This window comes from Xenopus laevis, chromosome 9_10L (genome assembly GCF_017654675.1).
Source record: "Xenopus laevis strain J_2021 chromosome 9_10L, Xenopus_laevis_v10.1, whole genome shotgun sequence".
Lineage (NCBI taxonomy): Eukaryota > Metazoa > Chordata > Amphibia > Anura > Pipidae > Xenopus > Xenopus laevis.
The window spans coordinates 53,623,403-53,695,491 of NC_054387.1; the positions used below are offsets into that span (position 1 = coordinate 53,623,403).

At 42.5% G+C, this 72,089-nt stretch overlaps 1 protein-coding gene across 3 annotated transcripts; it reads left to right on the forward strand.

Annotated features, from left to right (window-relative positions):
- The first annotated feature begins 10,806 nt into the window (after positions 1–10,806).
- On the forward strand, positions 10,807–50,270 carry rgs11.L (regulator of G-protein signaling 11 L homeolog). 3 transcript variants are annotated; one of them, XM_018235512.2, is made up of 19 exons: positions 10,807–10,932; positions 20,543–20,639; positions 23,898–23,948; positions 24,087–24,193; positions 24,376–24,427; positions 24,751–24,809; positions 25,112–25,188; positions 28,010–28,091; positions 28,261–28,323; positions 35,376–35,405; positions 35,742–35,803; positions 37,894–38,007; positions 39,031–39,146; positions 40,032–40,119; positions 40,353–40,491; positions 41,711–41,793; positions 44,446–44,560; positions 47,395–47,897; positions 48,974–50,270. In XM_018235512.2, the coding sequence occupies exons 1-19, from the start codon at positions 10,870–10,872 to the stop codon at positions 49,122–49,124; spliced, it is 2,052 nt and encodes a 683-aa protein (XP_018091001.1). In that variant the 5' UTR covers positions 10,807–10,869; the 3' UTR covers positions 49,125–50,270. The 3 variants fall into 3 exon arrangements, with proteins under 3 accessions (XP_018091001.1, XP_041432310.1, XP_018091000.1); XM_041576376.1 differs by having other exon boundaries at positions 10,855–10,932; positions 48,984–50,270; XM_018235511.2 differs by lacking the exons at positions 44,446–44,560; positions 47,395–47,897; positions 48,974–50,270 and having other exon boundaries at positions 10,855–10,932; positions 41,708–41,793.
- Positions 50,271–72,089: the final 21,819 nt, after the last annotated feature.

Genomic DNA, 72,089 nt, shown 5'->3' on the forward strand with positions numbered 1-72,089 from the left:
TTGTTTTGTAGCATTAGAGCAGAGGTAACAGATTGTCTGCTAGCCCACTCCTCAAAGAGGTTGATCCACAGTTAGATGCAAATTTGGAGGCCAGTCCTTATTTGCTTTCCTGGATACTGTTGCAACAGGCTGGCTGTTAGGAACCTATTTATATATATATATATATATATATATATATATATATATATATATATATATATATATATATATATATATATATATATATATATATAAAACCTTATTATATGTTTAAGTGGCCCTGATTTAAGTGCTGGATACCAAGGAGGCCTTGTACCCAAAATATTTGGAAACCTTATCTTAAGAGGTACAGATTTCTGATACACATATCTAGGGGATATTATTTCTGGATTGGAAATCGACGTACAGTTGGGGGACAGCAGATGTAGTATCCCTATACTCTAGTATACCACACAGTAAAGGCATGATAGCAGTGAAATATCATTTGGATAAATACAGTCAATATTCTGAACAGGTAAAGGAATTTGTCCTGGAAGCAATTTGGTTTTTGTTAAATCATAATTACTTCTCCTTTAATGGGAAATTCTATCTCCAAAAGCGAGGGACAGCTATGGGGGTGCGGTTTGCGCCCACATATGCAAATTTATATTTGGGTTGGTGGGAGGAGACCCACATATTGGGGGCTGATGCCCCAAATTTGGAGTATGTAGTTATGTATCGTCGTTTCATCGATGACCTGCTTTTTGTGTGGAATGGAAGTGAAGGAGACTTTAATAAGTTTTTACAAGATCTGGGGAACGTTGAGCTTAACCTTGCGTTTACAGGTTGCTTTAGTAAAAGTAACATAGTGTATTTAGACCTACATATCTATATTGAGAAAGGGGGAATAGCTACAACAGTACACACAAAACCAAGTGCAGGGAACTCTTTATTGCGAGCAGATTCATGCCATCCGAGCCACTTTTATAAGGGGATACCCAGGGGGCAATTCCTCAGATTGCGGAGAAATTGTAGCTCTGATGATAACTTTTTAAAGGAATCATGCAGATTGCGGGATAAGTTCTTGGCAAAAGGATATACTTTAGCCACATTACAAGAAGCATTTGAGTTGGCCCTGCTGGCTGATAGGAACACTTTATTAAAGGACAAAAAAATAAAGAGGCTGGGGAGGGGACCCCAACATATACAGTACAAAGTTTGAGTACAAAGTATAGTAAACAGTTTAATAGAATCAAGAGCAAAGTTGGCAAATATTTACCGATACTGCATGCAGATAAGGACTTTAAGGAAATCCTACGTACAGGGTATAGAATTGTGGCAAGGAGAGCCCCCACAATTGGATCTATTCTGGCACCTAGTTTGTATTTACGGGATCCAAAACCAAAAACATGGCTGCAAAGTGTAGGCATGTTTAAATGCAATGCAAATGTGTAACATACTCAGTGGTCCATGTAGCGGATAGTTTTGAATGTAGTGTAACAAGTGAGAAGTATAAAATCAATGAGTTTATAAATTGCAATACAAAGTCAGTAGTGTATCTACTTATGTGTAAAGTGTGTTACAAGCTGAATATAGACCCAACTATACGGCAGTTATGCATCAACTTCACTCATTGGGCAGGCCTCCCACTCAATTTATTGGGTCGAATTAATCTTATAAAAATGGTTGTATTGCCCAAATTACTATATCTATTTCATAATTCCCCAATCCCTCTTCCAGCTCATATGTTTGCCAAGCTAGATTCGATGGCTCGCTCCTTAATATGGGCCAATAAACAACCACGCATAAGCCTCAAGACATTAACTGTCCCCAAAAACAAAGGTGGATTATCAATGCCACACTTTTTCCTGTATTACTTAGCCACACAGCTGGTTTATGTAGCGTGGTGGTTTTCCTCCCCGGCCGACAATGCAGCCTTTTTCATATCAGCGGAGGCAGCTGGATCAATTGAATCACTTGCTAACGTTCCCCTACGGGGGTCCACTCAAAGGGGGTGCCCCCCTTCTACTATAAGTATGTTGCCGAAGATATGGGAAACGGCCCTCAAGTATGACACAGAGGCACGAAACCTTGTTTCTCCCTTCACACCTATATGGTGTAACCCCCGCATGAGTCATTTTATGTCCATTCCGGACCCAGCACTGTGGGCAAAGTACAAAATTAAATATGTGGGACAACTGTACCAAAACCAAAACTTTAAATCTTACGAAACTTTAGCAACGGAATTTAATCTTCCTAGACATATGTGGTTCAGATACCTACAGCTCCGACATGCAGCAAATAGCCAGTTCCCTGCTCCTCCCAGGGTATCCCTCTCAACACTTGAGGAAGGGCTCAGGGCACCTGTCAAGAAAGGGCTAACCTCCCGGATCTATTCTATTCTCAACAAGCAAAGGGGAAATCCCTTTGCACATAGCTACGCTAAGTGGGTAACTGATATGCCGCAGTTAGACCTAGAAGACTGGGACGACATCACCCACTCATACTTGCCTTCCGTTATTAGTAGTAATGATACACTGATACAGTACCGCACAATACACAGAACTTACCTCACACCGGCGAGGTTGCACTCAATGGGCCTTATGCCAAATAACCTTTGTTTCAAATGTGGAGCCAGTCCGGGCACATTTATACACGCCTTCTGGACCTGTCCGATAATTGATACATTTTGGGCAAAAGTAACAACGTTCATTGAACAAACTCTAGACCTGCCTAAGGTGCGCTCGCCAGAGGCTTGTCTCCTGGGTCTGGTGGAACACATAGAGCCAGACAAGCACAGGCGCTCCCTGTTGAGACTTCTGTACTTCTATGCTAGGAAATCCATTATTTTGGCATGGAAGCTACCTAACCCGCCTACCTTGAAAGGTTGGAAATCTTTGATAAATGAGGCCCTCCCACTCTATAAGCTGACCTATTTAGGTCGAGGCTGTCCAGACAAATTTGACAGAATCTGGGGCCCGTGGGCAGACACTATGGACTCTGCTACAGCACAAAGCAACAGGTAAATTAGCACTCAGGACAGGTATGGCTGAATACACTGGGTAAACTACACGGCCTCTCCCCCCCCCCTATTTGTTGTGTGTTTGTTATAAGTTAAAAGGGTAAAAAAAACGGTTTGTTCATTCATTCACTCTGCCTTGTTGGAATAATGCAAAACTATGGTTCGGTCTCCAGTGTGGAGAAGGAATGTTGTATTGCGCCCATCGGCGAATACCTTGTTGTACAAACCAATAAATAAAACCTTTTAAAAAAAAAAAAGTGTGTTACAAGCAATATGTAGGTTGTACTATAAGGCCAATGAAAGAGAGAATAAGGGAACACATTAACACTATAAGATCAGGTAGTGAAACCACAGTAGTGTCAAGGCATTTTAAAATATGTAGTAACAGTAATGTGGCAATGTTGAAGGCACAGGGAACAGAACGTGTAACTTTGGATGTGAGAGGTGGTGATCTGCGGGCTAAACTGTTGCGAGCAGAAGTGAAATGGATACACAAGTTGAACACCAGACAGCCGCAGGGATTAAATTCAGTTTTCAATATTAGCTGTTATATATAATGAAGTCTGGGAAACGGTTTTTAGTTCGCATTAATTTGGACAAACATATGAAACAAGTATATAAATTGTTGAACAGAAATATACAATTTTGTAACCATAAATTAATTTTGTACCCACTATGATTGGAAGTAATATATATATATATATATAAGAATATTAAACAGTATCTTTTAACAGCAGTGTTGCTAATGAATAAGTTACATGGGAAAGTTGAATGAATTTTTTACAATCTTTTACTATTTTGTAACAATGTTGACTATATCAATTCAGATTAAAGAACAAAGCTTAATGAGTTTACCTTTGTATAGAATGAACCAGTATAAACATTGTTTAGATATAAACTTAACATAGAATAATTATTTAAACATTAAACTAATACTGTAACACTTCATATTAAAACATGAAAATATCTACGTGTAAAAAAACATCAGCAATGAAATTTTGCTCGGGTGCGAGCAAAGTAATGCTTTTAAATCTTTAAATATTTAAACATTTTTGTATAGGTGGTGGTAATTAACGAATTAATTGAAGTGTTGCACTATGGGGGGGAAGGTCACATGTGTGAGTATAAATAGATGATTTGATGGAAATTTGTTTAGGTCTCCGATGAAGTATATTTATACGAAACGCGTCAGACCATAAACTGATGTAATTCTTCTTTTTAACGATGTACAAATAAAAGTGATTTTACTGAAAAACTAATGCGACCGATTTGTGGCCCTGGAAGTGCGCTCCCACACTTTTGGATTTTATATGTTTAAGTGGCCCTGATTTAAGTGCTGGATACCAAGGAGGCCTTGTACCCAAAATATTTGGAAACCTTATCATAAGAGGTACAGATTTCTGATTCACATATCTATGGGATTAATTATCCAAAATGCTTGGGACCTTTCTATAATTTGGATCAAATACTAGCAATCATTAAAACCTTAAACTCAATAGCATTGTTTTGGCACTAATGTGGATTGTCAGCTTAGTTTCAATTAAATACAAGGTGCTGTATTATTATTGCAGAAAAAGGAAAAGCATTTTTTACATCAAAATTATTTGTTTAAAATGAGCTTTGTAGGAGATGGCCTTATCATAATTTGCAGTTTCCTGGTAAGAGATTCCATGCCTGTATTTTTATATTAAAAACATTACTGGTTTTGCAGCTGTGCAAAACTAACCTTATTTATTTCTCTCACTCTCCTAGATAAATGGATCACAGCCTTTCCCAGGATGCAGTGCTATAAATTAATATGAGTATTTCAGTTAAAGGGTGGCATAGATACAGGTGTTGCAGCCATACCTTTCAGGGTCAGACTGGCCTGGCAGAGTACCAGAAGATCTCTTGTTGCACCCCAATCATGAACTATTCCCATCAGGCCTTTTGAGAGAGTGGGCCCTCGATGTGAGATTCTCTGGTTGACCCTAGGAGGACCAGTCCAACACTGACACAGAAACATAAGTTGGACACAGAAGTAAAAACTCAAAAAGTAAAAAGCCTTGATGTAGCTAGGTGGATTAAGAGGTGTGATAATGACTTTGCCACGTGTGATGCTGACAAGTTTCCTGAAGTTTTTGATCTAGAATACCTGCCATAAAGCAAGACAGCACCCAGTAAATGCAGTCCCCTATGAGAGGACAAAGTGACCAGTGTTTCTATAAGGCTGCAACAAAGTGGCACCATAATTGATTGTTTTTGTAGGTTAGGGATTTTATGGTACAAGCTGAATAACACTGGAATTGAGCATCTCCCACTGGCTTAGCTAGTAAAGCTCAATTATATATTTTTTGCCATTTAGGTAAAATAAGATAATGGCACATTTCTTATTAATTAAAGTTTCAGCAAAAAAGAAAAAACATCAAAAAACATTATCCCCAGGCAACTGGCGTTACACCAGCCCCATTGTCCCAATGTCTAACCCAAAATTCCTCCAGCTTTGGTGATAGATATATACTGGAATTAATTGGATGGGAAGGTCAGTAATACAGTAACCAGCAGATGTGTTTCCTAAAAAACTCTAGAGAAAGTCTCACTCCTTTAGTGTGTTCTGTTCCAGGGACTTTTTAGACTTTTTAAACTAAATGACAGTTAGCATGTAAATCTTGAAAAACAAAGGGGCTTTTATTATGATAGGCGACAAAGTTATAACAAAAATTAAAATAAAATCACACTTCTATAAAAGTACTCTTCTACTTATTTTGTAACCAGTTTTAATTTCAAAAGCAATTGTTTCTGCTAAATGATCAGTGACCCTGGTTAACTAAATATAAGTGGTTTCTCACAAAAGCTTTGCATATTGTTAGCTGCCTAACTAGAGAATATAGAAAGGGAATAGCACTAGAATAATGCTTTGAGCTGCACTACCTAGAATCTCAGCCATAAAGCAGGGCAGATAGTATATGTGTCACTGTGACTGAAAGCTCTGTTATACAGATAGCTAGAATCTCAGCCATAAAGCAGGACAGGACTGCTGTTTACAATATGTATAAATACTATCTGTGCCACTATGACAGAATGTTCTGTTATACAGATAACTAGAATATCTGCCATAAAGCAGACAGGACTGCTGTTTACAATATTTATCATATACCATCTGTGCCACTGTGACAGAAAGCTCTGTTATACAGATATCTAGAATCTCAGCCATAAAGCAGAGCAGGACTGCCGCTTACAATGTGTATCAGATAGGATCTGTATCACTGTAACAGAGTGCTCTGTTATACAGACATTGTGAATTTCAGCCATAAAGCATGGAAGTGCTGCTGCTTAGAGGGTTTTTTTGGACGACTAGTAGTTTTTAGTTTGAAATCATATATAGATTCTTATTACGTATACATGTGTATTTTATATGTTTAAGAGCTGTGTTTGCGCTGCTTCATCTACCGTAAGTACTGGGTTTTTTTTTTACCAGAAAGGAAATAGAGCCAGTCATGTGAGCACCAACAAACACAGTCCCCCATGCAAACATAAAAATCAACAGATTTGTTTTAGATATTAGTGATTATTTCTTCTTAAAACTACAGAAACAATTTATTTTCTGATGACAATATCCTAGTTATAAGAAAGCATTCAAATGAGAGGCAATAGGGTTCATGGTTTAATTTCTAGGCAGTAGCTAAAGAGTTCTTTTGTAGTGTTGTGTATTCTCTCTGTGTTGTCAGCGAGGGGTACCCTGAATTTTTGTTGTCAGACTCTAACAGGATGAAGTTTTTTTTTGTTACAGTCTCAAGCTCTGAGCAGACAAGAAACTGTCATCAAACCGCACAGAGGGGAAGTCTTAGTAATGATTCTGAGAGGGTATTTATATCCCCTTTAGCTCACACAGATGAACTCATAGTAAAATTCCCCCTAGAAGAGGAAGCAGGGGGGGATGGTTGAGGGGACTAGTGGTCCAACCCTGAAGGGTTTCAGATGCTTCCCTCTCTGGCTGCTTCTAAACACTGTGAATGGTCCAATATCCAAGACCCACTGGGGACGTTATATGAAATCCTGGGACTTATTCAAGTTGCAGACCCTTTTATTGCAGATATCTGGGTTTTACAGAGGAGCTTGTTGGGGGTGTCACCTGGTTGCTACCCAGGCTGTTAAATCCACTTGAACAGAGCACTTTACAGATACAGGCCCTTGAGTTATATAGCCAGGTAGTAGAAGATATAGTAGAGTGTAAAGCCATTGCTTTTAGAGCCATAGACAAATCAGTTTCTCTCCATGCTGTTATATGGTTAAGTTGGGTTGAAAAATTAAGTTCAACCCCTCCAAACGAACCCCAATGCACACGCTTATACAGACTTATCCATACAATCATATATATATACATAAATCAAAAAAGCATAGATGCACACTGGGTACGTTTAAGGTTAAAAAGTCCAAACTTTTATTATTTTACATATTTAAAATTAGGTCTAATTTTAAATATGTAAAATAATAAAAGTTTGGACTTTTTAACCTTAAACGTACCCAGTGTGCATCTATACTTTTTTGATTTTTCTATTTATGGATAGCACCTGGGTCAGTTAATATTGAAAGTGTGCTGGATGAAATTGGGACTATATATATATATAGATATATATATAAAACAATATCTATACTAATTGTAGATTTGATATTTATGCTTGTTCAAGAAATCATTCAAGCCACTCTTAAAGGCATTAACAGACTCTGCCATCATAACATCATTAAGCAGGGTATTTCACAACCTCACTGCCCTCACTGTGAAGTTAACTGAAAGTTCTGCTCATCTAATCCAAAGGGGCTGCCTCTGGTGCATTTTTATGGGAAAAAGGATCCACCACTATCTGTCTATTATGTCCTCTAATGTACTTAGTTAAAATCTTACATCCCTTTTATTAGTATAGTTGCACATCTCTGATCTCTCTCTCTCAGCTCATGAATATACTTCTTAAAGGAACTTCTTAAAAGCACTGGTAAAACTGATCTGTTTGCTTCAGAAACACTACTATAGTTCATATAAACAAGCTGCTGTGGAGCAATGGCGGAAATTGAAAAACTGCTATATGGCACAGGTTAAATTATGGATAAAAGATAACACCATTAGACAGACAGAGCTTATTTGCTTTCTGCTGGGTAACCTGAGCCTTTTCTCCTTTGAATGGCTGCCCCCATTGCTACACAGAAGCTGATTTATATAAACAATAGTAGTGTTTCTGAAGCAAACACAGCAGTTTTACCAGTGCAGGGCAACACTGCATTATATTTTCATTATAGCTCGATCAGGTGTAGGTAAAGGATCCTTTTTGTCCTCACTGTGTCAGGTTCCTCAAACAGAGCATAGGAGCCGCCACTTCTCCTTGTCTTCATAAATCCAAATCAACCACTCTGGAGAACCAATATCATCAAACAAGTGATCGTTTATTTGGTAGCACTACATGTTTCGGATCTATCTGATCCTTCCTCAGGTGCCAGTGTTCACAGATTTGGATTTATATTTTCATTACTTTAAAACACTTTTATTTTTTGATGTTACTGTTCCTTTAAGCCCAAAACTGCACTGCATAGTTAGATGAGGTTTATAGAAACCTATAAAGAAGCAAGATAAGTAGATAGGGAGAGTACATAGTGGCTCATCAACATCACATACTCATATTTGGACTGTGTAGGCAGCTCAGTAATGGGAACAGCAACTGGAGAGCTGTAGGATAGCAGGTAGAGTAGGGACAGATGGTACCTATAGTAGCTGTGGGAAGATAGCTTGAGACTGTGGCTCTATTATAGCAGGTATAGTAGGGACAATAGCCAGTTGGGAAGGGACTGTGGGATAGCAGGTATAGTAGGGGGAGATGGTGCCTATAGTAGCAATGGTGATAATACCCTATGGGAAGGGACTGTGACTGTGGGATAGCAGGTATATTAGGGGGAGATTGTATCTATAATAGCAGTGAGGATAATAGCCTCTGCGAAGGGGCTGTGGCTGTGGGATAGCACGTATAGTATGGAGAGATGGTGCCTATAGTAGCAGTGGGATAATAGTCTTTGGGAAGGGACAGTGGCTGTGGGGTAGCAGGTATAGTAGGGAGAGATGGTGTCTATAGTAACAGTGGGATAATAGCCTTTGGAAAGGGACTGTGACTATGGGATAGCAGGTATAGTATGGAGAGATGGTGCCTATAGTAGCAGTGGGTATAATAGTCTCTGGGAAGAGACTGTGGCTGTGGGATAGCAGGTATAGTAGGGAGAGATGGTGCCTATAGTAACAGTTGAGATAATAGTCTCTGGGAAGGGACTTTGACTGTGGGATAGGAAGTATAGTTGTTTGTGATGATGTATATAGTAACAGTGTGTATAAAAGCCTCTGGGATGGGACTGTGGTTATGGGATAGCAGGTATAGTATAGAGAGATGGTGCCTATAGTAGTAGTGGAATTATAGATTTTGTACCATGATGGAGTAACTCATGTTTGTCTCACACCAACATGTGATTATTAGAGGTAGCCGTCACATACTGCTGAAATTTCCTTAGCAACATGCTACAAAAAAATTGTCCAAATTTTAAAAAATTGTCCAAAGTTTTGAATTTAGTGATTCCCTTGCAAACCACTACCCAGAAATACATACCACTTAAGTTCTTGTTGCATTTCATAATGCCTTGCTGTATTCCTGACTGTAAGCTCTTGGGGCCAGCAGCTGGCACTGCTCAGTATATGGCTGAAAGTGGCTGTTAATCTGCATTAAGGCTGCCAGGGAGAAACGTAGCAGGCTGGCAGATAACTGGGCTGGCCCGTGGCCTAGATCGCTCAGTCTGCCTCCTTTTTTGGCAGGGAGTTCCCCTGTCAGCTCGGAGCCATATGATTCTGGGAATCACTAGAAACTCTGCGCTCAAACAAAGAGCCAATTAAAATGTAGCTGCAGGGTGGGAAAAGGGTCTGTGCTGTAGATTAACCCCTAAATTGTCCATTATTTTTAACGTAACACTGTAAATCCCAAAATATCCTGACAGCCATGATATAAAGCATTACTGATTGTATTTTGCCCCATATCATTGGCACACGTGAAGCTCTGTTGTTCCAGTCCAACATTGTATTGAGAGATGTACATTCTTCCTGTGTATTTTATTTTAATTATATGTTTTGGTTTGTTAACGTGCAATGTTATTGATTTTTAGATGCTAATAATTAGGGATGCACCAAATCCACTTTTTTGGATTCGGCCGAACCCCCGAATCCTTTGCAAAAGATTTGGGCGAATACCGAACCGAATCTGAACCCTCATTTGCATATGCAAATTAGGGGTGGGAAGGGGAAAACATTTTTTACTTACTTGTTATGTGACAAAAAGTCACGTGATTTCCCTCCCCACCCCTAATTTACATATGCAAATTAGGATTCCGTTCGGCCGGGCAGAAGGATTCGGCCGAATCTGAATCCTGCCGAATCATGGCCAAATCCCGAACCGAATCCTGGATTCGGTGCATCCCTATTAATAATTGGAAGGGAAGGGGGTGCTTGCCATTTATCTACTGTCCATTGCATTGGCATGTATCAGAGAATGTTTCAGTGGAGCTTACAATCTAACTGCATGGGGCAAAAGAAACGGTTCACCTACCAATACCAAAGAATTTCCCAACAAGCCTAAAATAGTATGAGCTCCTAGAATGTGTAAAGCCATGTTCTGTTAGAGGCACTATATGTGCTCCCTCTAGTGGAGCAGAGCGGTAATGTAGTGTACGAGCTGTGTGTATAATGCAAGAACTGGCTCCTGATTGGCTGGAGCAGGCAGCAGTCTGCACATACCCCCTTCAATATCCCAGCCTTGCTGATCAGACCTGCTGTATCTTCTGTGTGAGCAGCTCCTTCTCCTCTCTGCCCTCTCCATCCCCCCCTGCTCATCATGACAGTCAAGCATCTTGATCAGGGCCAGCACTTCAGGCCAAGGATGGCATTTCTCAAAAAGGTAACCCTCACCCTATCTCTGCATTTGGCATCTGAATGCTTTGTACCCACCTGTCACCCCCCTGGGATATACATTGCCTGCCAAGGGCTGGCTGTGTAGTGTGATACACTAGTGACAACTCACTGCCTGTGTGTGTTTAACACAATAACACTAGGTCTTTGCATTGTCTCTAATGGCATTGGTGTAATTATCTGTATTGTATGTGTATCCATACAGTTTCCCACTGTGTATGCAAATATATCCTTGTTAAATTGTGTCTATTCCATACAATGTATATTGCTGACCTGTTGATACTATTGTGCTGCTAATTAATGTACCATATATATTCTTTTCCTCTGTTTGTTTATATATGGAAACAACCCATTTTGTCTTGTTACATTTAGATCGAATGTTTATTGTTAGGTGTTTTCTGTTTATAACAATCTGCTAATTTCCCCTTTACTGGCAGCATTGGAATGGTTAATATTAATGTCGCCTCTGGCTTGGGTATTGGGTTTTCTATTATTTTTAGGATGTGCTGAAATAATGCAGTTGATGACATGACGATGCCCAGACCTCTCAATCTGCTCTGTCCTCCTGGCTTAATTATTTAATTAAACACATATATCTCATTTATAAACAGAGGTCAGGGCCTTAACTCTTGTTTAGAGCTGCAGTCAGTTGTCTGGATAAACATTGTGAGTAGAGCAGTGCCCCTAGTGGCGGGGTTCAGGCTGATCTGTCTGATATTTACTTTCTCATTGCATACAGTCAATACTGTGTAAGTAGAGTCCTTGCCCCTTATAACTGCACATCCTGAGTGGCTAATGAGCAGTTATATTTAATGCAGACTGCTCTGGTTTCTAGGCAGCCATGCACTATATATATAGCTCAAAGTGAATAGCTAATTAACCGTTAAAGTGTTCATTTATTTATATGTTTGTAATTAAAAGGGTGAAATGGAAGTCACATCAGCAGAGCCCTACACAGACAGTGATCAGGAAAAAAACTCCATTGTGTATCATGAGATTATTGACCCTTAGTCCATGTGGGGCAGATTCCCGTGGACCTGAAGGTTAATATCCCATAAGAAGCTTTGTGCTTGTCACAATAAGCTTGTTGCACACAGGGAAGTGCTGCCATGGCTGCTTGATTCCTTGGGTGCCAGCTAGGGTTGCCACCTTTTCTGGAAAAAAATACCAGCCTCCTATATATATTTATCTTTTTTCCCTATTAAAGGAGAAGGAAAGCTATGGAGGCATTTTATTGCTAATAGATTAACCACAATAGTGCAAGCTAGAATGCTATATTTATTCTGTAGAATGTTTTACCATACCTGAGTAAAAAGCTCTAGAAACTCTCTGTTTGTTTAGGATAGCAGCTGCAGTATTAACATGGTGTGACATCACTTCCTGCCTGAGTCTCTCCCTGCTCTGGGCTCAGATTACAGTAGAGAAGGGAGGGGTGGGGAGAGAGGAGCAAACTGAGCATGCTCTTGCCCAGGGCAATGAGGTTTAAGCTGAAAGCAGGAAGTCTGATACAGAAGCCCATGAGTACACAATAGAAGGAAAGGAATGTGATGTTTCTTTTGAAAGAGGACTCAGAGCAGCATTACTTTGAGGGGTTACTGGTGTATTTAGATGGACCTTTCTGATAAGGCTTACTTAGTTTTAACCTTTCCTTCTCCTTTAATAACATTGGCATCAACCATCATTTTTACTGGCCAGGCTGGCAAAATACCGGCCAGGTGGCAACCCTAGTGCCAGCAGAATGCATTGTAGGACCTAGGTTATAGTTTATGCGCTGGGCATAGGACATGCTGGCATATTTGGGGATAAGTATGTTGTTGTGCACTTGTTGACAGTAAGACACTTATGTCTCCCCATAAAATCAATTTGGGGCAGTTCTAATAAGGTGGAATGATCTAAAACACTCGCTTTGGTAAGATGGTAAGATTATCATAGGGGGTGTTCACCAAAATGATTTTTGTTTCTCTCAGCCTGCAAAAAATATGCTAACCCTTTAATCCAGTTTTTGGCTTCATGTAAACATGTTGGTGTCTGAGTAAGAGATATAGGCAGCACCCTATCTTTCTCTGAGTGAGGGATACAGTCAGTACTCCTCTTTCTCTATAAATGAGGGAAACAGTCAGCGCTCCTCTTTTTCTCTGAGTGAGGGATACAGTTAGCGCTCCTCTTTCTCTATGAGTGGGGGATACAGTCAGTATTCCTCTTTCTCTCTAAATGAGGGATACAGTCAGCGCTCCTCTTTTTCTCTGAGTGAGGGATACAGTCAGTACTCCTCTTTCTCTCTAAATGAGGGAAACAGTCAGCACTCCTCTTTTTCTCTCTGAGTGGGGGATACAGTCAGTACTCCTCTTTCTCTCTGAGTGAGGGAAACAGTCAGCGCTCCCCTTTCTCTCTGAATGGGGGATACAGTCAGTACTCCTCTTTCTCTCTAAATGAGGGAAACAGTCAGCGCTCCTCTTTTTCTCTCTGAGTGGGGGATACAGTCATTACTCCTCTTTCTCTCTGAGTGAGGGAAACAGTCAGCGCTCCCCTTTCTCTCTGAATGGGGGATACAGACAGTACTCCTCTTTCTCTCTAAATGAGGGAAACAGTCAGCGCTCCTCTTCTCTCTGAGTGAGGGAAACAGTCAGCGCTCCCCTTTCTCTCTGAATGAGGGAAATTTCAACCACCTCCCCCAATGTCAATTCTGAGTCTGTCACCCCTTCAGGAGTCTGATCTTCTGCTTTCAGGTGCTTGTCAGTCCCTCTTCCTATTTCTTATGAATGCTAACATCATGTCACCTACTAATCCCACTGTTCATCCTGGGCATTGTGTGCCCCTCTCCAATCCTGCTGAGGGGAATTAGCTGGATTCCCTGTGACAGGTGCAGCTGCTCACGGCCTGTCTATTGGGACAGTACCAGCAGTGAGAATATTCCAGTGCTGATTCCAGCAGGTGGTTCCGGCCCTTTGTATGTAAGTGAGGAGTCACTTCTGGCAGGGTATATAGTAATTGTGATTAGAGCAATGGAAGGTCTGATGAGCCTTTTGCTGATTGTTTGTTGTGTGAAATTTGGACTGGGCAAACCTTTTCATGTGGTATAAGAAAAATCCAATTGAGAAGAAATCTGGGCACATTTGCATTAGCCTCACTAATAGCCTTTTGCAGGGTAAGTGAATCCAATATCCTCTACTACAGATTTACCTCAGGGGTGCATAAAGTACAGAGAATCAGATTGCTATATAGCTGGTTAGGTACTGGGGGATATTTGATTACTCTTACAAGGTGGAGGTTTTTTTTCTGGTCATGGCAAAGAGAGTAGGAGCAGGAAGTACAGAGAATCAGAGCTCTGTGCTCAGGTTAGTAACACTGCATTGCATTCACTTAGCAAGGAAGAGGTAATTTTATGACCATGGTAAAGAGACACAATATACAGAATCACAGTTCTGTACTGGGGGAAAACTGGATTAATTAACTTAGAGGGAGGTTTCTGCCTTTAGCGGGTGGAGGCTGAATTCACTTTCCAAGGTAGGATTCCTCTATGACTAGGGTTGCCACCTGGCCGGTATTTTACCGGCTGTCCGGTAAAAATGATGGTTGATCCAAATGTGCAGTGCCTTGTATGCCTAAGGCTCACTGTAAGGACTAGTCCCTGAGATCACATGTACATTTACTTCATTGCTCACAGAGAATGCCTGACAGATTTTGCTAGTGGATAAATAAATAGATAAAAATGGGGAGCCTCTTCACATTTTGAGAAAATTGAATTTTGTGGATATGCTGGCAGAGGGTGCCAGGAAAGTGATGGAAGATGTGTGGCCTATGGAATCCCACAAGCGTTGCTGCCTGTATTTTGCCTTGCTGATTCCACCTTGCCCAAGTTGCCCTGCTATCTCTATGGTTGCCACAAATAACGAATAACTATCCCTCAAGGCCACACCTCCATGTTGAACTGCCATCTCTACTTTGTCTGGCCATCTCTATCCTGCCCTGCTATCTCCATCTAGCCTTACTGCATCTGATACCCCTCCGCTCTTTCTGCCTTTAACTGGTAGGCATTTGCCCCTATTGTCACCCATAAGTAAAGCTCTGTGCATTGCAGGTTTATGATTGGCAAATAAAATGACAAAGTTATCTTTGCGTTGTCCCTGACATTCATATGATTGTGCCGTCGGGCAAATCCCACAGTCTGTGTTCCATTTGCCACTTCTCACACTGATTGGCACTGACACTGTAACATTGTGACTCTGACTTGTTTATTCCTCAGGAAAGTGGCCTGACCAGAGACCGGCAACAACACCGGCAGTTGGTCCAGGTTCAGTTTTGTCTCTTCCTACTTTTTATTAACACGCCTAGGCCCAAAGTGTACTAATGTCAGTGACATGTTTATGGGTCAGTCCTTCCTAGACCCAAAGTGTACTAATGTCAGTGACATGTTTATGGGTCAGTCCTTCCTAGGCCCAAAGTGTACTAATGTCAGTGACGTGTTTATGGGTCAGTCCCTCCTAAACTAAAAGTGTATTAATGTCAGTGACATGTTTTTGGTCAGTCCTTTTAGAGAGAAGTTTTATGTTTAGAGATCCATCCTGGTGCCAGTGAATGTCTGGCTTTGAACAAAATGCTCTTTCCAAGGACAGTGCCAGGGTGCAGAAGGACACAAAACAGACCCAGGTACAGCACCGTGTGCCCTTTATAAGGAAACATTATCATTAACCTTAAAATGCCAGTGCAGCACTGATAAATAGCATTGGCAGCCTTTCTCAGTACAAACAGGTTTCTGGCGCATTAACTCTCGTGCCACCAGGAACCCCAAACCCACTTAGAATTTATTTTAAATAGAACCTGAAATTAAAGATGGTTTGCAGATATTTGATCTGGCTTTTCAAAAGGTAAATTTCTTAGCTGAATAATCAGTGGAAAGTTTTGGTAGTAAGATGGTGAAGTGCAGGTGCTATGTTGGTAGCTGTCATTATGGCAACCATTTTTAGTATGGGGCACCAGCATTCACTTCCCCGGGGAGGGGATGGGGTTAAGTGGCGTAAGCACTCATGGCCTTCGGAATTATAGAAAGAGAGAAGAAATATGTGCAAATGTGACACTAAGGTCAATTTATTGGTAATTGGCAATACATTCTTTGTCTGGATAATTAGGAGAATATCATTAATCAATGCCTGTGCCCAAGAGCCAAATATAGCTGGGGATATAATAACAAGGTTTGTGCTAATGCCACACAAAAAGAGTGTATATATACGGTACTACTCAAAGAAATAATAATCGATAAGTCAAAAAATACAAAATCTAAATTTGTTGAATTAGTTATGGAGGATTTACTCACAGTTCACCCCAGGCCCAGGGTGCAAGTCCAAAACACTATTGCAAAAAAGATGCGAGGAGTGCCCCAATAGGCACGAAACGCGGTAGGTTTTTATGTCCTAATACATTTTCGAATTTTTTTTTTTTTCAAACATGTTTTTATTTATTTTCAAACAAATAAAAAAAAATCGTCTTCATTATGCATGGAAATGAATAACAAAATGAATATTACGTAGGTTTGACAATGTTCAATATAGTATCATTAATAACATACAAGTACTTTACAAAACATACAGCTCATAATATAGTAAGTGGTGTTATATGGGACTCAATGGATAAGATGCCAATAATCTGTTTATCTGATGACTCCTGGGGGGTGCGAAGATCATTAGTTCCTGTTCAGATTGCCAGTTGTCTAGGTATTGGGATGCCGCCACCACAAGTGGGTGTTCTCTGAGAGATTCTTCGGCATACCATGTCGTTTGCCGAAATGTGTAAATCGTAAGATATCTGGTATGGTGTGGGAGTGTCATTATATAAAGTATCCATGTGTTAAAGAATTTTGTCGTGTTTTGTTCCTTTTTGGTTATTGCTTCCAACCAATCCATATGGAATATATGATGTAGTTTATGTTTGACCATCAATATAGGCGGGGGATCTGGGCTCAACCATTGTTGCAATATCGTCTTCCTAGCTGCTGCAGCAAGTCTGCCCATGACATTTTTCTCCGATTTGGACAGTTGGGTAAAATTTGAAGTATGGCTGAAAAGTGCCCATTCAATTTGTGATTGGAGAGGTTTCCCTATGATCTGTTCGCCATATGCGGTCACTTCACGCCAAAAAGTTTGTAATTTGGAGCAAGACCAAAGGGTATGGATTAAATCTGCCCTTGGTGAGTGGCATCGTAAACAACTGTCAGTGGAGAGACCATTTTCGAATTTTTTAATTCATTGCTTCTCTATTATTGGAGGTCCTCACATCTTTTTTGAAATATAGTTGGGGCCCTCATTAAAACTGCTTCAGTGTGCCGCAGAATTGCAAATCCCCGGCACTCAAAAGCTCTCCTCTTAAGAACAGAAATAGGGTTTTTATTTATTTCCTATATACTGACACAGTCTCGGGTATGAGGGCTCCATTCATTATTATCTCACCTTGTTGTGTCTCTCATCTCATGTACTGTATACTTTATTGGCTGGTGTTTTAGTAAATCCTTGTCATGTCTGGACTGGTTTATCCCACTTGATGGATCTCCTCGCTGGCTCCTGTATGTCCTTAACCCCTGCAGCCTCAAGCCACAAATAATTAAGCAGAGCACCCAAGGATAATATTAGAGGAGATGTAAGAATCAGAGAGCATGGTGTTTGGATTCTCTCAGTTTAAGCACAGAGAGATCCCACAGCTTTATTTACTGGGTACAGCAGTAGATATAATTCTGCACAGAGAGCATTCTGTTACAGTGGCACAGATCCTATCTAATACCCATTGTAAGCAGCAGTCCTGCCCTGCTTTATGGCTAAGATATAAATCCTAACAGGGCCGGATTTAAAATTACTGCACCCCTAGGCCACTTTCCTGTTCTCCCCCGATCCGTCGCCCATGATCGGGAACCCCTGCTTGCACATGATCTGACCCGCCATCAGCTCGCACCCAACCTCCACACCCAACCTCCTTCCTACTCGCACCCACCCCTGCCGATCACAATTGTCTTACCTCTGATGCTCCTGGCCCAGCGCAATAGCTTCCTTTGGGGACTGGGTGAGCGGTAGATTTAAACCGGTGTTTCAGATTCCCACTCTGTCCCCTGTGGAGATGCGACCAGCGGGCAGCATGCCGCCCCCCAGGGCCGGCCTTAGGCCTATTGGACCAATTGGGCCCCGCGCCTCTGGGGGCCCCGCACCAGAGGGCAGCACAGGTAATATTTCCCCCAGCACATGATGCTGCCTGGCCTGCCCCCAACTCCTCTCACTCTCTTACCTTGTCTGCCCCTTTCCTTTCTATTTTGTGCCTGTATGCCCTTATTTTCCTAAATACTTGGTGTGTCGGGAGCCAGCAAAACTTTGTCTAGGGGCCCCGCCAACATGGTCCCAATTGGGCCCCACATTTGATAGGACCAGCCCTGCCGCCCCCTAGTGTATGCCGCCCTAGGCCCGGGCCTATGTGGCCTGCCCACAAATCCGGGCCTGGATCCTAAACTGTTCATTCAGTGTAATATATGATGGTGTATGAGGATATTCACATACTTGTAGATAAAAGGCAATATTTTCTGCTAACATGTCCCAGTTTCAAAGACTTTAATTTGACACTTGCTTTATTGCCTGTAGCTCAGTAAGGCTTAATGCAGTAACTAGAAAAGAGGGTAAATTTACTGGCTAGAGGATTCCAGATGTGGACTAAGCAATGGAGCCTCACAAAACTTATTTTGCTTTTGGACACTGCAGTTCTATGCTTCTAGCAGATTCTAAAAGGAAGATATGAATGCAGATGTTGTGCCATTCTCAGAGAATCCAGCCCCCACCTCACAGCCCAGCAGTCTCCCTCTCGCCAATAACTGGGCACAGTGTGAGCGCCACTTAGAGACTAAATTATAAATTAAAGAGACATCAGCTCTCTCTCCCTCATCCTCCTACTTCCGCAAGAGACATTGCATCTGAGAGTTATTGACAGCCTCACAGCTGCTGGTATCCCTGCTCCTTTTGTATTATGGATTGCCCTCTGCACCCAATATCAGTGGTGTTACAAGTCATGGAGCCGGGGGCTCCAAGGGTGAAATGAAAAATACGAAGGGGCATGCTTGCATGGGAGTGGTTTGAGTGAATTGAGAGTAGCAATTTGGCATAATTGGGGAGTGTTCGGCAGGGCGGCATTTATAAACCAGGTACCTCTAGGCCCACTGCTGTTCATCACCCCTATCCCCTCCCCTTTATTTGTGCAAATTTTCATCATCGGGACCGAAGCAAAGGGGATTGGCGCATGGCCAAAATTATTGTATCTGCTGCGCATTCCCAGTATATTTGAACCAACGTGGGTGTGGTTGGGCTGCATGACACCGCCTAAAATCCTGCCACCCTAGGCCCGGGCCTTGGTGGCCTTTCCACAAATCCAGACCTGGTGGTCGGGGGCAGAAAGGGGCATGGTCCTGCATGCGAAGGGCAGGGCCAGAACTAGGGGGTAGGCAGTGCCTAGGTGCAACAATGGGGGGGCATCGAAATTTGTCATCTTGTGCTCCTGCAACATCACTGCTCATGGCCTATTTTTTCATTTGCGCCCCATTTTACTTGTTGGCAGAGCTCACCACCTGGGGGGGGGAGGGAGCAGGTGACAACTGACTTGGCAGTATGAAGCCCTACCTTCTGTATTGTAGTTTAACCCCTGCACCCTCTGCATTACCCATGCAGCCTCTGTATTGTGGTTAACACCCCTACACCTCCCAATACATGGATAAACCCCTGCAATGCTTAACTTTCAATATTATGGTTTAAACCCAAAATAACTATCTTTTATTATGTGACATACCTACAAATACTAATACTATATACCATCAGCTGCCAGCCAGCACTCTTGTCTTACCTACAGCATTAGCAGGTAATCAGGTACTTTTTTACAGGCAGCAGCTGCAGTTGCTTCTTTGTCATAAAATATCTATAAAGGTAGAATCTTCCAGAACATAATATATCGATATCCATGTGTGACCAGTAGCTCCCCGCGTTGCAATCCATATCCTTTCTGGTTCTTAGCTTCCAAGGCCATTACATTTCAGGATGGACAATGGAAGCATATCCGCTAATACAACATAAAATAAACACTGAAGAATAACTGCAATTTATTTTAGATTCCTTCTATCTGCATCATACTAACAAATAATTTAAAGGCAAGCTTTCCTTTTAAATTTCCTTTTTCAGTGTCTCCATCCTACCCAAAAATATAAATCTAAGGAATTTTCCACTATACATTGATTACACATTGTCTGAGTTTTCAAAATTATTTGTAAATGTAATTGCTGTTAAAAGAAGTGTGTACTGTATCTGTCTTTATTGTGTGCACTGCTGATTCTGACTCCTGGAACAATACAGCAGATACTATATACTATGTTACAGATCCCGAGGAGAAACAGCTTCCACTATAATATTTTAAAAAGCCAAAGGGAAAAAGAAATAAACAAATACTGAATGCAATTGCAAATACACACAATTTCTTAATGAATAATGGGAAGTTGCTTTGATCTCTTTAACACTCCTAGTTGCAACATTGCATTACTAAAGTGCAAGCTTGTATTTTCTCCGGTCAATCTCAATTTCCTTTTTGTGTCACAGATTGAGGCTCTGCTGTTAGAGATGCAGGATGCTGATACCGGTATCAAGACCCACACCCAACGACTTATGATAACGACAATCCCACACGCTGTTACAGGTACGTATTAAAATATTTACACAAAGACATAAAGAATAATAGTTACAGCAGTAACATCAAATTATATCCACTAGAAAAACAAACACAAAAGAAAACATTGGCGTGCAACAAAATTGTCGAGCACAAACAAATTGTTGTGCGTCAAAATTATTCGGACACCCATTAACTTTAATGTATTTGGACAAAATAGTTGCATTATTGAAAATTGACGATCGCGTCAAAATTGTTGCATGTCAAAATTATTTTGACGCCCATTGACTGCAATGTGTTTCGCAAATTTTTCGGTGTTTTGCTAATTTTTCGTTGAAGAAAAACGGGACAGATTCGCAGGTTTCTCAGCAGTTTTGGCTGAAACTTTTTTTTATCTTATTCTACTTTCATCCCCATCTCATCTGGTTTTGATGAAAAATAGCAGTTTTGGCTGAAACTTTTTTTTTTTTTTTTTTTACTCTACTTTCATCCCCATCTCCTCTGGTTTTGATGAAAAATAGCAGGAACAATAAATCTCTGTAATCAAAGGACAGACATCCTGTAGAGTTATATAATCCCTGCAAGACTGGACACTTTAGACCCTTACTGGGCCCAGGGGAAACTTTCTTATACAAGAAATCTCTACACACACACTTATACAGTATGAGTATATATAGCCTTTTGTCTGCGTGAACATTCCGTGTACTTATACATATGGATCCATGGTATATATATGGATCCAGGCAGGGATCCACAGTGAAATTATGCACTTACCCATCTGCAAATTTTTTCGCTAAAATCCGCTGTGACGCAAAAGTCGGAAAGACAAGATTGTCACAGAGACAAAAAAGTTACCATAAGAAAAAATGCCTTTTGACTTTAATGCATTTGGACAGAAAAGTTGCTGAGAGACGTTAATGTGGTTGGAGTGAGAAAAAATTGTGCACGTAAAAAAATATTTGAAACCTATTTACTTCAATGCGATTTGCAAATTTTTTCACAGTTTCGCAAATTTTTCGGTGAAAGGGACAAATTCAGTCATCACTAATATGGAGATGCCATATTGTTTCTCTTAGACAGTATGAGGGTACAACTTACGGTGTGACCAGAACATTCCTTCTCTGTATATTTCTGTTTATGCATATAGAAGCTGCCATAGCTGTTTCATATGTATGTTTTACTATTTATTTCTTTTTGTTTTGAGTTTTTAAAGAAGTAACGCCATTATAAATGCAAAGGGCCACTGTCTGACCTCAAAAATTCAAGCTGCTCATTGGGGTTTGAGGCTGCTTTGTTGGTTGTGTCACTTCTGTTCCCTGGCTCTGGCGGTGAACACCAACCAGTGGCATGTGCAATAGAAACCAGGACTAAATTGGCTTCCAGTGTGCATGTTTGGTGACCAATGCTGGTTAACCAGGGACCAAATATGGCAGACACCAATCCTTCTGTGCAGCGCTCTGCTTTCTGAGATCAGACATGGAGGAGCAAGGAGTAGGGCCCCCTTTATAACAATGGGGAACTTCACCCAAAAACTGGTTTTGATAAGAAAATGTAAATCAAAATACATTCATTCCTTGTTCTCACTAGGTTTATAGTTATGTGTAACTGTCATTGTTATTGTCTGTCACTGTCTCCCGTTCTGTTCTCTACACTGCTTGTTCTGACTCCTGAAACAATGTAACTCTTATCACCTTCCTAATATCCATTCGTTCCTCATTCTCCCTTATATGTTTACATGTAATTGTCATTGCTGTTGACAGCAGTATCTGTCCTTTTCTGCAGTCTGGTTTTGAATCTAGCAGAAGTCATCAGACCTGGGGGAGAACGGAATTCTGTTCCTTGTTTCAAGAATCAAAACCAGAGAATAAAAATGGACAGGCAGCATACACTGGTTTCCGCTTGAATTATATTTACCACAAAGAACTAAATACCAGTGAGAATGAGGAATGATTGGGTATTGGGAAGTGCTTTAGAATGAGTGTTCTCTTCATTAAGCATATAACAGTTTTGGGGTGGGCTAGTTATCTCTGCCTTGCTTCTAGGCAGATGTGTCTGTACAACTGTAGATTGGAGTATCAATGAGACAAATTTGCCCCCGTCGGGATGTGGATGTAACCACATCCTTATTAACGGAGTCATCCTGTGCCCTTTGCGCAGAGGTTAAGCGCCAGCAACTGTATCTATCCATCTCCTGCTTTAATTGCACAAATGAATGTTCTCCGGAGATAGGAGGCGGATTGGATGGAGGCCGCACTATTGCCTGGAAGTTACATCAATGACCTATGTGACCCTGAACCCATCACTCAGTCTTTGCTAGAGCGCCAGGCCCTATATGTCTGATTCTTATACACTAGTTTATAGGCTCTCGGGGGGCCTTTATGGGCATCCAACAACACCAGTTCTATTCTTTAAATGAGACATATAGGATAAATGCAACCCCCTAATTTTGTAGGCAATAATGTATACTATATGGTGCTGGTTTTACTTTTGGGCAAAAATTTATATTATCTTTAAAAAAGGCCCCTTTATTGGAGCTCCCTATAGATCTGCTACGGTTCCTCTCCGAGATTCAAATGAAGAGTGGGCGACAGTCCCTGCCAGAAACACAGTAAGAGGGGGACAGCCAATCACAGCCCTGCAGTCACACAAGCAGAGACAGGCGTAAGTTCCCTATCAGGTCAGGCTAGCTGCTGCATTTTCAGTGAAGTAACCAGAAACACAACTTTTTAATGCACATTTCTTCTATATCTAAAAGAGTTTAATGCACTGGCACATTCTTGATTTTTACATAATGTCTCCTTTAACCCATAATGTATCATAGCCCAAATGTATGCTTACAGCTTCACTTAACTAGCTGCTCATTAACTGTGTACATAATAGCATATAGATCTGTGGGGTTCTGCATCTATTTAGCACACGGCATTGGGTGATAAGGGATCCCCTAATTATCATACATCATGTAATTTGTGTGTTAGTAGCACTGTACTCTGTTGATCAGCCTGGAGTCTAGAAGTTTGGATTGCTCTGTCTCAGCTAAGCTCTTAGCTTCCTCTCCTACTTAGTGCTTACTTAACCCAGTCGTGGGCATCTCTATACAGCAGTGCTGCAAATGCAAATAAACCTTTCAGACAAATGGTAATAATTGATTCCACCATGTGCTTGTGTACAATCCCTGCCAAAAAAAAAATTTGAGCGCTTCAGCTTTGCAGGTTCATTTGAGTACCCCTTTAAGAACATGGCACTTGCACTGTCCATCTGCCAGGACCCTAATGCATATGTGTTTTGCAGGTCATGATATCCTGGAATGGTTAATACAGAGGCTGCAGATTGCAGATGAAGGTCAGTATCAATACAAACAAGCCCAAAAACCTTGTTCATAATAGGACATTGCATTTCTTTCCCAGATATCATACATATTTATTAAGCCTTTTTTAGAGTATCCTTCCCTTTAATGACTTCACCCACTTTGCTCTTCAGAGGCCCAACATCTAGGAAACCTCATGGTGCGCTGTGGATACATCTACCCCTTGCAAGAGCCCACCAACCTGGTGTTGAATGTCGACAGCAGCCTATATAGATTCCAGGTATGTAGCAAATGCGTGCTGTCCTCCAAACTCCCAGCTTTGCTTAGTCCCCTTCTCTTAATAGGGAATCCCATCACAGTAAAGAAACCCCTCTTAAATATTAATTAGATCACTTGGAGCTGCCATGGTGTTGAATATATTTCAGTATATGTAAGTGGTCAGCATTGTGCATCATTTTTCAGACTCCGTATTTCTGGCCAACGCAACAGTGGCCGGCAGAAGACACCGACTATGGTATGTTCTAGCTCTCCTTCTGTGTTTAACCTGTGTGTATATCTGAATTTGCAGGTAGAGGGGCAGACTTAGGGTAAGTAGGGAAACATACCATCTTTGATTGTTTTGGCATTGCACTTTTCATCCAATAGTACAGTATTAGTGACAAGTGAACAGGAATGTTTTGACTGCCAGCAACAGTCTGAATGCATACTGTACCATTAGCCTCGCAGTTCAGTTTTTTTTATATAACTGTGAATTATAAAAGTCTGTGCTTCTATTCACTCTGCCTCCGCCTAATTGCTTAACACTACAATAATATTTGATTTCACTCTTCATTGCAGCAATTTATTTGGCAAAGAAAAACATCCGGAAAAAGGGGATATTAGAAGAATATGAAAAGGTGCGAGGGAGCAGTGGGTGACTTGGTAATATTTAAGGGGTTAATTTTCATCCAGGTTGGTCAGGCAGATCAGCAATGTGTTTTTATATACAGTACATTTCTCCCAATGTGTTTCTCCTATGCAAGTGGGTCAGTTGGAACTTGGTGACTGCCGAATGTCCAAATGACCGTAACCAGCCAAAATAATCTGAAATTGGGAATTTTTATTTTCCTAATGTCTCAAACAAGCAGCTTTGTAAGAAAATTATTTGCCCTCATCCATTTACCCCTCTATGATCTGAGATTGTTGCATGTCATTGCAGGAGAACTACAGCAATCTGAATAAGAAAATCAACCACAAATGGGATTTTGTTGTCATGCAAGCGAAGGAGCAATACAAGTGAGTGTAGCCTTTAACCTATGTCACTGACATTAGTACACTTTGGGCCTAGGAAGGACTGACCCATAAACATGTCTCTGACATTAGTTCACTTTGGGTCTAGGAAGGACTGACCCATAAACATGTCACTGACATTAGTACACTTTGGGCCTAGGAAGGACTGACCCATAAACATGTCTCTGACATTAGTTCACTTTGGGTCTAGGAAGGACTGACCCATAAACATGTCACTGACATTAGTACACTTTGGGCCTAGGAAGGACTGACCCATAAACATGTTACTGACATTAGTACACTTTGGGTCTAGGAGGGACTGACCCATAAACATGTCACTGACATTAGTACACTTTGGGCCTAGGAAGGACTGACCCATAAACATGTCTCTGACATTAGTACACTTTGGGCCTAGGAAGGACTGACCCATAAACATGTCACTGACATTAGTACACTTTGGGTCTAGGAAGGACTGACCCATAAACATGTCACTGACATTAGTACACTTTGGGCCTAGGAAGGACTGACCCATAAACATGTCACTGACATTAGTACACTTTGGGCCTAGGAAGGACTGACCCATAACATGTCTCTGACATTAGTACACTTTGGGTCTAGGAAGGACTGACCCATAACATGTCTCTGACATTAGTACACTTTGGGCCTAGGAAGGACTGACCCATAAACATGTCACTGACATTAGTACACTTTGGGCCTAGGAGGGACTGACCCATAAACATGTCACTAACATTAGTACACTTTGGGTCTAGGAAGGACTGACCCATAACATGTCTCTGACATTAGTACACTTTGGTTCTAGGAAGGACTGACCCATAAACATGTCACTGACATTAGTACACTTTGGGTCTAGGAAGGACAGACTCATAAACATGTCACTGACATTAGTACACTTTGGTTCTAGGAAGGACTGACCCATAAACATGTCACTGACATTAGTACACTTTGGGTCTAGGAAGGACAGACTCATAAACATGTCACTGACATTAGTACACTTTGGTTCTAGGAAGGACTGACCCATAAACATGTCACTGACATTAGTACACTTTGGGTCTAGGAAGGACTGACCCATAAACATGTCACTGACATTAGTACACTTTGGTTCTAGGAAGGACTGACCCATAAACATGTCACTGACATTAGTACACTTTGGGCCTAGGAAGGACTGACCCATAAACATGTCACTGACATTAGTACACTTTGGTTCTAGGAAGGACTGACCCATAAACATGTCACTGACATTAGTACACTTTGGTTCTAGGAAGGACTGACCCATAAACATGTCACTGACATTAGTACACTTTGGGTCTAGGAAGGACTGACCCATAAACATGTCACTGACATTAGTACACTTTGGTTCTAGGAAGGACTGACCCATAAACATGTCACTGACATTAGTACACTTTGGGCCTAGGAAGGACTGACCCATAAACATGTCACTGACATTAGTACACTTTGGGCCTTGGAAGGACTGACCCATAAACATGTCACTGACATTAGAACACTTTGGGCCTAGGAAGGACTGACCCATAAACGTGTCACTGACATTAGTACACTTTGGGCCTAGGAAGGACTGATCCATAAACATGTCACTGACATTAGTACACTTTGGGTCTAGGAAGGACTGGCCCATAAACACGTCACTGACATTAGTACACTTTGGGCCTAGGAAGGACTGACCCATAAACATGTCACTGACATTAGTAAACTTTGGGTCTAGGAAGGACTGATCCATAAACATGTCACTGACATTAGTACACTTTGGGCCTAGGAAGGACTGATCCATAAACATGTCACTGACATTAGTACACTTTGGGTCTAGGAAGGACTGGCCCATAAACATGTCACTGACATTAGTACACTTTGGGCCTAGGAAGGACTGACCCATAAACACGTCACTGACATTAGTACACTTTGGGCCTAGGAAGGACTGACCCATAAACATGTCACTGACATTAGTACACTTTGGGCCTAGGAAGGACTGACCCATAAACATGTCACTGACATTAGTACACTTTGGGCCTAGGAGGGACTGACCCATAAACATGTCACTGACATTAGTACACTTTGGGTCTAGGAAGGACTGACCCATAAACATGTCACTGACATTAGTACACTTTGGGTCTAGGAAGGACTGACCCATAAACATGTCACTGACATTAGTACACTTGGGGCCTAGGAAGAACTGACCCATAAACATGTCACTGACATTAGTACACTTTGTGTCTAGGAAGGACTGTCCCATAAACATGTCACTGACATTAGTACACGTTGTGTCTAGGAAGGACTGACCCATAAACATGTCACTGACATTAGTACACTTTGGGTCTAGGAAGGACTGTCCCATAAACATGTCACTGACATTATTACATTTTGGGCCTAGGAGGGACTGACCCATAAACTGACCCATAAACATGTCTACTAGGAGGTAGTGATGAGCAGGCTGACCTGAAGCCCGCTGGTTGGGCGAGTTCAGGTCGACTTCCACACAAAGTTTGTGGGCCGTGACCTTCTAATGCCCCACTTCTGCCAGACATGCTCCTCTTTCTATATTTATGCGCCATGGAGGGGTGGGCATAGGTATATAAGTAGGATCTCATAGTGGGTTAGTATCGGTTGCAGGTTCTTGGGGCTCGGGTTAGGGTCAGGTGTGGGTTCTCGGGGGTTGGGTTAGAATCAGAAGGCGGTACTCTGAAGTTTTTCTCGACCTGCATATCACTACTAGAGGAACTGACCCATAATCATGTCACTGCCATTAGTGTGGTTAAGGTCTTTGTCTCAATAATTTGAAATTTGTTTCTCCTTTAAGAGCCGGAAAAGAGAGGAAGAAATCGGATCGAGTGGTTTTGAACTGCCAGGAAAAAGCTTATTGGCTGGTTCACCGACCCCCTGTGAGTAAGAACAAAGGACTGGAGCCAAATTCTTAGATTCCTTATTGATTATATATGTGGGGGTGGGATGCAATGTTTTGGAAAATTGTTGTATACAGGTATAGGATCAGTTATCCAGAAACTTGTTACCCAGAAAGATCCAAATTAACTGTGCCTCTTTGTGTTTCAGCCTGGAACGCTGGATGTGTTGGAATATGGACTCAATCGGGCAACTGACCCCAATGTTGTTAAGGTAAATAGGTAAGAGCATTTCATAATACCTTGGTCCTTCTGTTAAAGTCAATAACTGTGCTTTCTAAAATTTAACATTAGGCCCATATTAACGTGAAAAATATGGATGGGAGCTGCCAAGTAGTACAGTATAACGGTATTGCTTATTGTGTTTATTGTACATTTTACTGAGCAATAAACCAGTTATCAGCTGTGTGAGCTTGTGAGTATACAAGTAGAGGTACAGCCTGTGAGTATATAACTAGGGGTACGGCCTGTGAGTATATAACTAGGGGTACGGCCTATGAGTACATAACTAGGGGTACGGCCTGTGAGAATATAACTAGGGGTACAGCCTGTGAGTATATAACTAGGGCTACGGCCTGTGAGTATATAACTAGGGCTACGGCCTGTGAGTATATAACTAGGGCTACGGCCTGTGAGTATATAACTAGGGATACGGCCTGTGAGTATAAAACTAGGGGTACGGCCTGTGAGTATACAACTAGGGGTATGGCCTGTGAGTATATAAGTAGGGGAGCAGCCTGTAAATATATAATTAGGGGTACAGCTACTGTATGTATTTGTGTTTGAATGGGCCTAGGAGCTGCCATGTTGCTTTCCAGTGTGAGCATTATCTCTCTTTCTGCACAAGAGAATCTCCCTTGATTCAGTGACTCTCGGGGACACGCACAGTCTTGGCAGGGAGCCACTCGACACATATGGTGCTTGGAAAACAGCCAGTGAGTCAACCCCCATTTACATATGGAACCTGCAGCCTCACTCAGAGCGCTGATAGCTTTGCTGTGTATCCAAGGAAACCCTTTGAATAAAAATCACACTGATCGTAGTTTATTTTGCTACTCGTGCTTCAGAGCATTCACGCAGAGACGTGCGGCCGACACGATCAGGCAGTGGGGGGCTCGTCTGTTAACTGCTTCTTGGCTGTGCCAATACTCGAGCTACAGTGTAAAGGAGGTGGGGGTGGTCTAAAGTGGAAGCATGGCATGGGAAAACCACACAGAACCATTTTAGAGACAGGGACTTTTATACGTAGAATGTGGTGACGGCTGTTATATTTTATTCTGTGCTCTATAAATGTATTGCACAGGATAAATGGGGTTGTACTGTAGTTGTTGTTCTAACCCCAGACACCGGGAGGCAGAGCCTTCCATCCTGACAAGTTTTAGGGATGCGCCAACTTTGTCATATATGGATTGGATGCTGAATCCTCCACTAAAGATTTGGCCGAACAAAGTCTGGAACCCTAATTTGCATATTCAAATAGATAATTTTCCTTATCTATAAACAATTGTCATGTTCAGTTGTCCAGAACAGCATCAGACCAGACCCTCCTAATCATTGCTTGTACTTTAAATCGTAAATATATCATAAAATTACGTTGACTGGGGGTCTGGCCGAATGGAAAACTAGTCAGAAGTGTTTTGCTGAGGTCCACTCTACTGCCATCCTAAATCAGTGTGTTACTGGAGCTATATTTACTAAATGCTATGGGTCCCCAGATCCATAACTTGCTAAAATAGAGTTTGGACCAAAGTGTCCAAATTGGAACAATTGACAGTCACTAATTAATCAGGATCTACAGGACCTCCGGGAGAACATGGTACATCTGGAGGAGAGGCTTGGGAGTTTGGAGGACTGAACCAGAGGCATACTCACAAAGATACAGCGTCTAAAATAACACCTGCAGTCTGCCATGGCCTGCCTTGATGGCCAGGAAAACAGGCAAAAGTTCTTCAACATAAGAGTAGTAGGCCTTCCAGAGCAGAGTGAGGACACAACCCCAGAGACATTCGCTGAGACTTGGTTGCAGGAGCTATTGGGAGCCAACATCATCTTCAAGCAGTCCGTTATCAGTGGGCCCGATCTTCCTGGCACACCTTTCTGGGACCCTTCTTTACAAAACCTCAGCAAACGCAACACTGCACTTCGCTGAAGCCTGTAAAAAAGGTGAATTGCTCTATAATAGAGACAGAATTTCCCTGTTCCTTGATTAATCAGCTTCAGTTCAGAAACAACAGAGTTAGTATATTGGTGTCAAACACAAGCTTTGTCAATTGGGTCTTAACTATGCCATGCTATATCCCCTATAACTCAAAAGTATGGAAGGGGAGAAGCCTTTAATCTTCGATCACCCAGAATCTGCCCTTGACTGTTTGGAGCAATTGCCTAGAGCAGCCGAAAGTCCACGCAATCTTCAAGGTTAATGTTCCTGCCCTTGGTCAGAGTCTGTGTCTCTAATTGGGTACAGTAAATCAGGCCATGGAGTTGGTTTCATGCATTGCTAAGTGGCCCATATTAAGAGTGTTGCTTTGACACTCTTGTTTTACTATAACAACTTCTCATCATGGACCAAGGGAGTTTGTTCCTTGTACGGATGCTAATGTCACTACTTCTAAAGACTCACATTACTTATAACTGAGTCTGACTATCCTTTTTCCCATTTGGAACTATCTTTTGGAAGTATTACCTTCGGAGACAGCAGTCATCATCTTTTGGAATGGTATGAATCTTCTCACTAGGCCATCACACTGCCCTGGCCTACATCAAAGAAGCACAGTCTCTTTTGCTCTCTGAGTGAGCTCAAGGGCAAGTCTTCTTCTCCTCTACAATAACTCAGAGATAACGATGGCTATAGGTTAAGACATGTCTCTGCAGATTACATGTTATGGGATGATGTATCTTCATGTTGGGGGTGGGTGGCTTTTCTATTGGGGTTGTTCTATTTGTATATAGTTTTGTGTTTTTTTTCTCCTTTTTCTCTCTTTCTGCTTAGTGAACCAAGTCACAATGACCTGATAACAATAGTTAGGGGTCTTAAAGGGATTTTGTCATGATTTTTGTTTTGTCAGTTTTATTACTAAATTACAACGTGTATATTTCACATAATTCATTCTACCATTTAAAATGGTGTTCTGAAACCAATAAATGTATTTTGTAATATTGGTGTGTAGGCAGCCATCTCAGGTCATTGTGCCTGATCCTGTGCTTTCAGAAAGAGCCAGCACTTCACAATGGAACTACTTTCAGATAAGCTATTGTTTTTCCTGCTCAATGTAACGGAAGTAGTTGCAGTCTGATTTGGGTGTTTAACTACTACTAGTCTCATACCTACCTCAAGGTAGGGCATGGGAGCATCTTTAGCAATACAGGTGTCAGGAAGCTGTTCTCTTGTAACCTTCACGTTGTTCTGTTAACAGGTTGCTGGGTGGGAAAGGGAGGGAGTGATAATCACTACAACTTCCAGCACAGCATTAAAGAGTGACTGAGCACAAGACACATCGCAGAGGGCACCTGGGAAACTAAGAACATGGCTAGCACCACGTCAAAATGAAATATGATGAAATCTGTTTAGTATTTTGAAAAATTGATTTCAGGCAGAATTGTGCTGGAGCAGTATTATTAACTGATATTTTTTACACCTGTTTTCCAATGCTAGAATCCCTTACTTAAATGATAGAATTCAATTTTCTGTAATTATGGATCAGTTAAAGAAATCAGGTGCCAACCTCATGTTGCTTCAGGAGATTCACTTGTTGACCAAAGGGCTCAAAAGTGGAATTGCATATCTGAGTCCTATTATGCAGAATACCCCACTTACTCCAGAGGGGTAGCAATTTTAGTGCGGAAGACCCTAAACTTTTACTTTGAAAAACTAATCTGGGAGCCCTCAGGCAGATATCTTGCTTATTTATTCAAAAACGTTTATTTGCCTACTCCAGTGGACTTAAAGTTACTAAATTATATTTTACACATAATCTCACAATTTGGGCAAATTCCAACTTTGTGGGCAGGTGATTTTAATATGGCACCAAATCCAATGTAGACGAGTTAAAACCTGTGGCTAGTAATTCTCAGACTTTTGCACACTGGATGGAGGCGGCAGGACTCACTGATGCTGGAAACACTCCCAGTTTTCTTGTTTTACAGTTGCCACATCAGCATTGTCTGTGACTGGTCTGATCCACAGCAGAGATCCTACAATCTGTAGATGCTTGATACGTTTCAGTACCAGGACTTGCACTGACCGTTACAACTTATATGGTCACTTGAAGGGGTGATTCACCTTTATGTTAACTTTTAGTATGTTATAGAGTGGCCAATTCAAAGCAACTTTTCAATTGTTCTTCATTATTTTATTTTTTTTATAGTTTTTTCTAATTATTTGCCATTTTCTTCTGACACTTTCCAGTTTTCAAATGGGGATCACTGTATTGTTACTGTGTTGCTACTTTTTATTACTCATCTTTCTATTTGGGCCCTCTCCATATTCATATTCCAGTCTCTTATTCAAATCAGTGCATGGTTACTAGGGTAATTTGGGCCCTAGCAACCAGGTTGCTGACTGGAGAGCTGTTGAATAAAAAGCTAAATAGCTCAAAAACCACAAAAAATGAATACCAATTATGAATTGCCCCAGAATATCTCTCTCTACATCATACTTAAAGTTACCTAAACGGTGAACAACCCCTTTTACCCAGTGTGTAATGTTTTTTCTCTATAGTACAGGTATGTACTCTCTTTTCCACTTGGATAGAAGCAACTTGCTGAAAATGATATCTCTTTACAAATATACCTATCCCATATAGCAATGTGAATTAGAGACAGATGCATCTAAATTACATTTCTGAATTTTGCTTACTGGCTTGCAAAGCTCAAACCTCAGACATTTGCCCGAAATATAAAGTAGCAGTGGACTCCTTTTCCATTTAAATATCACTAAAATATTTGTTCTCCTAGACTGTGACTGTTAAGCTGGCCATAGATGTTAAGATTTTTAAAAGATCTGATCTTCATTGTGAGACCGCGATTTTCTCGGAACTATTGTACGATCGTACGAATTGACCATCAACTAAAAAGACCAATTTGCCATTAAAACAAAGGGGAGCTGCCTGCTTGGCCCTGCAAAGATAGATAGATTGCACTGGGACCGACAAAGATTTTTTGACCTGGCCGATCAATTTCCTGAAGATGTCGGCCGAAGAATAGTAAGATGTACGATTGTTTGAATCCCACTAACCGCACGATAATTTCGAAGGATTGGTCGGACTTCTCAAAAATTGGTTGTTCGGCAAGAAGAATCATTGCGTCTATGGGGAGCTTTAGGTGATGGGGGGGAGATTGGTCTGTCATCATATCAATGACTATGGTACTGTTATTTTATGTCATATAAACTATTCTGTTGCAATGGAACTTCAGCATCATCTCCCAGTATTTGGAGAAAACTAGTGTTACCCAAGCAGAAACCGTTCTATATGTCTAGAGGTTGTCCGGCTTAGTTTGATGCTTAGTTTGATCTGGGGACTCATGGCTAATGGAATAACCTGTATAAAAAGCTTGGCTTGCACTGGGCTCTGTTTCTTCTTTTTCTCTCATTGTTATTGGAAATTTAAATAAAAATATTTTAAAACCGTTGACACCAGAACTATATTTTTTTTTGAAAAGTCCCCATCCTGACAGGTGGATTTGTACAAATGTGTGTGTTAATGGGATCAGGCAGGACAGCAGGAGGGCTGCAATTGCAGATCTGCTTTGCAGGGAGGGTGTTTGTGGGTGGGTGGCACTGAGGGCAGTATATAAATGTCACTTATCTGCTGCTTGGGATTGCTATGAGACAGTTGGGCTCCAGGACTTGTATGACATATGCTGGCACTTGACAGTGGTCGTTGGGGAAATAACTGGAATCGCTGGTGGTAAAACCAACTTGTCGCAAAGTCACCTGATGTTCCTGACTCCACTTTACTTCCAGTGATTTCAGTTATTTCCAATGGAGACGCATTTCTGGTTGATTTGTCGCTCGCGGTTGTGCCTAAATAATTGTGGCCAACAAATCTCCCTGTTAGCCACTGCCCTTATAGAAGCATTACAATGGCAAGTTAGACGCAGCTTTGGTGAGAGTCCGAGCTCACTTTCCCTCTTACTAATGCTTTACTGCTTCTCTCTTATTTCCCTGCAGATTCTCTTTGTATCTAATCCCTACACTGAGTGTCTCTGAGGCTGCAGAGCTGTGAGTCCAGAGGGATACTGGAAGCCACCTTTGAGAATACGGAGGGGCCAGGAGATTTTCCTTCTTCTCTGTCAGACCTTATCTACATTATACGGATTTAGTTTCCCATGGTTTCCCTTCTACAAATTGCTGTGTCTCTCATTCCTAGTCCCATAAGTAATTATCTGTCCCAGGCTGCCTGCATTCCTGGTATTAAAACTGACCTACTGCATAGACACCCTACAGTACCTGCTATCATTGCATGAAATAACGTATATATATACATATATATTTGTAAATCTTAGGAGAAAGACTCAAATGAATTCCCTGTTGCCCCTCAGTTGGCAGGGAAACCCATACCCTGATTGCCCTTAATTAAACCTTCCTCTTCTAATAGTGAAATACTGTTTATTCTCTACCAATGAATCACTTATTCCCCCCTCTATTGATAGGGAATTATTTTACCTGGCTACTCTTACAGTAATAAAAAATCCAAAAACAAAACCCTTTCTTTGTTGGTTAAATATAATTTCCCCTCCCAACCAATGAATCCCTCATTCACCCCTTTTGGAAAGGAATCCCATAATCTGACTGCTCTTGCTGTCAAGAAACCCTTCCTATGCTGATGGTAAAATCTCCTTTCCACCAGTCTGTGTATTCCTGCTGTCTACGGCACCATCATATGAGCAGCAACAACAACAAAAAAATCACTTAAATGTTTATATTGATCGTGCATATTGGTTCATGGTAATTCCCTTTAAGAAGTTCTTTGCTAGTTACAGTAGCACCCAAGACTTTCATAGAAGTTAGATCTTCCAATCCCTTAATTATTTTAGTTGATTTTCTCTGTACATCTTCATTCTATGTCCTTTTGTTATAAACTTACTCAACTTCAAGTGATTTCTATTGGGCCATGTGGACATGGCAATGATTACCCTTGCATCCTTCTAGTCAAATACTTGTCAAGCATTGGGGGGGGGGGGGGGTTGATGACTTTTTATTGCCAGCTATGCTTTGGGATTCCCAGGCCTGTAGGTTTAAACCAGTTTTTCCCTTTGTATTTGCAGAAGAACACGGTGGATCATTACAGGAGGCATGTACGTACCATTTTTTCCTGGAAAGCAAATTCTCTTGAAAATAACTGTGATTATTCATGCATTTCCGTGGAGTAGCGCAGCTATATATATATATCTATATAGTCTGAATGTGTCACCCGCTCTCGCCCCCGCAGAGCATCTGTTCCATCCCCAACTACTAACTGGCTCCTCTGTCACATTTAGACACGCAGTCTAGAGACATGGCAGGGGTTACTAGGCCACTGGGATAAGGAGGGAAGGAGGCTATCAGTGAGCTTTAGGGAATGTTATAGAATGTAGGGATTGCACAGACTGTGGCATGGCAAGGGTTAATCTGTTTGTCATTTCCCCGGGCAGATCATGTATTACCAGCAGTCGCTGATGAGATCAACAGTAAAGTCTTCGGTGTCAGTGGGCGGGTGAGTGCCCCCCTCCATATCTTCTTTCTTAGTGAAATTAAACCTGCACCTTCTTCATGAAAATGATGCCACTGGTGGGCGCTGTTTCAGTGGATCTAAAGAATATGGAGTTATAGGGAATTTGAACCCATGTGCTCTGAACTCTGTAAGTTTGTACAACCCCACAGTGCATTACAGCAACAGTTCAGGTATGGGGCAGCTGGATCATGAACGAGACTCTGCTTGGGTGCTGTTGTTACCTGCCACCCATCACCTGTCTTCATCAGGCTCACAGCCCCCTTTTCCTTATAGAGGTTGTTCACCTTTGAGTTTTAGTATGATGTAGAAAGTGATATTCTGAATAAATTAGAAATTGTTTTTCAAATTTTGTAATTTGTGGGTTTTGAGTTATTTAGTTTTTTTATTCAGCAGCTCTCCAGTTTGCAATTTCAGCAATCTGGTTGCTGGGGTCCAAATTACCCTAGCAATCATGCATTGATTCCAATAAGAGACTCAGTATGAATAGGAGAGGGCCTGAATAGAAAGATGAGTAATAACAAGTAGATATAACAGTAAATTTTGGACATGTTTTTGGATGGGGTCAATAACCTCCATTTGAAAGTTGGAAAGAGTCAGAAGAAGGCAAATAATTAAACTAAATTGATAAAAAAAATGAATAATACAGATCAATTTAAAAGTTGCTTAGAACTGGCCATTCCATTTTATAACATACTAAATGTTTTATTTTTTTATTTTGAAACCCCTGCTTTGTATCACCAATGTGCAAAAAAGTGTAGTGTTAAAAACACACACAGTGTGTTAAGGTACATTGGATTTACCACTAAATAAAAATCCAAAAAATCCTGGCCAAAAAGCCAAAACACTATTCTTTGGAATCCCTTTTGCTGAGGCTAGGGGGAGCCCTTTATCCCCAACCCCAGCGCACAGGGCACAAAAGGTACAGACAGTGGGCAAGGGTATTCAGACCCCCTTCGCCGCAAGGCTAGGGGGTCTCTTTTATCAATTCCTCTCCCACCAAAAGGTTTGGGAGGTGACACAATATCCAATGGACCTCCAAAGAGGTCCCGAAATTGGTGTGCCCATGGCTGGGCTAGGGTTCAGGGGGGGAAGTAGCCTAATGGCCAGTTTGGCCACACAGCCATTCTTGCTTGACCTGGAAGTCTTGCACCACAAACCTGTAAAGTGCAAAAAGTGCATAAGTGCTAATAAAATAAATAGGTTAAGCAGTGAAGCCGCCTCAGCCTAATGGCCGGCAATTGTAAAAATGTCTCAGTTGCCATGCCAAAAGGCTAGGGCTATGAGCAAGGTGCAAAAGAAAAGAGATCCAGTGCTTCATACTGATCTCCCACCAGTGTTCATCTGGCACCGCAGGCTTGCAAGGCCTGGAACGCTATCTTGGGCTCAAGGATCAAGTGCCTCTCTGCCTCACCAGTGAACTACATAATACCTTAGCTAGGATGCCTCCCCCCATTGATAAGAACAGATGCTACACTTGATCTTAGCCAAAAGGTAACACACTAAAAGTTAACTTAAAGGTGACCCACCCCTTTAATACTACTAATTACACAGCAAAGGAGTCCTCCTGGCTGTATTGGAGCAGTATAACGTAGTGAGGATGAGACAAGTGCTGAAAATCACTGAAAGAGTTTACAATCTGGGAGGTTTAGGCCTTCACCATATTTATAGAACCTGGGTGAAGATGTGCCCCACAATAACATGTATTTAATAATAAGGGCTGTAGAGGTTGTGAACTACAATTCCCAGTATCCACAGCTTGCCACAGTCGAAGAGCTTACAGTAACTGGGAGGATCCTAGTGTGATATGTCAGAATTCTTCCAAAGTTTCTGTAGTACATGTGCCATTTCTTCATGTACCCCAAATATAAGATCCCTTCTCTTATCCAATGTTAAACCCTCCTCTCGTGCTTGCTCTTATAAAGCATAAGTTATTTTAGGATTAAACCTTGTGCCTGCTGTCTTAAACCAACTCCTCTGATATGAGTGGATCAATCTCCCCAGTACCTCAAAGTCTTAGGGTGCCCCTGCGTCAGTGGGACAAACTCTTACTTGTACTCTGTGCTCCCTTGCAGGTTGCTGAAGTTTTGTGAACAGTATTATTCCCATGACCCCATCATGTCAGGGTGCCTTCCCAGTAACCCCTGGATTACAGATGATGCCATGTTCTGGGAGTTGAATGCTAAACTGTGAGTTTTTCCAAAGCTGATACTTGTCATAGCACATGCCGAGTACCTGGGGACAGTCCATTCAGTTATACTGGGCCAAACATTTACATTCAGTTGTATCTATCTATCTATGTGGCAATTTGCACCTGGTTTAACTCCTAACCCTTTATATTGGCACAAAAAGCCTCCAATGGTTACTTTAGGTGCCAAAATTCTTTGCACTAACCATGCAGCCCCTCCTGACCCCTATAGGAGTGCAAAACATTAAACACTGGGGATGAGGGGGCGGCATTGGGAAGGCAGCATGAGGGGCAGAATCATCCCTTAGAGACATCAGGCTGGGAACCAGCAGAATACCCTTCCAGGGTACCCAAGCAAAATCTGCAACCCCCTAGTACTTACCCAGTTACAATAAGCAGCATTGGGTATCAGCAGCATTTCAGGAGCCCCAATACCCAATCATTCCCCGCACTTTTAGCATCAGAGCAGGGAAGGCGCATGTCCGGGGCAGCTGCCACCGAGTGGGCTTTGAGGCATTGGCGGGGTCGGTGGGGGGCCCCAAAACAGCAGCCCCAGTGGGTCCTGGGCCCCCCAGTCCGACCCTGTCAAATGGGTGGCAACCCTAGGAAAGGTTCTTACCTTACCTCATGGCAGGAGCAGCCCTGTTGGGTATTTGGTTATTTATTATTTATGTCCTGCCCCTAGCCTTTAGCAATCAGTGGGCAAGTCTATATAATCATTATATTAGCAGACAGTACATGTGCCACATAGGGCAGAGGGACATTAATTGCTATTTACGGGGCAGCAATAACTGAATAGGAGCAAATATTTCAATCAGGTGACCAGTTCAGAGCAGCTGTGACATTTCACATTGCATTTGGGGCCACAGAGAAACTGCAGCCTGATAGTAAAGTGGCCCCTGGGAGTTGCAGGCTCTTCTTGGCCCCACACATAGATATCTGTCTAATGGTGAGGATTATGAAAATGAATCATTGACACTATGAAAATGCATTGCCACAAACAACACAAGTGCTTCTCTTTCAGGGTGGAGCTTCCCACAAAACTGCGGGTGGAGCGCTGGGGCTTTAATTTCAGTGAACTGATTCGGGACCCCAAGGGCCGCCAGAGTTTCCAACTTTTCCTCAAGAAGGAATTCAGCGGTAAGTCTAAATGCTTCAGGCTCACTGGTCAAACTGGCCCGGGGGTAGTGGGCGTGGGGTTATATTTCTTTATTAACAGGGCTGCCAACAGTAATCATACTACTTAGTTGGCTTAGTTAGCATTTAGTATCTATTAGCCCTACAGTCATGTGTACCATAAGGTGGGCCCTACCAACTAGTACAATGGGGCACAAGTGCTCCTCAAGGCAACGGACCTCACCAAACAGCACGTGTACAATACAGTCTACTTAACTGATCTTAGAAGGGAGGGGAACCACCTTCCTCCTTAGCTCCACTCCTACACCCCATCCTCCTCACTTCCACCCCAGATTTAGCTAAAAGTGTCGGTGAGCAGATTTTATTAGTAATAAAGCACTGAGGGCCATACCACTAAAGCTGCTGCTATAGGCATATATATACATATGGCCCTGGTAACACCCCTGATTTACCCCAACCATATCCATCTATGCCAAAATCCACCCGTTATCTGCCCGGAACCATTTCTTGCCCAGATCCTTATTTCTATTCTCACCCCCTTTAATGTTCCTATTGGCTGAATCCACCATTATAAAAATTTTCTCCCCCATGCAGAATAGATTTCACTATCCTGGTTAATGTGTGCATTGGCTATGGGGTGGGGGGTTGATTTGTCGCTCTTACTTGTGCTCCTCCGGGAAGGTGCGCTGCCCCCTGTCTGAGTTGTTGTGTCAAACCTCCGCTATAGAACAAGAGATTAACATCTGCTCCATGGAACTGTTATCTGCCCTGGTGCTACATGTCATGATCTACCTTTAACCAGACCATAGGACATTGCAGTGTTCTTAAACATAATCCTGACAACATACGGTCCCTCTGTGCCTGTAACCTGCCCATTCTGTTCCCTAGGGGAGAACATGAGTTTCTGGGAGGCCTGCGAGGACCTAAAGTACGGAGATCAGTCGAAGGTCAAGGAGAAGGCAGAGGAGATTTACAAGTAAGAGTCCAATGTGCAAAATGTCATTCTAGTCTGATTTAGCTTCCCCTTCCTCCCATTTAATTTTCAGTCTCTCTTTGGCTTGGTTGCTTGGGTAAGTTGGACCCTAGCAATCATACATCAGTTTAAAGAACAAACCATAAAGCTTCAAACCAAAATGTTCAATAATGAAAGACAAGTTATACAAGTCTAGAAGGTGAATTTTCTCATTAATAGCTGTTTTTTGGCTTTAGGCTCTTCCTGGCCCCGGGAGCGAGACGCTGGATTAACATTGACGGGAAAACAATGGACATCACAGTTAAAGGCCTGAAACATCCCCACCGATACGTCCTGGACGCAGCACAGACCCACATTTACATGCTGATGAAAAAGGTTTGTGGTTGCCCATTGTGGCACAGCAGTCCTACCTTGCTTTGTGGCAGGGATTCTAGATGTACCCTCAGGTCTCACATGATATAAGGCATTGCCTGTATCCAGGGCCGCTATCAGGGGGTACTACTGTGCTGGGCCTGGGCCTAAAGGCCCTTGACAGAGCTGAAATGTGTTGCAAGTCCCGAACCTACGAAGATCCAAAGTAGCGAAGCCGCAAAAGGAGCTGAAGTTGAAGCCAAGACAGACCCGAAGCCAGTTCAGTTATACTGACCACCAATGTATTATTTTAATACTTTATAGGCCCCTTCCGCCAATGGTTTTTTAATAAATGTTCTCTGTGGCCTCAATGTTTCTTTTTTGAAACTTGTAAGTTTCAAAACTTACTAAGGTGGGCTCTGGCGCCAAAAAAAAACTTTTATGGGGGGCCCTGACCACCAATAATTTTAATAAGGTGGGCTCTGGCGCCAAAAAAAAACTTTTATGGGGGGCCCTGACCACCAATAATTTTTTTAAAAACTTTTAAGGGAGCCCTTGGCGCTAATGTTTAAAAACATTTTTTATGGTGGCCCTGGCACCAATGTTTTTTTTTTTTTAACTTATAGGGGGGGCCCTGGTCACCAATTCTTTTTTTAAAGGACCAGTAACAACAAAAATTTTCTAAAAAGAAATTCGTTCGTATGCTACAAAAAAAGACGCAAACACATATTAAACTTTAAAATCGCTAAGTCTTTATTAAGCGATAACTTACTAATACTCCACTTCTGCTCCTCTTCAGAAACAGCGGCAGGGTGACGATCCATCGTGCGGCGCTTGATTTCTCCTATAAGGAAGGCAGGGAGGAGAAATATAGCGCCGCACAATGGATCGCTGATCACCTTTTCTGAAGAGGAGCGCAATCGGAGATTTGGTAAGTTATTTCTTAGCGACTTAAAGTTTAATATGTGTCGGTTTTTCATAGCATAATAACGAATTTTTTGTTGGGGGCCCTGACCACCACGATTTTTTTTAACTTATAAGGTGGCTCTCACCATAAATGGCTTTTTATAACTTGTGTGTGGGGGGTGTTTATCGTTTTTAGCACTGATGTCTATGTGGTCTTTTAACTGTGGGGGTGGCGTGGGATCTGGGGTGGGGTTTAGGTGGAGCGGGGGTGCTTTTGTTGTACTGGCGGCCCTGCCTGTATCCCAATCATTAACCAGCTCCCTCTTTCTCTCAGTAGGATTCCTATGCGAGGTACTTGAAGTCTCCCATCTACAAGGAAATCCTTGCTAAGGCCGTCGTCCCGCAGGAGACCAAAAAGAGGCAAGTGTTACCGGGGCAGTTCGTGGGGTGGAGGAGGGTATGTACTAATGGCATGGCTGGAATTAACAGGAACTTACCGAGCCCAGTGCAACAATTGTGAATATGAAACTGCTAATCCCCAAGGGTCCCCAAAAGTCAGAGGCCCTGCTTTCTCTATGCTGCAGCCCTAGGCTTTATTACATTTGGACTTCAGGATAAGTATAACATGGAGGGGAGTGTGTCAGGGGTTGGCTCTTCTTATTAGTCTTCTCCTCTGTGCCTCATGCCAAGTCTGTACTTGGAGTCAAAATAGGCCCTGGCATTCCAAGTACTCAGAGGCCCAAATAGTCCTCCACCAGCCTACTAAATAGTGACTGTCTATGGGACCTTACAGCAGCCCCTCTGGCATTTGCCAGAACCCACAGATTGCCAGTCCGGGCCTGCCTCGTGCATGATATACAAAGTATCTCACAGTGCAGCCGCTAGTGATCGTTAGAGTCGTTTGAACCACTTATTCCCATACAGGTGATAGAAGCAGCCCTGTACTTAGTTAAAGAGGTTGTTCACCTTCCAACGCTTTTTTTCAGTTCAGATGGTTTCAGATAGTTCACCAGAAATAAAGACTTTTTCAATTACTTGCTATTTTGTATTTGCAACCGTTTTTCTAATATTGAAGTTTTTCACCTTGTCTTTCTGAAGCAGCTCTGGGATGGGGGGGTCACCGACTCTATAAACTATTCTAAATTGATACATTTAGTTGATACATTTCTTATCTTTGTCTCTGCTGAGTAGCATCCCTCATTACAGGCAGCTGTTAGAATTGATACAATAGTTGCTAATACTCCAGAGATGCTGCTGAGAAATGTATCAACTAAATGTCGCAAAATTGTAACAGTTTAGAGTCTGCGCCTGAATTACTGAGCTGTCAGACTCAAACACCAGAGACTGGGACATTCAACTTTAAACTTAGATTTTAGAAAACTGGTAACAAATAAAAAATGGAAAGCAATTGAAAAAAGACTTTATTTTTGGACTGAAAACAACTCAACTGAAAAATGTGTTTGGAAGGTGAACAACGCCTTTAACAAGGTCCTACCCTGGTGCTAATTAGATCAAAGCTTACAGTATGAGCTTTCACTATAATTTCCTTTAGTTTCCATGGAAGCGTTTTGTTAGGGAAGGAACTGATTTAATCTGATTACTTCCATGTTATTAATCCTCCTGTGCGTTTTATCCATTCCATGTTTATAATGAGCCCCAGATTTCGGGAAACCTTTAACACATTATCATTTAATACTACACACATGGATTGCACCGCCATCTAGTGGTGACTCATGGACACTGCCCCTAAATACACAGGTAATAAGGAGTTCTGGGCATTGGAATTGGGTTATTTTTCTGGCATCAGGACAGAAAATGCATGTACAGTGGCCAGACTTTAAGGTCTGTATTGGAATACAGGGACTCAGGTGGGATATGTACAGAGCAACAGTGATTCTCTCTATAGTCATTTGCCTTTGTGTTAGTAAATATTACCCCTATGTATAAACCTGCTTTACTGGATCAGATCTTTATCTGGGATCCCAAATAATAAAGGCAGCTCTGGGGGTTAGGGAGTTATCCCTTTTATATCGCCAGTATAAACCTGGATCCTTCAGTACTGCTTGTGCTTTAAAGGAACAGTAACACCGAAAAATTAAAGTGTTTTAAAGGAACAACAATATAATGCACTGTTGCCCTGCACTGGTACAATTGGTGTGTTTGTTTCAGAAACACAACTATAATATCCTGTCCTGCCTTTTTTGGCTTTGAATGTCTGCCCCCATGGCTACACAGCAGCTTGTTTATATAAACTATAATGGTCTTTCTGAAGAAAACATACCAAGGGTACCAGTGCAGGGCAACAGTAAATTGTATTTTCATTACTTTAAACCACCTACATTTTTTGATGTTACTGTTCCTTTAACTTGGAACCCTACAACTCAACCTTGGTGCTCAGAACCAAACAGAGTGACTTTAATGATGTAACAACAACAGTTAAAACAGTGAGCCATTTGCAGTGCAACACTGTCATCTGGTGTTTATATTGAAGTATTGCTCAACAAACAACCTATATGCTAACACTATAAAAGGCGAAGAACAGGATGGTAGCATACTTTAGACCAGGCATGTCCAAAGTCTGGCCCGCAGGCCAGGGCCCACAGCCACCACCATGAAATTAGGAATCGGGTTGCTGTAGCAGTAATATTTGGGCACATTAGTGAAATGATCTGCCACTTGGTCTATACTGCTGCCTGTGTGCTGGCACGTCAGTACTTCTATTGATTGACACCTTCAGCCCTAAAGAAGTATTCAAGAGCGGCGCGTCACTATGTGCCAGTATGTGTCTATTGCTAACACAGGCGGCGGCGCGTCACTACACAAAGAATGTCAGGCTAAATGGTCAGCTCCCACACATTTTCACCTCACCAAATCTGGCCCTCATTGCAAAAATTTTGGACACCCCTGCTTAGGTGCAAAATGTTATTTTTCTTTTCTATTAATAAAGCTCTTCAGATTTCATAGAAGTACATCTCCCAACAGCCACCTCCAGTCACAGTCCCCAGAAAGTGCTATCCATACAGTGAGACATGGGGTCCTTGGTTATAATTTATCTTTATTTTATCTCCATAGTAATTTCCCCTTTATGCGCCGCCATCGGAGATCGAGTCCCAGCCCTGTGATCCTCAGGCAGCTGGAGGAGGAAGCCCGAGCCAAGGAGGCAGCAAACACTGTGGATATCACTCAGGTTATGAGCAAATTGGACCGAAGGAACCAACTGAAACAAGAGACTCCCAAACCCACCTAATTCTTAATGCAACTCTAGGAGGTTCACCAACTAGTTCTCCATAGATATAAACCACACATAAATCTCTGTGCATAGGCACAAAAGCATGGTAATAGTTGTGTAGGGAGTTGTAGGAGAGGAGGCCCACCATTAGGGTTGTAGGAGAAGAGGCCCTCCATTAGGGTTGTAGGCGAAGAGGCTCACCATTGGGGTTGTAGGAGAGGAGGCCCACCATAAGGGTTGTAGGAGAAAAGGCCCACCATTAGGGTTGTAGGAGAAGAGGCCCGCCATTAGGGTTGTAGGAGAGGAGGCCCACCATTAGGAGGCTCAATAGTAGATCTGTGGTAAGGGAGGGCATGTATTGTTTAGCAAGTAATCTGCTTCCTCCAGTGCAGGAGAAGCTATGATAGGCAAAGCTGGATGCATAAAAACAGGTCCATACCCAGCACAATGTACCAATGCGTTGGTGCTTTTTTTTCATTAGCCAGCATTACCATGTAGTCACATTTCACCCATTATACATGTTGTGTCTCTTTATCCCATTGCTTATCCAGTTCTGCTCCATGTTCAGCCAACGTTTGTGGGGCAAAGTGTTATGCCTTTGCTCAGCAACTTGTTTAAAGCTTACCTTTTTTAGGTTATAGATGGAATTAATCCAACAAGAGGGGGGGGGGGCTATGCCATTTATGTTGAGTTTTCCCACTTATTTAGAGAATAGAATGACGCATGGCAATGTAAAGCATTTCCTAATCTGTCACCACTAGGTAGCGCTCTAACTCCATCAAATGCCTTCCCCAATATAAATGCAGCACAAATTTAATGGCACACCAGGTTGAATTTCAGCATGCGAATAAACGCAGGCCGATACTCAGCCCCTATGCTCTAATTAGCCCTGTGCCTGCACCCCGAGCCACTGTGTTGGCCCAGGTGCAGGCACACAGAACAGATTTCAGAGCCAAAGTAAAATCATGTGCTGCTCTGCTCTGTGTGCCTACACCTGGACTGTTAGGAGTGTAGGGGAATCTCATCCTGCTTTTATCCGCAGGCCAATATTCAGCCTATTGTGGCCATAGCCCGAAGTTCAGGGCTAGAGCTCTGCATTTGGGAAAGTACAAGGGGAAGTTGGAATTTAATTATCCATGGAAAGGGTCAGAGTGGGGCTAAAGCAATTGAGGCAAAGTTTCATGCTTTCCACTTGCCTTTAAAAATCCCAATTATTGTGCTGCTGAGGGATGCCAGAGGGTGCTAGGAATTGTACTTTGATAACAGGAAACTGTGAGTGTTCCATTGTATTAAGTGTCAGTATTCCCAGGATCTCCCAATCTCTCCATTATGTCAGTGTTACCCCATGCGTCTGTATTTATCACAAGTTGCTTATGTGGCCCCAACCCTTTGCACCTTTTATCTCATTTGTTCATTTCACCCAATAAAATTCTTCATCTCGTGCCATTTTGTCTTTCATTGCTTTGTTCATTTCATGCTGCTGCTCTCACCCAATCAGCTTATGTGTTTAAAGCTTCACGGGCTGAATTGTGCCAGGGCTCTCAGATTCCCCCCCAGGTACAGAGGGACTGGACAAACGTGAGTCTGGCAGATACACTTTCTGTAGCAAGAAAACCCCATAATACTCACTCATGCACAAGCACTAACCTACCTCTATGCATGCTCTGTGAGGGAGGCGCCTGAAGGAAACAATGTACCTCCCTCCCACACTAAATACAAGTTCCCTGTTGTGCTGAGGTGGGACTTGAACCCAGGATTCCAGTGCTACAAGGCAGAAGAGTAAATTCTTCTGCCTTATAATGCAGGGGGTCTTGGCTTTAATTCCCACATTAGCACTGCTTGCATGTTCTATGAGTGGGAAGGTGATACTTGGTTTCTTTCTGGCACCTCCCTTCCACTCACAAAGCATGCATAGAGGTAGGTTGGTGCAGGTGGGTGTTCATAGGTACCCCTGTGTGTGTATCTATGGGATAGGGGATTCAGGTAAAACTCCTTGCAGTGTTTTGGTTAAAATTGAACAGAGAACTCCAGAACCACAAGGCTACTGAACTACCACCAAACCAAAGGCCATTTTGCATTGGTGCCTTTGTTCCTATATTTATAGCCACTGAACCATTTGGCTATACACAGTGCATTGCCAGCTGCTACCCCATAACCTGCCCCAGAGAGAGAGACAAGTGCCACAGGGCTGCTGACAGCAGAGGACACAAGAAACCACAGCTCAGGAGTAAGTGCTCTGGCTGTCTCTGAGTTTGATTTGCACCAAGAAATTGCCACAAGGTGGGGTTTTACCTTTGGCTGGAGGTGTTTCCACTCCATAAACATACAGACGGGGTAGTTGGCACCCAGTCATAATGACCTTAGTATGCGGGACGGACTTTAGATTGTAAGCTCCTCTGGGGACAGGGTCGGTCCCCCGCCAAGCCGCACCCCGCCGCCGCACATGTGCATGCATGCACGAGCCCCCTGTGTATTTGACGTCACCTGCGTCAGGAAGAGAATTACAGGAAGCAGGGACTGGGTCCGTGGGGCCCAAAAGAGCCGGGGGCCCACTGGGTTTCTTCCTGGTGCCCCGTCTGCCCAGTCTGACCCTGTCTGGGGAGGATAATAATGTGCAGTCTCCCCCAAGTTCTTACCCAGGTGTAGATCTCTGATTTTCTGTACTTCCTGCCCCTGGGCTACTCTCTTTACTATGGTCATGGAGTACCAGTGTAGATGTAAAAACCTCCCCCCATACAGAGGGCTCCTGTATCAGCCCCAGATTGTAACCATGTCATCTCTTCTCCCTACAGTTGTGCCATTACACTGCTCCGATCCCTCACCTGACTGTCTACACCGGCACCTGTGCCCCTCCCTCCCCCAACAGCTTGTTCCTTACCTGCCACCCTCCAGGGGACCCCTGCACTCCTTCCCCTGGACACTTTGCACTGCCAAACATGGCTGCCTGCCCCTCCCCCATTAGTGTTGCTATAGAGAGCACCCCAGAGGTGGAAAGGAAATGGGAGACAAATGGTGCAAACGAGAATCATTTTCTGTCTCCTGCTGACAACGTGGAGGGTTCCTTTGGATCAGAAGGAGGCGCCGATGGGAATCATCTCTCTGTCCCCTCAGAACTCCGACCAACCCAAAAATCCAAGGTCACCTTGTCCTTCAGTAAGTTGCTAAAGAGGGGGTGTTCCAACTCGCCTGTATTCGCCACTCTGTCCCCGAAGTGCCCTGCAGTGAATCATGGGAAAGTGCAGCCACTCAACGACATTGAACAGGAATTGCAGCAATCCTCCAGGAAGGTCACAAAGTGAGTAACTCAGATGTTACACTGTGTGTGTTGGACATCTGTACAATCATTAGCAATTAGTCACTACCTGCTTATATGGTCACATGATTATTTTCATAATCCCAACTAGTGGGGTAAGATTAAATGGAATTATAAAGTATCCCTATTGAGATTAAATTTGGGTCTATTTCTCTTAACCCAAGTCAGTGCATTTATTCTCCCCCAGTAAGTACTTACCCAGGCACAGAGCTCTGATTCTCTATAATTCCTTCTCCTGGGCTGCTCTCTTCCCATGGACATACAGGCAGAACCTCCTGCAGGTAACTGCATATGGAGTCCCCTGTACTTACCCAGGTATAGAGCTTTGGTTCAGTGTAGGAGCTGGATGTACAGAGCTCTCTAGCTGGGTTTAGTGGTGTAACTACAGAGGAAGCAGATTAGGGGGTGGGGGGGGTAGACCTGGTTCCTCTGTAGGAGGACCTGCTGGTAACCAGAGGGGACTGGGCCCCCAAAGTTACCTCACTGTGACTAAGTACTGTGGTATTTGCTTACCAAGGGGAAGGTTCCTGCATGACATGGGAAAGAGAGCAGCTCAGAAATAGAAAGTAATTATAAAATTAGAAAGCAATCTAATTAATCCTAATAATGGAAACCCACATCCTTTGTATAGCTTTGCACTTCATCTGTGTTACGTCATGATCTGTATAAGGCCTGCAGCCTTGTGCCTTTAAATGGCCACAGACACAAGGAACTAAATACCTTCAATTTTCAGAAGGCTTTATGCTGCTTACAATAAATGAGTGATACTCAGAGTTCCCTACATAACTCAGCCTACAGCCGTATGCCTCCATATGGTCACAGAACCCCTCAGTGACTTCTAATATCCTTATAATTTACAGTAAGGGTAACATTAACCCTTATAATACTCAAGTGATTCTCAGAGTTGCCGTTATAACTCAGCCTGCAGTCTTGTGCCTTTATATGGTCACAGAACCCCTCTGTGACTTCTAATATCCTTATCATTTACAGTAGGGGGGGAACATTATCCTTTATTTAATCAGTTCATTAGTGTACTGCTGTATTAACCCCAAGTGCAGTTTTTTCCAGATTAAGGTGGATATCCCATCCGAGTGCCGGATTTACCCCATAGATTCGGAGGAGGAAGACAGTCAACTCGCTTGTAAGGATTCCATCCAGGAAGTTATCTGCCCATGGGAAAACATGACAGAAGAAAGCAAAGTGGGGTAAGGGCTGGAGGGCCCCCCTGCTACCAGCTCTTTCCTGGGGTAGATGGGATCGTTAAACAAACTGAGAATCTCAATAAAAACAATGAAGTGCATTAGGATCCATGGAGAATCCCACAATCAGTAACCAGTTCACTGCCAGACAAGTATGAGAAACTCCCGATTAAGCACAGAAGTACTGACTAATACAAACCTACCCAGAACCCCTTACAACTAAGAACCTGGACTGCATCCCCCAATGGTGGTGAGAGGGTTAAGCAGTGTTGTTCCCAGGCATAGGGGCCATTATTTGCTTTTGTTCTTCATTCCCCACTGACCCCTTTCTGTTGGGTGAGTCCGATTGTCCATTTCAGAGCCACAAGGTCATACCCCTGCCCCAGTTACTATGTCAGGTGACAAATGCCCTCATGCTCTTACCCTGTCCTGCCCCTGTGTGTGTACCTCAAGCAAAATGGCGAATCAGTGGGGTCACCCAATCCAAATACTTGCCATTTGTACAAGAGATTGTATACATAGAGCTTACTCACAGAAAGGCCTCTGGGGCATAAATACACACCTCTATAAATGCAGTTTGAGGTTTGGCACCAGTGTGGGGCAATTAAACTGGAACTATGGGGCAAAGTTAGTGATGCATTGTGGGGGGGGGGAAGTGGAAGAAAAAACATGGTGGATGCTATTCATCGTTGCACTTTGCCTTTCTTAATAAAACGACCCCTAAGGGGATCATTTATAAATGCTCCCACATTTTGGACGCAATAGACAGCGCATGTTAATGCAACTCATTATGATCCAATTTTCACTTGCGTTTGTAAATAATCCCTTTAATGAGTTATGCTGGTGCCAAATTATTCCTCAGTTTCAGGGTCAGATTGGCCAACCAGACATTGCCCAGTGGCCCCCACACCTAATGTGCCCCAGTAAAGGACATTTCCCATCAGCATTTTCTTATTTTCATTATATGTCTTTATGTAAGTGCTGTGAGAATGATATCTCCATGCAATGTCCTCTGGATGCCCAGTCAAACGCTGTTCAGTTTTGTGTGATGAATTGTTTCCCATGATGCCCTGTAGAACTCCCCTTTATCTGTAAGATAGAGAGTCAGATGCCTTATTGTTGGGAAATTTCCTTTAATAAAACCCTATAAATCACATTGTGGCGACTTAATTGTGAGGGGGCTGAGCCCTACAAGGCAGAAGACGCTGATGGTGCAGGTGGTGCTGTCATATAAATACATATTAAACTGCCTTGGCCACTTTGGGGGCTCATGTTGTTTCATAAAGGATACTGGGGGGATGAGAGGGGTGCTAAAGAGGCAGGTGACAAGGGTCACTGTATAATAATTTTATAAAATTTGGCAGGTTATGGAAAGTTTGCATACATTTCTGGGAATTGTTTTCATGTGTTTTAACAGTTTTAAAACTGAAGGTGAATTAGCTCTTTAAGCTAAAAGTCTCAGTTCTCCCAAGAGACCTGTTTATCTTAAATAGTTACAGTGGTCTCTTAAATAGCTACAAATGTATCAAAGTGCAGGCGCTGTGTGTTTTGGGCTTTCTGCCAAGAGTCTCTTATTTAATTACATTTCAGAAACTTTGTATCTTTTTCTGACTGTTCAGTGAAGAAGATCGAAGAGAAAGTTGAGACATTCTGGGACTGCGGGTTGAGCTGTCAAAGTCAGGCTGTCCCGCAAAAAACAGGACAGTTGGGAGGTATGATTAAGGCTATGGACTTGTAAAGAACGTTGCCATATGCTCAGCAGTAGGGCATCAGCAAGCTTTATGAGTCAGAACTAGAGAACAGGAATGATCAGACAGACATCATAGCAATGACACTTACACGTGACTTTCAAGTGATTAAGGAATAGATACTGGCAAGTTGCTGAGAATGACATTATGAAAAAGACTATTCCTGCTATCTTGTTTCTAGGGTCCATGTGTCATTATTTATTATTATTATTATTATTATTATTATTATTAATAATAAAGGGGTGGTTCACCTTTATGTTAACTTTTAGTATATAGAACCAATTCTAACTTTTAAATTGGTCTTATAATTATTTTATATAGTTTTTTTAATTATTTGCCTTCTTCTGACTCTTTTCCTCTTCACTGACCCCATCTAAAAAAACAAATCATCTGTAAGGGTACACATTTATTGTTATTGCTACGTTTTATTACTCATCTTTCTATTAAGGCCTCTCCTAATCATAATCAGTCTCTTGTTTGCATCAGTTCAAGGTTGCTAGGGTAATTTGGACCATAGCAACTAAATTGGTGAAATTGCTAACTGGAGAACTGCTGAATAAAAAGCTAAATAACTCAAAAAAAATTAAAAAAAAAGTACAAAAACCAATTGCAAATTATCTCAGAATATCACTCTCTGAGTCTACATCATTCTAAAAGTTAATTTAAAGGTGAACAACCCCTTTAATAACATATTTATAAAGCACCAACATATTCCGCAGAGCTGTACAATAAATGAGTTTATACACTGAAGATACAGAATTACATACATAGCCACTGATAACTGATACAAGAGGTTAAGAGGGCCATGCAATCTAAAAAGGTATATGGCAGGTTCATTCTCTGCCATTATCAGCTCTTTAAAGGACTAGTAACACCAAAAAGTAATTAAAAAGTAATTAAATATAATGTACTGATGCCCTGCACTAGTACAACTGGTGTGTTTGCTTCCCTGCACTGTGACATGGCAGTGGGCATCAATGGGTTAACCCTTTGATGCCCAGCGACACATTTCCTCTTATTCGTCTGAATTTTTTGCCTGGAGAAGAGGAGATTTGTCGCTGGGCATCAAAGGGTTAACCCATTGATGCCCACTGAAATGTTACAGTGCAGGAAAGCAAACACACCAGGCATTTCGGGGAGATTAGTCACCCGAAGAAGAGGAGATTTGTCGCTGGGTGACTAATGTCCCCGGAACGCAGCGTGTGCCACCACCCTTAGGGGCACAGATTCCCATGGTTCACAAGTATGAGCAATTAATGCTTGTTGAACCAGATTTAAATCCCAGGGTGATACTTTGTCTTTAGTTTTTGCTTTAAGCCTCTTCATGGCCTAATAAAACTTGATAACTAAAGGTTTTTGGCCCAATGAATTCCTGTCATAGAGGTCAACACAGAAACCTGGCTCTTCAATGTTGCTGGACTAATCTCTTTGTCAAATCATGTTTGGAAATATTCCACAACTGCCTCTTCTGGCAATCTGGGCTCAGACTCTTTAAACCATTGAAGAAATCTATTCCAGACCTTGTACTACTTCTGAAAAGTTGAAGACTTCTTGGAGGCTAGCAAAGTCTCAATGGGCTTCTATAACAGACGTCTTGCATTGACAAAGAAACACACTCTGTAAACTCCTGAAATGGAACATAGCCCACTGCACAGAATCTATTGTAGCTGTTAACTTGCCGAGTACATTTTGACAAATCTTTGCTGATATCAGAGCAAACTGACACAACTGGTGGACTTGGTCTGGAATATCCAATGCTCTTTCTATTGGAAGAAATATATAATACACCATCAAAAAATAGAGTCTGTCTCTACTTCCGGAAACTTGATGCCCTGAGTAGGGATGTCACAAGGTTTCTGGAAATGTATCACCCAACTGTGATCTTGAAGAATCATCAAAGTCAACTCTATAGCTCTCACAACAGTTTTGGGTGATTCTGGTTGCAGAATGTCATCTGGATAAAAAAAAAAGGCAGTCATGTCAAAAGACTTGCAAACATTCAGAACTGTTTCTTTTGCTGAGTATCGACTTCTTTCTTGGCAGTCTGAAAGGTTTGACTCCTATTGCTCCAGCCCTGTCTATTGAAGGCCTTACCTGGGCAGTAAGATTTAGCATCCTTAAAGGAAGACTTGACAGATCTTGAAGCCAGTCTCTTATCCCTCTTTCAGGGTGATTTGCCGTATGGATCTAATAAGCAAAAGGGCAAAGAGCAGAGGGTAAAGGATCAGAGGTTGTGCTTTGAGGGGTATCTGCCATCCAATGTCTGAGCCAAAGATCTCCTTGCCTACACAGCCAAACTCATCTCTTTAGCACCCAATTTCAGGACATCCATAGAAGCCTCAATACAGAACTCATTGGCAATCTTGACCTCCTCCAAAGATCTCAACATGTCTTCCCTGTTGATATTTTGCACACAGAGCATCTTATACATTCTGTAGCTATTAGCTCTAATAAGAGAAGTACTCATCACAGCTTATCAACATGTAGCAACTGCATACAGGACCTTTAAAATTTAGTAATCTCCATGGCATCTTATAGAGAAACCCCCCTCATCCACTGGAAGAGTTCATATATTTCCATGAATTGAAGTATCTTTTCATCTAATTAAACATGTTGTTTAATTACTGAGATGCCTGAGGGTCAATGGATTGCGCAAGACAGGACTGACAGTTTTTTGTTATCATGCAATGCCAGGTTTGCACAATAGACACATTGCATTCTAGACTTTTCCTTCCTAGGCTCCTCTCTCATGGAATGGCTGTGATGTGGGTTCCTAAAAATAAAAAATAGCCCATAAGTGCAATGAGATGAATAAAAAAGTTCTCAATTAATAGTAAGCATTTTTACCCACTATGAATAGATCTAGATCTTCTTGAGGTATTTGTAGTCAGCTGAAAAAACAACCAGATCAAATTAGACAAAGGTCAAACTAAACCACAATGGGAAGTAAGGCACATCCACTCATTGAAGTATCAGGGAGCAAACACCAGACTCAAGCTCCAAAAAAACTCTGCTGCAGCTTTAAGAAAACAGAGAGAGAGGAAAGCTGAGAAAAATCTGAATTTAAAATTTGGCAAACCAATGACTTCAGAGAAGGAAGGGGCTGTGTCTCCTAGCAACCTGCACAACTGGTCTTGTATCAGTGACCTATTGTGCATGCATCCAAAGATATTATGGCTTTTTGCAACAAAAGATGGCAACAGAAGGCAATGTTGCCTTCTTCAATGAGTCCCAAAGTTTTAGTTAAGAAGAGAACCTAACATATGTGGTTTTAGGCAACTAAAATAGGTCTAAAGGGCACTGGCTGAATAGTGGATAACACATTAGCTCTGTAGAACACCATTATATTATACAGAGCTTATCAACAGTATATTTTAATTACTTGCACTTTCATTTTTTTTGGTGTTACTGTTCCTCTAAAATACAATCAGCTGCAAAGCAAACACCAAGCATCCTGCCATCTAGTGGTGGATTTCAGTAAGTGCTGCACTGGTCATAGTATAAAGGAAGCAGCTGTTTGTATCCCAAGTAGCTTAAAGAGGTGGTTCACCTTTAAGTTAAATTTTAGTATATTATAGAAAGACCAATTCTAAGCAACTTTTCAATTGGTGTTCATTATATTTGTATATAGTTTTTTGAATTGTTTGCCTTCTTCTCTTGAGTCTTTCCAAGTTTCAAACGGGGGTTACTGACCCCATCTAAAAACAAATGCTCTGTAAGGCTACACATTTATTGTTATTGCCACTTTTTATTACTCATCTTTCTATTTATATTCCAATCAATGCATGGTTGCTAGGGTAATTTGGACCCTAGCAACTAGATTGCTGAACCTGCAAACCATAGTGCACCGAATTAAAAGCTCTACATCATAGTAAAAGTTAACCCAAAGGTGAACAATCCCTTTAAACTTTAGATGCTGTTAAACGAGTAAATCATTGCGATCATTTGTAATTGAAGGGGCACTGTCCTCAAAAGCTTATATTCAAGTAGTCTAGCACCCTAATAGGAGACCCAAAAAGCTTACCAGTTAGCAACATAATAGGGGAATCTCACCCAAATTGCTTACGTATCTATCAGCATAACAGACCCTCTCTCCTGAAGAGAGTGCATCCTTCATCTCATCCAAAGAGCTCACATCCCAGGAGTATAACAGGGTCCCCATACTAGCCCAAAAAGTTATAACAAAGATGTCACACAGAGTGTCTAGCAGTACAACTGTTAATTCTTGTCCTCAAAGGTTTATAATCTAGAATTCTCATCTAACAGCTCATTCAATGAGCATACAATCTAGAGTTCAATAAATGGGGATTTAGTCCCAAAGAGCTTACACTCTAGAGTCACTGTCTGAAATCTCCATCAAACATCTTACTCTTTTACCCAGGGCTGAGAGAATACTCCTGCCATTCTACCACACACCAATCATTCTCGAGGATTGACTTAGCATTGGTATCCTCGGATATTCTCCCATACATACCACGCATACTTTCTGATCATTCCCCACTTTTACTCTCCCTAAGATGGTCGACTTCTGCGACCTCGAGATTGTGGAGACTCAGTCCTCTCTGGTTGGCCAATACTGAAGGTTACTCTAATTATTGGGACCTAAATGCAAACTCAGCCCCCCAGGCTATTCTCTGGGACGCCTCTAAGGCGGTTATGCGGGGTACGCTAACAGGAGCAATAACACAAGCCCGTAGACAAGCCAGAGAAACCACAGAACTGGCAGAGGCAGAAGCCTACCAAGCTGAAACTGACCACACCACTAACCCTACACCAGAGAATTACTCAATTCTACTAGAGAAACGCAATGCCTTAGAATGACATAATACCCTGCTGACCAAAAAAGTCCTTCTCTACCAATCACAGAGATACTTTGAACAGGGAGATAAGAATGGGCGGCTATTAGCATACTTTGCAAAGACACAATGCCCTACTACAGCTGTACCAAACATAAAATCGGCAGGGGGCAATATGGTTAACGATCCCAAGCTCATAGTAGAGGAATTTGCAAACTATTATCAAGGGCTGTACAAGTCCACAGTCCTAAATCGACCTATTACACTAGAAGAAGTAAAAGAAGCCATTGCCTCCCTCCTGGCAAACAAAACACCGGGCATAGATGGTCTTCCCTCCAACTGGTACAAAGCCCTTACAGAACAGCTGGCTCCCCAATTGCTGGCTACCCTACAAGCCTCCTTTGATCTTGGCTCCCTGCCCCCTTCATTTAGTGAAGCACTTATAGTTGTGGTCCCAAAATCCGGTAAAGACCCTGACCAGTGCAGTTCATATCGGCCAATCTCACTAATAAACACTGATGCCAAAATTCTCGCCAAAATCTTGGCCACGAGATTCCAACGCTATATAATAGACCTGATCCACCCCGATCAATTGGGATTTATGCCAGGTAGAGCCACTAATATTAACATTAGGAGATTATATACTAACATTGAAACGCAGCATGCCAATGTGGGAACAAGAGCAGTAGCCTCCCTAGACTCAGCTAAAGCCTTCGACTCAATAGAATGGCCCTACCTATGGGAGATTCTTTGCAGATTTAACCTGGGTGACCAATTCATTAAATGGATACAGATGTTATATTACAGTCCAACTGCACGGGTCAGGGTCAACGGCATGATATCAGATCCATTCCTACTGGAAAGAGGTACGCGACAGGGATGCTCGCTATGCCCATTTCTCTTTGCCTTAGCCATAGAGCCTCTAGCCATAGCCATACGCGAATCTGAACAAATAGTAGGTCTCACTATTGGCCCACTTACTGAAAAGATCTCCCTGTACGCAGATGATGTTTTGATCTACTTGGCAGATACCCAGAACTCACTAGTATCACTACTTAGAGTAGTGGAGCAATTCGGAGTTTTCTCTGGCCTCAAAATAAACTGGGATAAATCCATCCTCTTCCCCATTGACAATCAGGACCCTCCTAATGATCTCCCCCCCAACGCTCCCATTAAGTGGGTCCAGAAATTTAAATACCTCGGCCTCCACATACAAACAAATCTGTCAAACTACATACAAGAGAACCTTGATCCCATAATCTCAAAACTTGAATCTGATCTACTGATTTGGGCTAATGTCCCCCTATCTTTGCGGGGGAGAATAAACCTGATCAAGATGATCTATTTACCAAAATTTCTATACCACATCCATAATGCCCCCATATACATTCCCAAATCAGTATTTAAAAAAATCAACCAATTGATACTTCCCTTTATATGGAACCGTAAGGTACCGAGAATTGCCTGGGAGAAATTGACAGCGGAGAGGGAGGATGGTGGACTAGCTTTACCCAACTTCCAGTTGTATTACGTAGCGGCCCAAGTGTATTACCTGCACTGGTGGTATCATCCGGACCCATATAACCCAAATATGGCGCTACATGCAAATATAATAGGGTCACTGGAAGGACTTAAAAATCTACCCCACCGGAAAATTTCGGACGCAGGCAATCTGCCATCCACCATCTCCACTCCTCATAGAGCCTGGACCCAAGTGTTGAAAATATTTAAGAAGGGACGTATTCCACTCAACCCCCTCTTAACACTATGGGGCAACTCCAATCTGTCTCATTTCCGAAACTTGGAGGACTTCCTCTTCTGGCCAAGGCAGGGCATCAAATACCTGGGCGATCTTTTGCAAAACCGTACCTTCCCTTCACATACTGAACTTCAAGCCAAATGTACATCTCAGAACCTCCCACTTTTTAGATATTTCCAAATTCGGCACACTTTTAAGGCCCAGTTTGGTACACTTTCTCCTGTCCTTTCCACAATGACAATTGAAGAGACCCTCATAGCTGAGCAACCGATACAGTTGGTGTCCAGGCTATACAGAAATCTTCTAGCCAGTGTCCCCCCTCCATTCCATACAGCTCAGGTACGATGGAAAACAAACATTCCAGAGCTGTCCCAGGATGAATGGGACGAAGCAACAGAAACTATGTATAAAAGCTTAATAGCAATAAGGGATAGACTGATACAGTACAAGGTGTTCCATCAACTATATATCACCCCACTTAAACTAAAGGCAATGGGTAAGAAAGACAATGACTCCTGCCCCAGATGTGGAACTCCTGAAGCCAACTTTCTACACATGATCTGGTCTTGCCCAATTATAAATACTTACTGGTCGCAAGTAATGGCTTCGCTAGCAAACACACTGGAGTTCCCACATATACTCTCCCCCACTGTGTGTCTTCTGGGTGTAGTGGAACACCTTGTACCCACTGTCTGTGCAAGATTAAGGTTTAGAGCGTTATTATTCTATGCTAATAAATGTGTCATTATGCACTGGATGGGACCTACCCCTCCCACAAAGGACTCCTGGATTAACCTAGTTGATTCAACTATACCCAAAATAAAGCTTACCCATGAAGCAAGAGGCACAGCAGATAAATTTCAAAAGGTATGGAGTCCTTGGTGGGAAATGGGCCCGGGCGTGCAACCTAGAAATGATCATGCAACCGGTTAATACATATGCTTACATGGTACCCGTAATGACTTCTGATGTTAATTAAACCTCAATCTAAGCTGCAACATTTGAAAGCAAATAATTCAGGACCAGTGTCACATGTTTTAACTGTACACATGTTTATTGATATATTACTATAATTTTTTCTTTTTTGTAATGTTTATTAACACAAATAAAACATAACCTTTAAAAAAAAACATCTTAATCTTTGGTAGTAAAGAGGGAGATCTCACCCCACAGCCTATATTATGATCAGTTACCCAAAGAGCTAACACTATGGGACCAGTTGGAACCCTTGGTTACAGAGCTTACACTCTAGTAGCACAATGGCTCTGCTGGAAGCATGGAAATAAGACAGACAATAAAAGTATAGGAGTATTTATCCACCCCTGCACCGTGTGTCTCCGCCTGAAAGAACAGGAACAAAAGGAAAGTCAACAGACAGATCTGACTTCAATAACTCTCCTTTTCCTGCAGTCGGAGGGGGGGTTTATTATTTTGTTTACAGTAACGATCTAGGGGGCCCGTTCTATACCTTTTGCAGCAGTGGGGGGTCCGTGGAAATTCCATGCACCCCTCCCCTTTCACCGGGCTGCTGCTTTGACATTTGACAATATGCTCCATTCAAAGTGGAATAAAAGAAAATATCAGGATGGAGTCAGATCTGTCTGATCTGGGGGCCCCTGCAGCTCCACAGAAACCTGTATAAAGCAACCCCCAGGGGCCCATAGAAACCTGAGGATGGCAAGATAAAGCACAAGGTTTCTGATAGACTAAGAAGCACCCCCGCCACACACACACTCTGGTTATACTGCAGCCTAAACTGCTGCTCTCATGCCATGATTGGGGGTTAACTGCCCATGTATGAACCAAACCCAATTGCCTCCCAGACAGACAGATTTGTCAGGTTTGATCACCATGTTGGAACAAGGGGCCATATGGGGCATACTGACGTCACATTCCTGACACATTTCCTTTCATCGTTGGCCCCAGCGGATGTGAAGGTGCATGGCCAACAGCGGGTGCTAGGGGCACAGGATTCAATGTCTAAAGCACTCACAATTAGGGTTGCCACCTTTTCTGGAAAAAAATACAGGCCTTACTATATATTTATCTTCTTTCCCTATTAATAACAATGAGGTGGCAACCCTACTCAACCATGTAGATCAGGTGGTCCAGGTGCACTGGCCTCAGACCCTTATCTAAGGGAGCAATGGCAAAAAACAGGGGACATCCAGGCACTCAAGAAACTCCACAAGGGCCACAAGCTCCAGTGAATCCTGGAAAGGTGGCACCAAGACAAAGATTATTAGCACTAGGGTAACTATATACTTGGGTGCCATGGGGCAAGGAAACAAACAAGGCAAGAGGCGAGAAGAAAGGGGCCCTGAATAATGAATGCAGGTTATTTGGGCTGCTGCTTCCCTGGCACAAAGCCATTTAGCATTGATTGAGATGAAAGAGGCAGAAGGCGGCCCCCCCTGCTGGTGTGCTAAATGGAGCCTCCCGGGGCCGCACTCTTTGCTATAATAATAGTGCCTTTAAACTGTGCACTTCCCTCACACTCTGTCATTATGGAGCTAATCATATAACAGCCAGGGAGCACTGGGTCTCACCCCTTTCAACTAAAGATCTTTCTGTTCAATGAGACGGACATCAAAGCTCGGCAACTAATTCCAATGTGGCAGCGGAGATGTGAACGACTCACACCGCGACTCTATGCCGACCCCGGGGGATAAAATGCGCAGCTTTATCAGACTCAGGGGCCGGGAAACCAGGTGTTTTATTGGATTTAACCCATGACCCTCTCTGTGACCGACTGAGATCCAGCAACAGCCGCAGGGTCTTGTCCACCAAGAGCTTGCAGTCTAAAGAAATTGGGAATAAGTGAAACTCTGTAGCCAAGATGTTGTTATGTTAAAGGAGACATTTAGCGTTAAAAATAAGAATGTACCAGTAGGTTGTACTAATTTAGATATAGAAGAATTGTGCTTTAAAAAGTAGTGTTTCAGGTTGATTTATTGAATATTTCTGCAAAAACCCTAATAAACCCTCCCTTCTCTTCCACTTCCTGCTCCCGGAATTCCCAGGCTGTGCAGCGGAGCCGGCGGCTCTCAGCTCACTGCACTGTAGGACAGGAACCAATCAGCAGCTAGCAGGACCTGATAGGGAACTGAAGCCTGTCTTTGCTTGTGTGACTGCAGGGCTGTGATGGGCTGTCCCCCTCCTACCGACAATATTAATTTTTAGCACCATGTAAAAGAAACACCATATATTTCTCATAACTGCCTACAAAATAAGAATTTTTTAATTCATCCTATATGTCTCCTTTAAAGTTGGAATTCTATAGGCAGGGCATATGAAATTCCTGCCCATACTGACACTCAACCTATGGAATTCCTTACCAGACTGATGCTCTGCCTAGTGGAAAGCAAGAGAAGGAAGGAATTTCACAGGAGAGGTGTCAGTCTGGGAATTAACTCAATTCCAGTCTGGAAATGAGTCTGGTTAGGAATTCCATGATGGGGCATCAGTCTGAGAAGGGATTCCATAGGCTGGGTGCCAATCTGGAAAGGCCACAAAGGCCTGGGCCTAGGGCGGCAAAGAATTAGAGGCGGCATGTCACTCCGGCCGCTTACTTGGGAGCACTGGGGACGCGCAGCTCCTCCTCCGTGCTCCTTGCGCGGGTGGAGGTAGTGCGGGCGGGCGGTAGGACTGCATGGCCTAGGGGTGCCAGCCCTTGAAATCCAGCCCTGTCTGAGAGAAGGAATTTCATAGATGGTGCTTCAATCTAAGAATGACTGACACCTACAGGCAGCTTCCTGTATTACACTGATGCAGGTGGGAGAGAGTCTGCTTTCCATTTGTCTACTTAACCGCCAAATTCACCCTATGTAATATGATCCTATATATTTGAACACCCTTGATACCTTTTTCCCAATGCCTATGATTAAGGGTGGAAGTGCCTGAAATGCGACAGGTCTATGATGCTGTGTTTTTTAATGTTGACGAATAAAGCTACAGGTTTTTAAAGCTGCCCAGTGTTGTGGTTCTCCATTTTCTTCTACTTTATTCCCTATGTTATTGCCTGATTTAATGCTGCCAAGCTCAGTACCGTGAAAATTTTCTGAAGGCCTTTGCTGAATAAATAGCTGTACATTGACGTCATAGTTGCTCTCTGCATCGCTCATTCAACAAATGTCTTTTATTCCCACAAAGGGAACTGATGATCCCATGAATCAGATCAAGACAATAACATATTTATCGGCTGGAATTCAGCACAATGTTTCAGACACAGAATATGCATGATTTTGTTTGATCTCAGTGGCAGAATTGTATTTCCTTGCACATAATGGAGCCATTCAGTGGTGCAATAGGACTAAAGGTGAGCAAAATTATTCAGCAAGTTACCCAATTATACAACAATAACCAGGATTCCGTTAGTTCTTCACTATTAACAATCTGCCAATAAATACCCCCAAAACATTTGAGGAAGCATTTCATTTAACAATGCAGAATGCAGGAATGCAGTACATCGTCACATACTTCAATAGACACAATGTAGGAAAGTCACTTCTTTTGCTCTCAATTTCCCTACAGAAATGAATAGCAGGAATTAATAGCATAAAACAGGCAGAGCTGGGCCAGGCTGGCCAGGTGCCCTAGGCAACCTGGGCGGTCGCTGCGCAGACTGGGAGTGCGTGCAGGTGTGCGCATGTGCGATTAGAGACTCGGAATAGACGCTCGCGCGCACATGTGCCGGTAAATACACATACACAGGTGGACAGTTGGCCAGAGAGGAGACTGGACTAGTCGGCAGAGAAGGTACATGCCTGGTGCCCTCCCAGCTTTGCGCCCTAGGTACGTGCCTACTCTGCCTACCCTTAGTTTACGGCCCTGAAGATAGGTGTCTAATATATAGGGATAGAGACAAGGAGAATGTGTTGGAAGAGTTACTGCCTGCTCTGTTCTCATTTCTAGTGATGGGTGAATTTATTTGCCAGGCGCAAATTCGCGGCCAATTCCCATGATTCTCCGCCGGCTAATAAATTCGCAAAACCGTCGCAAAAATTCGCCAGAAAAAACACTTCACAAATTTTTGCCGTTTCACTAATTTCGCAGGAAAATCGCAAATTTTTCGGCAAGCGTAACTCCCCAAATTAGCCCATCACTGATCATTTCCCTACAGAAAAAGGGATTGGTAGCACAAGGTGGGTGAATAATATATAGGATTTTTTATTTATTTGGAAATAAAAATATATTTAATTATAATTATATTGTACATCATCTTGGGTGATGGTTGTGCCTTCTGGAGGACACGTATTCCAATTCATCATAACTAAGGATGCTCAAAATATGGAGCGCATTGTGCTGGGGAAACTTGCAAGAGCCCGTTCTCTGACAGGGGGCACTGCCTAAGGAAAGGTTTTTGGGATTCCTCCACTCTACATCCCCAAGGGCAATTCCTGTCTGCAACAGAAAGATGTTTTAGATTTCCCCTGCAGAGAGAGCCAGGCAAGATCAAAATTTAGGTGGCAATCGCTTGCTGTTTAAATCGTTAAGACTCCCCATACAGTCCTTCAGTACCCTCACCTAAAGATCACTCCTTGATGCCCCACACTCTTAAAAGCTTTAGTCCCAGAACAGGGTATAATAGAAACTGACCATGTCACACCCACACCTGCTTTACTCTTTAACCAGTCACAAAAGGAAATGCCTCAATTATGAAACTGCTTTCCCACGGGACACTGTAGGCCATGTTCCCAAAGATAAACTTCAAGAAAATGGTGCCAAAGACACTGGACATAACATTCTGAGCCCACCCTCTTTTTTCCCCAGGTAAGTTATCCCTATTTTGAGGGGATTAAACATGCACCCTCAGAACATCTGGAATGTGGACAGGATGTGGACCAGACAGTTTCTGGTTAGGTGAAAACATAGGGCACATGGGCAGGTACCATATAAACTTTGAGGAGCTTCACTCTTTCCCTATGCAGTTGCAGCATCTGTTTTGTCTCCCAATTAAGTCTAACATTATCTTCCCTCCTGATTTTTGACCAATAGAACTTTTCATAAACTAGGGATCAACAGATTATTCTGATTACAGATTGGAGCAACTTTCCAGGGTATACATTTCAGAAGGGTCTTATTTACAAGTCATTCTGAATTGAGAAACGTCTTCAAGAAAAACACAGCCAGTCCAGTTGATTTGACTTATTTCTACAGCTGCATCTTACTACCTCTACCTCCATGTGGCAATGTACATTTATTTCTAATAATTCTCTGAACAGTATTCACCTGGTTCTGCAGCAGCTGAAAAGAAGCTAGGGCCCCAATTGCTTTAACTGCAGTGGTAGTCAGCCTGGTCTCCTGGATAAATATAACATCAGCTGAGGAGTTTCCAAGAGACTGGAGTGCTTTAAAAATTGGAGAACATTGTCATGAGCATTAAAAAAGTAATTATTATTATTATGTCTCCTCTTCCTATTTATATTATCTTCCTGGCAATTTTCTCCCTGATTCCCAAATCTCTTGTCCTGAATCTCTGATAGTATTGTGTCTTCATCTCCTATCATTATCAAATTTTCCTTTCACGCTATCCTGAGATGTATCTCCCTTTGACACTGTCTTTTAATAATACATTTTACTATTTCTATGTCAAATTTGCTTTTTTCCCTTCTCCTTTCTGACTCACGCCAGTATCTGTGCCCATCGCTGAACCCTCAATAGATTCTGACCCACCATCAAGAAAATTTGGCTGTCACTACCATCTGGTTTATTTTCCCTGTTTTCCTCCCTATTAAAGCTCTCCAACTAGTTGATTTCTTCCATAGTATCAGCCCAATATTAGCTATCAGCTAGAAGATTACGGTACATTTATTCTCCAAAAATATTTTCATTTATGGATTGATTTTAGACTTTTTGGGCTGTTTCTCCAGTCTGTCTTTCTTCACAAGTGGTTGAAATGTATCCTGGTTTTCCCAGCGTTATCTGATTGCCTAGAAAAAGAAGTAGACACATTTACTTTCCTGTTGGTTAGTGATGCCTGAGGTTTATGATGCTGAGGCAGAGGCTGGACCATAAGTGGCTGGATAAAGGCAACCTTTCTGTAAAAAAGAAGCAGCATCAAAGGGAACAGAGGTGTCTAAAAGCTGCTGTGTAGAACAAGCTGGACCTTGGCCAGGAGACAGAGGTGGACAACAGTTCAGATCTTCTTGGATTTCCTCTAATAAGTGTCCCACCATTTCATATTCCAATTTACGGTAGCTTTCCATGATGTTGTGGAGAGCTAACCCTGTGCTAGTGACCATAGTACCTACATAGATTACATTTTACGTAACCACAATCTTTGCCAACATGTCCTACATCACCACAGAAAGAGCACCTAGTCAACACACAGGCACTTGCAAGGTGATGGTTGGAACCACATTTAAATCATGCCTTATGTTGGCCTGGATAAAATACCACTCCCTGCTCACTACCAATGAACAGGGAGTTTGGTAGATTGAGGAATATTATTTCTCTACATTAGTCCACCAACCTCCTGACCAGTAGCCACTGTTGTCGACATACATTCTTACGGGTATAGGTGCATTACATTGTCTTTTTAACCATTTGAGAACGTCTTCTGGCAGGATACGGTTATTCATCAAAAGAATGGTGACTTACTGTTTCAGCCTTTGTTAAAGGAAGAAGAATTTGTCGTCAAATGTCGAATTCCAGTGTCTGAGTGGTTTTAAATGCAATGTCATACTCCCTGTCTGAGAATTTGGTATAGGCCCTGCATCTGTGGGTGTTAGTGCCCATTGCTTCAAAAGCATTTGCTTGGCTATCTTCATCCCTTGTGAGCATTAGGTCTTTCTCTGTCTCCCATCTTAGCCTTATCACATTCGTTTGCTTGAACACTGGACTTGTGATATTGTTCTCCACCCCAGGAACTCTTATTCATTGGTGGGCCTGTTCCAAGTCCTTGGTGGTGGAAGACGGACTTACCTTTTTTTTGCATCTAGTGGGTTTTGTAGTTTGATTGCTATTATTTGCCCTCACTGCTAAAGGATGGGGAGGACTGATTAGGATTCACCTTTTGAGAATGGGTCGTAACATTAGTGACTACTGGGGTAGTAACATGACAAAAGGATGAGTTACTAAAGTTACATATGTCTGGAAACAATGGAAGGGCAAGCTACAAGAGCTTCTTACTGGGTATGATCATGGTCTCTGAGCATCAATGTGGCTGCCAACCTGATGATCCTGATGATCAAACTCTGTAATGGTCTTACAATTGTGAGTACCAACATGGCTGCCAGAAAAACTTGGCATCTTCCTTTACAATAACAGCTCCAACCAGAGTCTCTGAGTATTTGGCTTTTACCCTACATGCTACACATGTAACACAATATTTCATTGTACACTCAGCATCACAACCATCAGACACATTGCACAGACAAAAATATATATACATATTCTTTTTCACCATGTCCTGCAGTGCATCAGTAACTATATATAATGTAGGAGAGGTCTAATTTTGAGAGTTCATTCTTAGCAGAAACATACAAATCACCTCACATCAGCTTTATAATCCCCCCTTCCCCATGCTCACCCCCCCCCCAAGCCAGGATGGTAAAATGCTCCAATTTGTTCTAATCAAACACTTCCCCTTTGCTTTGGTTCCTCGCGTTTATGTGTCAGATTTAAAGCGAGGGATCCTAATAGGCTGTATCAAAGTTCTAATATTCAGGCACTTACAATAAAAAGGCACCTCTTTCATTTGGAATCGCTTCTGTTTCGAAGCCACTAGACCTTGCTATTCATTCCGCCCAGCCAAAATGATTTTGATCTCTTTGCTCTGATTCTTTTGGGGGGGATTTTCTCTTTATTAGGTTTATTAAATGGAGGAAGTGGCAGATAATATGACACTGCGGCAGGAGCATAGTAAGCGAAAATTAGGCTACCAGTATTACTGGAAGATCTAATTAAGGCTGAATAGGGATTTTTGAACTCAGCATAAAAAGCTCTGACATAAATAAAGCTCCGACCTAAATGTGCCAATGCTTGCAAAAAAAAAAGAGCCCCCATCCCTATTGCCTTAAAGAGATATTATCATCTCATAGAACCCCTTTTTCAATGATTTGCATTATACTGTACAGGGTTCTGCAACTGTTTTTTTGTTACTTTCGTAAGCAAAATTTATTGTCTCTACTAACCATCTAGCAATGGTTCTCTTGGAAACTCCTTGCCCTTTGTGAGTTGCAGAATAAGATATCAACAGAGAGTCTGATTTCCATAGGACTGCAGTCCATTTTAAATATATGCAAATTGTCCTTACTACATCTGGCTTGTGTAACTGTTCTTCTTTATCATTTGCTGGATTCAGGCACAGAGATGGTAATAGCAACTCTTGATTAATATGAAAGCTGGATACTACCTTTGGTAGAAAACCTGGTACCGTTCTGCGGACGACCTTATCCTGATGCATAACCAGCCATGGTTCTTTGCAAGAGAGGGCCACCATTTCTGATACCCTCTTAGCTGATGTTCTGGCTATGAGGAATGCCACCCTGAGTGACAACCATTTAAGGTCACCAGAGTGTATGGGTTTGAAAGGTGGTTTTTGTAGCGTGGAGAGCACTAACGGTAAGTCCCAAGGAGGAGTAGGGTCTTTGAAAGGTGGTCTGACATGTAAGATTCCTTGTAAAAAACAATGTATGGTGACGTCTTCTGCTCACCGGATATGTGAAAGTGCTGATAAAGCTGAAACCTGAGACCTCAGTTTGTTTAGTGCAAGGCCTCTAGTAAAACCATCTGTAAGAAAGTCTGTGATTACTTGCGTTGTACTGTCTGTCCATACTAATTATTTCGCTGAACACCAGGTAAGAAAAGAATACCTTACCTTGTGGTATGCTTTTGCGGTTGAAGGTTTTCAAGCCTGGAGATGTATTCTTATGGCTGCTGGTGAAAACCTCTTTGTTCTAATAATTGGGACTCAAGAACCAGGCCGTCAAATTGAGCATGGCCAGGTTGTGGTGTCTGGCTGGACCCTGCATGAGGAGGTCCGGTCGTGGAGGCTGTCGAAAAGGGTTGGACACTGACATGTTGACTAAGTCTGTGTACTATAGTCTGTTCGGCCAGTCGGCGAAATGAGAATGGTCATGGTCTGTTCTTGTTTTATCTTGGCAATTATCCTGGGAAGAATTGCCAGTGGTGGGAAGGCATACACTTTGTTGAAAGTCCATAGAATCACCAGTGCATCTGTATGTACTGCTCCTGGGTCTTTAGCCAAGGAACAGTAACAAGGAAGTTTGAAATTGTGTCTGGACGCTAAGATATCTATGTCTGGTAGACCCCATATTGAACTATTTGTGCGAAAACCTCGCTGTGTTGTACCTATTCCCCCTGGTCTATTGTCTGTCTGCTGAGGAAGTCTGCTTTCCATTTCAGTAATCCGGGAATGAACACTGCAGATATGGCTGGAACTGTGTTCTCTACCCAAATCATCACCTTCGCTACCTCCTGCATAGCTAGAGTGCTGCATGTGCCTCCCTGCTTGTTGACATAAGCCACAGCCGTAGCATTGTCCAATTGCACTCTTACTGGGCGACCCTGGAGTTTGTGAGACGTGCCTTGGAGTGGTAGTACTATAGTTTGTAGTTCTAGAATGTTTATCGGAAGCTGCGATTCTTGGTTCTCCCAATGCCCTTGTAGCGTGAAGGTGCGGTGAACTGCTCCCCAACCGAACTTGCTGGCGTCGGTTGTAACTACCTCCCATTGTGGAGGGGCCCGGCTTCTGCCCTGGGACAAATGAGTGCGTACTGTCCACCAGAACAAACTCTGTCTGTTTGTTGGGCACAAGGGAATGATCTGTTGAAGATCGTGGTGATTTTTGTTCCAGCATTGAAGAAAATTGCGGTGTTTTATTAACCAGCCATGTTGCTGCAGGACTTTTATACAGGTCTCTGTGTCGGTTGACGCCTGTGTTATGGACTGGGCCCTTAGAAGCAAATCGTCCAGGTAAATTAATATGTGAATTCCTGAGCGTCGTAGGTATGCCATGAGTGGTGCCAAGACCTTAGTAAATACCCCTGGAGCTGTGTATAGGCCGAAAGGGTAGTGCTGTGAACTGAAATGCTGGTCTTTGACTGCAAATCTGAGTAATGGTTGTGACCTTGGTTGAATCGGTATGTGCAGGTAAGCATCCTGCAGGTCGATTGATTTCATGAAATTGTCAGCTTCCATGAAGGCTATGGTGGAGCGTACTGACTCCATGTTGAATTTGTGGTTGGAAATTAATTTGTTTGATCTATTTAGATTGAGGACTGGTCTGATGGAGCCTTCCTTTTTTCTTACAAGAAAGAGGGTGAAGTAGAAGCCGCAAAACTTCTGAAGTTCCGGCACTGGAACAATGACTCCTGCTTGTAACAGAAAAGAAACTGCCCGATCCAATGCCTCTCTTCTTTGCGGGGAGGGCATAGACGGGACAAATTGTTTAGGAGGAAGGGTTGAAAATGGAATTTTGTATCTAAATTGAATTATTTGCAGCCCCCATTGGTCTGTAATATGTGCTTTCCAGTAGGAGAGGAATTGTGTTAGACGACCTCCTACCTGGGACTGTTGCTGAGGTGAGTCATGAGGAGTTGGGTTTTGAGGCAGCCGGTTTTCTGGCCTGCCTCGCTGGTTGGTGCCATTGAGGTCTATTACTCTGTGCTCCCTGATCAGCATTGGGATTGCGAAAGGAAGGGTTTCGAAAAGACCAGTAACTGCGATGTGGAGCTGACCATGGTTTTTTGTAGAAAATCTATGTGTTTGCTCTAGACGGCCTCTCTTTACCATTGGAAGAAATGTGCTTTTGCCCCCTGTCACCTCTGTAATGATTTGTTTAAAATCTGGTCCAAACAGGGATTCACCTGAGAATTTGATGTTGGTCATCTTGTTTTTAGAAGCTGTGTCTAGCGATGGACGAATTTGGGGTGTTTTGCTCTGCCGAAAAATTTGCAAATTTCCCTGCAAAATTCGCAAAACGACGAAAAATTCACGAAACAGCGCCGGGTCTCGTTTTCGTGAATTTATTCACCAGCGACGAATTGCAGGAATTCGCAGCAAATTCGCCCATCACTAGCTGTGTCGCCTGACCAGTGGCGAAGCCACAGAGCTCTTGGTTATAGGGAGTAATCATAGGTAGCACAGCATACCTTTTACTCTAATACAAGTGCTGCTGAATGTATTGGGCCTACCAACAGCGTGATGTGCACTAATTCCACTTGCTGTATGTAAGCAAGGAGGGAATTACTGGCCTCTCTGGATGCCCTCTGATCCATCCAGAGCTGATATCTTCATGTGATTCCACTTGCTGCACAACGCACTGCAAAGAGCGAAAGTCACCATACGTTATGTAACAGCAAAGCATGTCTTCCATATCTGACGATGCCAGTGTGCCCGGGGCAGCCAGCAAGAGGGGAGACTGGCCCAGGAGGGCACAGTGCCAGTGTGCAGGGGCAGCAGTACGAGACGCTACCAGCTCAAGAACTGAGGTGATGGGCAGCAGCAGCCAGAGCCGGCCGGGGTGGGATTAGTTCGGAGACTGTTTCTAAAAGAAAAGCCCCCCGAAGGTGTCATCCCACAGCCCCATGACGACAGCATCCCCTGCCCCTCGGAAAGGCTTTTCCTGCTCCAGATGCTGCCTGCAATGATCCCAGTCCAACATCAGCTCCCGCTCCTTCTCCAAGTTCAAATTGTTCTTCCAGTACTGCAGGCTGGAGCCGAGGTGATGGAGGAGCTGGGCAGCGACAGGTTTAACCCCCGGCCGGGAGGAGAGGCTGTTGGCTCAGTCCCAGACCCGCAGTCAGGGGTGCTTCACCAATGAGGCGAGTTGAGGCTGTCGCCTCAGGCGGCAGCACCCAACTAGGTACCAGGGGCAGCAAAAATGCTGCTCTTGGTACTTTAAGAGCGAATTTCCGGGGGAGGGGGGCAGCAGCAACTGCTGCTGCCTCAGGTGGCGGAGGGGCCAGGATCGCCCCTGCCCGCAGTGTCAGTGTGGCCAGGTCTGAGAGCGGCATGAGCTGGAGGAGCGAGGGAGAGGCAAGCCAGGGAGGAGAAATCGAGCACCGCTGGATGGATGGTCGCCCTTTCGCATTTTCTGAAGAGGATAGGAAGTGGAGTTTCTGTAAGTTATTTCTTAATAAAGGCGTTGCTATTTTAAAGTTTAATTTGTGTTGGTGTTTTTTTTTCGTTGTATAGGAACAAATTTTTTTTTAAAAAAAATTTGATGTTACTGGTCCTTTAAGCTAAAGGAAAAAGAATTAGAAAGAAGAAACTTTTCTGTCCTTCACCTTCAAGGCAGGACAAAGAACTGGCAATAGGAGGTGGAGCCATAACTTATATACCAGGGGAGGGGTCAAGAGTCTTATTCTTCTGTCCTGCCTCCAGAAATGAGATTGTCATTAACCCACATGTTTGCACTGACAGGAGGGCCGACTAGACAAATGACAGCTTCTAGTCATACAGTACTAGGTCAAGAAAAAGAAAACAAGCTGCTACCTCTGTATATACCTCTTATATCAAGAACAGGAGAAATTGGCTGGACAATAGGGAGCGGGGGTGTTTCTGCTCTCAGACTCGTTGGGAATAATATGAGGACAAATTAGCATGACAAGGAAATAAATAGGAGATCAGGTGGAATATACTGTACTGACGAATAGCAGGAGAATGGGTTTGGTACAGTGAAACCTCATTCCCTTTATTCTCCTTTACACATTTCCCTATTTGCCTGACAGATTTCTCTCTTTTAAGTAAAAAAAAAAGTAAATTTTTCCCTCCATGTGAAGTAGAGATGATGGGGCAGATTTACTAAGCTTGAGTGAAGGATTCGAATAAAAAAAATTTGAATTTCGAAGTATTTTTTTGGGTACTTCGACCATCGAATGGGTCAAATTCGATCAAATCGAATGATTCGAACGATTCTAAGTAAAAATCGTTTGACTATTTGACCATTCGATAGTTGATCGCTTAAAATCGTTTGAATCGTTCCATTTGAAGGATTTTATCGTTCAATCGAACAATTTTTACTTCGATCGTTCAGTCGCAGCATTTGCGCTAAATCCTTCGAATTCGAATACGAAGGATTTAACTTCGAGGGTCGAATTCGAGGTTTATTAACCCTCGAAATTCGACCCTTGATAAATGTGCCCTGATGTATCGCTGCATCACAAATATACAACTTCTTTCATCCATTTAGTTCGCATCTGCAAGAAGTTCCTCCCCATTGGAAAATTCTAAATATGCAATTTTAACTCTGATATCAGTAGCCCCTCAATGCAAAACTCACTGGCCACTAAATAACATTTATTATTAATAACATGATCACCAGAGTCAAACAAGAATCAAACATGTCCTATAACTTCCCCTCTGAAACAGCCATTGTCTTTTGTACGGTACCAAATTATCTGTTACCTTCTGGGTAGCCTGGCAACGTATGGGTTCCTTTAGCAGCGTGGTACAAGGTAAATAGGCCACACTTGCTACATTTATAATGAGAGTGAATGTAGAACTCTCTGTTTTACCAAAAACATGTAAATCAGAACCATGAACAAGAAAATACAAAGAAAGTCAGTAAAAAACAAAGTAATACAGTTATTAACTATGTATTAACCCCTGTAGTGCACCACAAATAACCGAGAGATCAGGCCTGCTTATTGTGTACACTTTATGTTGGTGCGCACATATCTGTAATCCCTGGTGTTGCATCC

Excerpts from the sequence above, each read along its gene's own strand:
- rgs11.L (XM_018235512.2), top strand. The coding sequence starts at position 10,870 with ATGACAGTCAAGCATCTTGATCAGGGCCAGCACTTCAGGCCAAGGATG. Across the intron at positions 35,406-35,741 it reads TGGATCATTACAGGAGGCAT|ATCATGTATTACCAGCAGTC; the intron begins GTACGTACCATT and ends TTCCCCGGGCAG. Across the intron at positions 40,492-41,710 it reads TTTACATGCTGATGAAAAAG|GATTCCTATGCGAGGTACTT; the intron begins GTTTGTGGTTGC and ends TTCTCTCAGTAG.